Here is a 72,089-nt window from a genome sequence, read left to right on the forward strand (position 1 = left end):
TATCTAAACAGATGTTAAATTTCACGTTGGACTATCTGCGAAGGAAGTAATCGGAGACAAGATGCGCTGGAAATCTCGAACAATACCACCAACACTGAAACATGATCCGTTCTTCATTACTATAACGCCATAAGATATAGGAGCAAAATGAGGCCATTCGACCCAATGACCCTGCTCCGCCAGTCGACCGTGGCTAATATTTTCGTCAACCCAACTCTTCTGCCTCTTTTCCGGTAACTCTTAACCCCTTCTCACTTGCTGTGGAATCTTGCTGTGTAGAAAGATGAGCTCATCTCTGTCTCCGGAACAGTTAAAAAGAAATACTTTGGCCAGAAAGTGATCCGGGGGCGTTTTGAGGAAGCGAAAAGGGCTGCTGAACGATAGATTTCCTAATGAACTTTGACGTGAAGCCGGTTAATGTTGGTCCTAAGGTGCTCTTTGTTCCATGTAACTGGAAATCACGGAGGCAAAATCCGCCCTCCATCTCCTTTTAGGGTTAATAAAGTTTGATTAATAAAATAAATAAAATCTCTACCGACAAGAAATCAACAAATCCATCTGATCAAAGTGGACTTGGGACGCCCGAAGATGGGTTGTCACGGCAAACTTACGTCTTAGAATCAAAGGGGAAGTTTGTGGAGTTGGCTGGTATTGTTATCACAGAGGTACAGTATTATAACCCGTTCTCCCACCTGCATGTACACTTGTACTAATTTAACAGCGAAGCCTGGCAAACTTTCACTTAACATGCAAGATACTAGCTTACTGTATCCTGTGCACTTTCACGCTGTTAATTCCATTAAATGAAAAAGTTTACTTTTTCAAGATCGCAATAACTTTAAAGTTCTATATGATTTGTGTGAGTGTGTGGGGAGGGTATCTGTTCATCACACAAGCAATGTGGGATTTCTCTTTCTACTCCATGAGTGCGTCCCTGGCACTTCCTCACGCAGGAAGATTTGCCAGCAATTTTCGCGATGTGATCGGGGGTGGGGGTGGAAGGAGAGCATTATAAACACAAGTGATTATTTATAGGGAGTTCCAAGCAATCTGATTAGCCCTTAGTCTGGTTTTTGTGAGCACTGCCAAAGTTATTTGACCACTGTATTATTCCGTGAACTTCTGGAAGCGCTAGTCACTTAGCACAGAGTTTTTAGAATAAATATACGGGATCACTTCAGGTGAAGACTTCCGATTCAGGCGCCTAAAGAAACGCTGAGTGTACGCCGGATAGAAAAGTAATTTAAAAATGAATTGACATTACAGGATCTCAGTAAAAAATCGTGTTTAACCAAACATCCTGAAAAAAATGAGAACGCTCCAGTTACGTGTTGCTTCTTAATATGTGTGAAACTTTCTTGCTAATTTGGGTGAAGTAAGGTAATAAATAGCTGACCTAGCTGCTAAAGCTTTAGACTCGTTATATTCTTATTTCAGTCTGTGACCTCCGGTGTTGGCCCGTGTGAGTACGGATCTCCGTTAACTTTTTTGCATACTTCCGACTGCATTAGTTAAACTAATTGCCCCTGCAGAACCCTGAATTTTACATATGATAATGCCACATGAAAGTTGTCTCGGCGCCAGAAATATCTGTGTGTGGGTTACTTTACTCAATGCCAATGGTCAATTAAACTCTGTGAGATCTCTCTGTCACCTATCCTCTTCTGTATTCTTATCCAAAAAAATGCTCCATACCAATATCGCTCCAAAACTCTCCCGACAGGAAGTCCTGATGGACTGCTTGTTTAAGCGTGGGGTGATATATTTTTTTCTTAATGAGGTGGCCGTCCTGAGAGTAATGCGTTGGAAGTACCAACAGCTCGGAGTTCCTTTGGATGAATGGAGAAACGAACCCAATCCGGTTTAAAAAATATATTTTCTATGCATCCACTCAACAACTTGTCCTTTTATTTGATGCACGCGGCTATCCATCTAAACTTTGAGGTTATCTATAAATATGAATAATTTGCGCCCCCGTGTATACAAGTATCCGTCGCTATTACCTATATACATATCTGCCTGCATACATACATTGCCTGTGCACAATAGGCTGATCTTGGTGAGTGCACTCCAACAGGCATGCTGTTGAAATATATTTAAAAGTGCAATGTAATGCGTTGTAAATAACTTGACTGGTTGAAAGTATGATCTCAACTATGTACTTATTCTAGTACTGAATGTATCTCGGCCACGTAGAGCTGGTTTATGTCGTGCCAGTTCGGTTGGCGAATAAGTGAAGGTATGGACCTTTTTGTAAAACGTCCAAACCAGCCACAGAGCAATACGTCTATATGTGCTTATTACTCATATTTAAATTCACGTCATCCCGAATGTAGGAAATCTGCCACTTTGGATTATATGGTAGTTGGGTTTGATTCTTCCAGCGATCACCGAAGGCGAGGCGCAGAGCTGAGAAGCCACAGGTTTGATCCTTTGCAATAAGCCAGCTTTTCTCAGCCGGTAAGTTGGAAGGGCGCCTACTTTTAGAAATGGGTGAATGAAGAGCATGCGTTCGGAGCAAAATAAAAGAGTTGTTGCTTAATGCTTGGCGTTCCTGTGCCAGGGAAAGGCTTACCCTGCCACGGCTAGGCAAGTTGCAGCAGGTCTGGATGGTTGGTGGCACTACCAGTTATAAACTTTTCTTGGAAGGAAGATGTTTTCGCTGTGCAAGTAGCATAGGAGCGAGTCGCGTTACGACACGTTTATGGAAGGGGTGACGTTGTTAAAGCTTGTTGTAACATGTGCTGCTAAATCTAAGTCTGTGATAAGCAAATCCGAGTCTATGATAGCGGTGTCTTCTAAGTACGCAATAAACCAGTCGACTTGCGGGCAAAACACCGAAACAGTAAACTACTTTCTTACCTGTTCTATGTAACTCCCCTTGGAGTTAAGCGGAGACCTGTGTTTCTCGGTAGTTACGATAACCACGTGTCTGAAAGTTAACTTATACTGCACTTCTAAGATGGACCAAAAAAAGTAAAAATATCTATATATCTATCTATATGATGCGCCATTTAACCCGTACTGAGTGCCTGGAAGCGACGGTGCTAACAACTCAGTATATAGTATCTGATAGCTCGCTTTCTCCAAGAACAATTACTCCTTAATTCATTAGAGTCACGTAAGACCTGAAACGCATCTCTGAGCGAATGTGTTGCGTAAATGTGGAAGTTTAAATCACCTCTGTGTGCGTCTATCTTCTAGTCACTAAGGTGTTGGGAGTTTAAGCTGCGGATATTGCAAAGGGTTATTACATTCATAAGTCACACAAGTGGTGGGCGATCCACTGAGCAAGCAGAAGTTCACATGATGACTTCAAACAAGACACATTACCTCCCAGCATCTGTTGGAGAGGCTGGATTTTAAGACACCTCGCTATCCTAGGCAGTAACAAACAATGGTAAGTAAATTACCGAAGGAGATGGTGGCAGTAGTTGTGGGTACTGGTGGGGCGGGGGGGGGGGGTGTTGTGATGCGGGGATAACTGCGGCTGCTGTCATCTTTAATAAGAGATATCTACAAAGGATAGCGATACCCTCTGTCTGATTCTGACAGATCTAGAGATCTAGGGAAATCGAAACCCCAAGTTGAATGGAAATACTTTGAATGAGCACCAACCATATTCTGTTGACGAGATTTTGTTTGTAACCAGAGACAATTGGAACTGAGTTGAACTGATTCGTGTTTGCCGTAGATTCATGTTGGTAAGGAGCAGTTGGGGCAAGGAACACTTACTTCCCCGCAAAGAGGGGCGACATGTGATTAGATATTATTATAAGATAGCTTTTGCCAAAGCTGTATTCACGTGACAGCGCGTGGGCATGTAATATACTAAAGCAACACCAACCCGCACGTAATCAAAAGATAGATTTTATCAGGGGAAGGAGGGGAAGGAGAGAGCTATTCGCTCCTCAATGGTCCTCGACGCGATATTGAGAGGTATGTATCAGCACCGTGGACAGCAGATTGAAAGCAACTGTAACCAAATATTACGGGTCATCAAATGTAATTGCCATGTAAGAGAAGGAGAGAGATTTAAATGTAAAATCTGTAAAAGCTGATACGGTTACTACGAGACAGCGTACGGCACAATCACAGGTCTGATCGCTGGCAGCTGGAGTGTAGTCGCTACTTAGAGCTTGGTGAAGTTCTTACCGATGCATGGAAATCTTCAGTGCAGCAAAATAGAAAGGCAAGGTCACTATAATGTAACTTTCTGAATTGGAAGGGTTGATTAGGATGTCCTGCGGTTGTACCGTTGCATCACAGAAAGGTATGTATACCGTTTATATCATGTTGATCTGACTTCCATTCTGCGTTATTCTACACTACCTGAAATCCGTATTAAACAACAATTGTTTCCTATAAACCGCGGCAACAGAGCCAGGTGTTATTTCTATAGAGACGCGTCGACCGCTTTCTGCGAATTGGTTCCTTTTGGTCATAAAAATCCCATAAATAATTGAGCCTTCTCACTGCCAAAAATAGCCCTGCTTGGTTGTGAGTTCTGTTATAGTTTCTGAGACGGAAAAAAAAAACGAGTCTTTATCCTCCGTTTGCTGGGCGCCTGTATATTGTCTCTTGAATGGAGACAAATGCGCGATTCGTGATGTGTGACGAGCGGTAACTGAGGGGTGTCTGGGCTCAGCCCACGGAGTTGGGCATTCTACCCAAAGTCGGGGCTGATGGTCTGGCGCGTTGAGGGAGATCAGTCGGCAGAAGCTGAACGCGCAAATCGACGTCACAGCAGAGGAACTCGCCTCGGCAGGCGGCGCTGTTCCGAGCTCCACAGCCAATTCCTGCAGGTTCCTGATAGCAGGGACCACAAGCAGAATCTGAACCAACAGCGGGTTCCCGCCTGGAGACGGGTTTTGGCAGTTGTTGCGCACAACCGCAGTCATTTTGTAATCCGTGCTAACTTCAGTTAAGAATGTTCACCTGCACGGCTAGATGCAAATAACAATTACTGTCTTCAACAGAATGATTAGTTTTAGTATGTTTCATGTCGATTGTCTGTACAAATGTAAAATAAGGAATGAACTATTGAAAGGAATAGAAATAACATTAGGATTCCAAATGTTTCACCTAGGATCAATACTCACCTTTTCCATAGGAACATTTTGGTGCCCCTTAATCCTGACCATTGATCTCCTCTGAGATAATTCTTTAGGTATGTCCCCCCTTTCCTTTGCTTAGGGAGCTCTTAGGGCTTTGTGCCCAAGGAGGTGTTCCTTGCGATAATGCATCGACAGCATGCTTTGAGTCAGGGTACGGAAAGAAGCACCCTGGAGTCGACGCGCGACTGTTCCGCACAAATTGCCAGCTTCCTGGCATGTTGTGTCTGGGGCGCTCTGCAGAATGGCTTCCTGAAGGCAGCATGTGCTGTTTGCCGGGGTAGCAAGAGCTGTGAGCCTCGACAATCCTTACAGGGCCGGCTGCGGGGAGAAGCGGGCATCCCTCGGAGTGATCTTATCAATGGATTCTTCCCAGAACTGTTGCACAGGAGAAGGATATCCTTCCGGCTAGTGTGGGAGTTTTCTACCCAGGACATTGCTCTCGGAGCACTGCCTAAACCTTAAGTGCAGGATTATTTAAAGTTTTTTTTTACCCGCTCTCCAATAGAAATGAAAGTGATTTGCATCTTGCCTACTGTTCCTAACATAACATCAGACATAGAACTGCCATTTCATTCAGCGCATCTCATAGTATTTCCCCACTGCCGGTTTCGTATTTTCAATGGTACTACTGGGAGGATTTCTTATTGGACGGCGGTTTCCACGGTAACCTGACGTACCTCTCATATAAGCAAACTCAGGCTCATGTTATTATTCCGACTTGATTTGCTTGGGACACAAGTTCCCAGCGGTTCCTATCTCCTCAGTTGTCGGCAGCCTCACGCCGCACACAATATGTAGCGGCGCAGGCAGGAGCAGCCAGCTTCCCGTCAAAGCTGTTTCTCCCATCTCGGTCAACGCTCGGAGTGTCTAAAGTACCGGTGGTATGGGGAAGAAAGTGCAGTTAATCATCCCGAACGATATTTTGTTATTTCTCCGTTGCCTGAAACATATCTCTTTGACAACGATTCTGTTCAAATCTAGAGCGTAGGAGAATGAGGAAAGACCAAATTATTGGGGGTATTAATTGAGTAACTGCAAGCACGCTCTTTCTGCTGGGGTTGGGTGAGACAAGAACTGGAGGTCATGGGTTAAAGGTGAAAGGTGAAACGTTTAAGGGGACCCTGAGGGGGAACTTCTGCCCTCAGAGGGCGGTGCGACCGTGGAATGAGTTGCCAGCGGAAGTGGTGGGTACGAGATTGATTTCAACATTTAAGGAAAAAGGTGGATAAGTACATGGACGGAAGGAGTATGGAGGGCTGTGGTCCGGGAGCAGGTCGATGGGACTAGGGAGATTAATAGTTCGGCATGGAATAGATGGGCCGAAGGGTCTATTTCTGCGCTGTGTCGTTCTATAACTCTATGAATCTAACGCCAGTGATTTGTCACTCCATACCACAGGCAACAGTGGAGCAAGTGCCAATCAAATACCCAGTGTGTAAATATACATAGGCAAAAATTCTGCACTCATTGCTTATTCTTTGGCCTCTGATTCACAATAAACAGAATAAATCGCCTCCTGTAAAAGCTAGGATCCCAGGAATCGCTAAAAATGTTCAGGCGGTGAGACAGAGTTAACGTTTCAGGTCGGTGAACTTTCATCAGAAGTAAAATTGAAAAAAAAACAACGTGTCAGAGAAGGGGAGGAGAAAACGATGTTTATGATCGCGTGAGGATGAAGAGGGATTGGTGTGGTGCCGGCTGGGAGATGCAACCCTCTAGTTTCGCACAGGTGAATCAGCTGATCGGCAGTGCATTGCGCGGAATATGTTATTCCAGCCACACAGTAGCTTTTAACGTGGTTGACTCTGCCGACTGCACAAAGCTTTGCATCTCTTTTGCATGCAATCTTCCTCTTTCCTTCCGCTCACTCACGGCACTGTAGCGAGTTGGATAGAACCAGCAGGTAGCATCAGAAAACATCCCACGGAGCGCACCTTACGTGAGCCCTGATGATTCGCCGGTTCCGCAGAGATTTTTCTTTCTGATCCATACTAATTAGAGTTCAGCTAGAATGCTAACCATTAATCTTAGTAAGATCTTACTTGAAGTTACTATCTTAATATTTTAAAGCTCAAAACCTGGAGATATGTCGGTCACCTATCGGGGTAAACAAGCTACATTATAGAATATAGGCTGAGATGCATCAGTGAGCTGCAATGGTGTCTGTGCTGCAACTAGCCGCAAATAACAAGAGCACAACTGGGACTGAAAAGGCTACTAGATCAAGTATTTATGAGAATTCATAAAAGACTTACGGGTTTTAAAGCATTAACCACTGTCAATTGAAATGTTGCCAAGGGTAAGGTTTCTGGGCAATAATTAAGCAAAAATGTGGGTGTATGCTGGCTAACAACTAGTTGGGTCAGAGTACAGTTCAAACAGAACTGGCCTTGAACCAGAGTAATGTCCACCCACTCATACAGGAGCTCCACGATGTTTAGTCGCATTGACTTCTAGCCGTCTTGGCTGTGCATAGTGGGACTACCCCGGATTGATAATGAATGTGGCTATTACAGCCAACGCCTTGAGTGACATTCTCGTCTGCCTGAAACATGTTCATGGCCTACCAGGCACTAATCAGCAGAGCCACGATTCTGCAATAAGGTGTCTGTAGCTTGGTTGAAAATAATTAGTCCTCGGCCAGGTCAAGTGATTTTTCTTTTCATAGGAGGCGATTTCAGTTAACTTCAAATTAGGTATAGTTGGAATGACCCTGATTTGACTAGCAAGCAAATTAAATTTTAAGTACATGTCAAGCGACCGCAAATTGAAAACTTGGTTTGGCGTCATTCCTAAGAACCAATTTTGTGGCAAATAGTTCGTTACAAAAAGTGAATCTATTTCTCTGTGACTTTAAAACATTTGAATTAAGCGCACGTGGGCACGGATAAAATCTAAATAAATACAAGTTTTTTTCAGCAGTTCCCATATTATTTAAGTATTTGAATCGTGTACCCTCCCTATCTCACAACATTACGCGAAAGGGTTTGTACTGGGATTCCAAAAGGGGGTGGATCGCAACGTCATGGCGAACACCCAGACCTGAGGTGGAGGAGTATGACAGATGATGTTTGGAGAGTACTTCCTATGCAGCCTACCTCAAACTAATTAATAGCACCATTTATGTCCCTCCCGCGAAGGTGGCAATCAGTATCTTCAAGTGAATGGCATCAGTTGACTAAGCGAGGACCCGGAGGCTCGCCTACCACACTAATTAGCTATCCCCCCCCCCGGTCAACTTCAAATTATCCTCTACGCTTGTCTGTAGGAGGGACCCACAAGTTTAAGGGACGGAGAAGGGGTCGGCGCGGTCAAAGGAAAGAGAGAGTGTATCAAACGCTAAACTAAATGTTTAGCCAGCTATTTAATTTTACAATATTCGTCAGACAACGATAAATCCTGAAGCTGCAAAGCAATCTGTTTAAGAGGTGTGAAAATATGCCCAGATTTTACCAAGGATTTGACGTGGGAGTGTAATTATTACTTTGCAAAGTGTTAATTGGAATAAAGTATTTACGACAGATTGTGTGCAGGTTTCGGCCGTTTAAAACGTTAATTAACTCAAATCAATAAATAACTACAGCATATTCATGCGCGCTGTATATTTGAACATCGGAAAGAAATATACACGCCGATTATTCAATATTTGGTGGTTTTTAACAAGAATCACGTGAACTCTGATGATCACGTCACCGGCTCTATTTAGCATATCGAGGGATTCCCACCCCCGTTGAAGTACCAGAGAAGTCGGCGAGTCTCTCTGTGCTCCGGTCGATTAAAATGTATATTCGGCGTACAAACGGCGCGATCTCACCATCGGAATATCAAATGGAACTGGTGTATGAGTATGGTATTACTCCATGTCTATCGACCATGTAGTTTCCGCCATCAATAATTTACGATCTGCTGAAGAGAGAAGTCGTTTCTGCCGAAAGAACCGAAGGGGCAGGAGAGTGCGAATAATTTCCAAATGAAAGTCTGTTGATGCTTTTTCATACCCTGACACTAAACGGTGGGTGTTTTTAAAGCAATTCTGTGCGGTTTATTATTTGAATGGAGATTACAACGTACCTCGTGGCTGTGCAAATATAGTTCAGGGAACTTACTGAAAGGGGAACTGTAAATCTATCATCTGCCTTCATTAATAAGACATGCTGTTATTAACTTGATTGAATTCTAAATAGACAACTACCAGGGGTCATTGTATCCGATGTAGTTCAAGTGCATTTAGTCTAAATGCAATTCAAGAGACAAGGGAACATTTAAATGTTGAACCCGTGGACCTCTCGCAATCGACTAAATCAAACTAGTCTATTAAACGCAAGGCTAGGGAGTGAGCAGAGTACACACGCCGGGACACTTCTTATAAGTGGTTTCGCTTTTAAATTAATTTTAAACTTGGAGAAAGTTGAAGTTAGTTAATGCTTTCAACCGTCCCGGCTGCTTAGGTAGCGTTGCGTGTTTATCTCAACGTTCTGGCTATAACGCGCGACTGTGCGTCCTTATGTCAAAAGTCACGATGTTTAGCTCTTGTTGGCGCTGCAGAAAGCTGTCAGTGTCGGTGCATGTCGAGATATAAAGGAGTCCTCTTTGTCAAATGGCCAGAACATATTGTCTACAGGAACACACACAAGGTAAGCCTCGCAGCAAATAACTTGGAGAACTCATAAAGATTTTATAGGAAACCCGATGCGCGTCCGCGCCAGCGATCACTCAGAGCCCAGGGAACTGGACTGAACCTCACAAAGCTCCCTCTCCCTGAACATACGTGTTACTGCTCTTTCCAGCAAGATGTGAACTAAAGCTTCTCGTCTTGAACTATAGGAGTTCCATCGTTAGCGCTTAGCAGTTCCACACACACAAACTTCTCCGTCTCGAGATGCTCTGAAAAGGGAGGCGAGGGGCAATTAAACATAGCGACAGTGTTTCCCATCTCAGGCGATTGTAACTTAAGGTCAGTACTAATTGTTGATTGTTTACTCACCTTGGGCGTCATCCCGCGTTGTGAAGTGACCGGGTGCTACCAATGTAGTGCTGCGAATCTAATGTGCCTGTGCAGCGAATCTAATGTTCAGAGTATAAAACCCGCATTAAACTTGCACATTGTTTGAGCTATAGTGCCTCTCCCCCCATCCTGGGACTCCTGAAATATTTCCTAACTTCCGTTAATTTTGAGGCAAGTGCGAACTGATTTTTGCCGTGGGATCAAACGCGAACGGTGTCCCTGAGGCTTTCAGCGTCTGTTTTGGAGTTTGATCCGACCTGTTGCTGTTTCAAAGAGTTTACACTATCTTTCGCAGCGAGGAAAGGGACGGAAACCGCTCTGGATATTGCTAAGATCTTCTTTGAACTATTACACGTTGAAACTCGCGTTCTCTTGCTCTCCCTTGTGTCTGTAAATAAATACTTGACACAATCAGTCACGTTTAGTTACCTGATAATTAAAGAATGTGAAATTTATGCATCGTCCACAGCAAACTCTCTCGGAGAAGCACCTAGGCAGAGGGTTCAAGCGCAAGCAACAGCGCCACCACGTGGGCAACAGTAGCTTTATCGTGTGATGGGGGTTGGGTTCCTTGGACACCAATTCTCAACGGTTAGAAGTAACAATTACAAACAAAAATAGAAATCTTGGAAGTATACTAAGCGCGAAAATCGAAAGTATTATCCCGAGGATTCTTTAAACTAAATATCTATTTTAAAACGTTCACTCACTGTGGTACGAGGTAGTTAGTACCGGTGTTGGCAGGTTTTAATCTGTGAAACGCTTTGGCCCTGTTGGAAGGGCTTTTAAAAAAAAACAGTTACAAATGGAAAAGGCGGAAAGCAACAAATTAATAAATGTCGTGTAGCGTACAGGAGAGGCCGAAGATTCAGGTGTGAGATTTACTTAGTGGGTAAAGTCTTGGATCGCTTTTGTTGGATAAAATTAATAAAGGGATCGTGCAAGACAACATTCTTAACAATGAGGCCTGGCGTTCACGTGTGAAGTCCGCTTTATGCATTTTCATATTCTATTTCCCTCCGACACACGTCACGATCAACGCCGAGATACCAAGTTCTTACGAAAGGAGATAGATGAGAATGAGCAGTTTTAAATTTAGAAACCCTGGCGACAGTGACGCAGTTCCAGATCTGTGTGTCTGAATAAACAGCATCCATCATCTGAAATGTTAATCGTACCTTCTGAAATGTAAATATATTTGCAGTGCCCTCTATGTTCGTTCCGCATAAAGACAATGTGCCATTCATAAATTGATGCAAGAGATACGTTTAACTCTCGGTGTTAGCTTGTTGTTCGATAATGTTTCGGCCCATGTTTTGATCGGATGCGTATTTTTATGGCGAGTTCTGCTACTTGGTGGATCGCCTGGTGCCCGATGCCTCCAGAGGAGAATTCAAAGCACCGCTTGCCGAATTTATATATGATGGTCATCCAATAGCAGCCAATGGGCGAGTTAATAATGGGGGTACAGTTACTGGGGATTGGGGACCAACCCTTGCTGACTCCATACCTGATAAGGGAATCATCGTGCTCTTCTGCGGCAGACTCGGTAATCTGCTCCCTGGTCAGACAGTCCAACAGTCCACGTACAAGGCTCCATTCATGCCATCGCAACTCCGTTCTAGATAATTCCGCAGGTACTTGAATTTGATTGGTGCCTTTAACAATATAGATAGAAACAGCACGAAAAAGCTAGTCAGAACCATATTGACACCACGTCATAACAAATTTGGGGGACATGAAACAAAAGTTGGGGGGAAAGGCTAGTGCTAGTTGCTGACTTAATAAAGACAAAGAAAGGGAGATATCTTTAGAACGGTGTGTTCTCTAATGAGAGTTGATACTCCAAACCCGGGTCATTGCTGAGTTCTTGGGATTAGTGGAGGAGATCCTGGAGAAGCAGACGATTGATGCCACGGAAGAATCTGATCAGAAAGATGAGACCAGGTGACAATGTTGGTCAACCAGCTCAAGCGGTGGTGGATGAGCGGCAGCGAGCTGGTTAGGACACGGGCTGAACTGCTCGAAATGTGTGGATTTGTGGAGGCGGGACTGGGACAAATATTGATGGCTTGGAAGCTCTGCTGCCAGTAATAACCTGTGGTGGTTACCGAGGGAGAAAGGGGGTGGAATTAGCGGAGAGAATGGGAGATTCTGGTGGTGGAGGGGGATGTCTTTGGCTCTCCCATTGATTAACTTTGGGAAATTACGCATCAAGCAAAAATACAACGATCTGTAAACTTCTGTCAAAGTGTGTCTAAATCCTCCAAGCTTAAGAGAGCGGAATTATTTCCCTGGAGTGTCTGTACTGTGCAACAGACCAAGATAAACTGCTGACTTGCTGTGGATTGTCATATCGAGGTTCTTGAGCAACGTCGTGGATTCCGTGTCGGGAAGCAACCAGCTGATATTTGTTTTTAAAAATTGTCCCGTGGAAACAAAACACATACTGCAACCATTATTGAAAGCTTTTCTTTAATAGTCATACTTGGTTTGCAGAACTCACGCTCGGCTGTTAATACTCTCTCGTGTCTTCATAACATGAAATGCAACTTGGTCGCATGCGCTATGATTATAATACATATATTACAATGTATTGCAAATTATTCCGAGAGTTTACATATTTTAATATTTGGAATAAATGAAGTAATGCCCATTGCAACAATTACTGTGGCGTTTTCATTGGCTGGTTATAATTCAGGAGCAGTTGCGCTTAAACTAAAGAACACGAGGCAGTAAATCAAAATGTAGATTATTTTAGTTATATGGCCAGATATTTCCACTTAGAATATAACTTTTGTTAAAATCGCGCATTGTTTCGCCGATATTATGGAATCTCCTTAGCAGTCTGCGATCAATCGCAAACCTGTGAATGTTCAATAGTCCTAAAATATTACCAGTTCTACCGATCACGAGTAACCTTCCAAAGTTTGGCATGTAGATACGGGGTGTTAGAGAAACTAGAGTGGATTTCTAATGCCAGGCATTCAGTGAGCAGTTTCGTGTGGTTAGCCAGTGTTTTGACACTAGTTTAAGGCAGCAGAGAATGTATTCATGATCTGGATTCCCTAGCTGGCCTCTCTCACCACTGCACCCACTCACTCCTCCCTCCCTCCCAGTCACCAAGTCCCCCCACAGATGAACGCAGTCTACCGGGACCACATTGTTTGCAGAAATATATTAAAGCTCGAATGTATAACAGCTCGAATCTTGGCCTATCAGACTTTCCACGACCCCTTTCTAACTCATTAACTGTTTTGACCTCTGAATAGGTGTGCATCCCAGAGCAACGGATAGTTCTGCTGCTGAGGGAAAATAGTCAAATAACTATCGCAGGGAGGTTTACATGAATGTTTTGTAAGATGAAATCACCTGCATGATTGTACCACGCTGTTCCTATTTCCAAACAAAAATTCTGTTTTCAATGGTGCCTCTTACTGCATTTCCGTGAGACATTGTGGTTTGCGTTTCAATGCTGGTTTTCTAAGCACTCACAAATAAGAGTTCAGCAGCTGCTAAAGAAAGTTTGTTATAAACAAGTTAGAATTATAATTAAACTGTTGGGGACAAGATATTTCCGAAATCTGTAGGAAGTATTGTGAGGGCCGCTTAAGTCTTTTATTCGGCCGGTTAAAACGATGCAAATGCTTGGAAATCCAGGCATTTTCCACACGAGTAGGTTTAGTATCGTCACATTTTCTATATTGTTAACGGTGTGCATATAATCAATGGCGACTGAGCGGATGATTGTGGTCTTCGGCTGCTGTAGACCATCCATTTTAAGGTTCGGCGTGCCGTGTGTTCAGATGCTTTTCAGCACACCACAATTCTAACGTGTGGTTATTTTGAGTTCCTGTCGCCTTCCTGTCGGTTCGAACCAAACTGGTTATTCTCTCACCTGTCTCTTTAATATCCGGGATTGAACGTTTGTCAGACGAGGAGCGTTTGATTCCTCTGGCCCTCTACTCTTTGGAATTCAGAAGAATGGGGGTGGGGGCCTTATTGAAACCTATCGAATGGTGAAAGGCGTCGATAGAGTTGATGTGGAGAGAATGTTCCCTATGGCGGGGGAGTTTAAAACAAGAGGACACCGCCTCAGATTAGAGAGACATCCATTTAGAACGGAGATGGGGAAGAATTTCTTTAGCCAGAGGGTGATGTACCTACGGAGTTCGTTGCCATCGGTAGCTGTGGGGGCCAAGTTACTGGGTATATTTAAGGCAGACGTTGGTAGATTTTTGGCTAGTCAGGGCAAGAAGGGATACGGGGATAAGGGAGGAGATGGGGGCCGAGCGGGGGATTGGACCAGCCATGATGAAATAGCGGAGCAGACCCGATGGGCCAAATGGCCGGATTCTGCTCTTATAATGATGGTCTTATAAGGCGATTTCGCCCACAGAACTGCCGCTCACCGATTTACTTATGGTTTTATTTTCGCAAGATTCTCTGTAAGCGCTAGAGATTGTTGTGCGTGAGAATCCCAGGAAACCAGCATTTTCTGAGATACTCAAGCCACACCGTCTGACACCAACAATCCTTCCACAGTTAAAGTCACTTCGATCATATTTCTTCCCCGTTCTGATGTTTGGTCTGAACAATAACTGAACCTCTTGACCATGCTTCTATGCATCAAATTACTGCCATATGATTGGCCAATTAGATATTTGCATTCGCGAGCAGGTATACAAGTTTACCTAATAAAGTGGCCATTTAGATTACATTCTGTTGCAACGTGTGTAAACTGTTCCACCGTGTCCCTTCTCACAAGTTCTGTGATCTGCTATGGAAATATTAAGAATGGCGAATGACCCTCAGCAACGTTACTCTGATAATGTCCCAAGAACCGTGTCGTTCCTCAATATATTAGCTTTGATTTTTTTTAAAGAAGTCTTATTTCTTGACGGAATAATTTAACATTACTATTTTGAATTCTATGAATCATAACCGACCTTATTAAATAGGCACAGACATCATAGATAATAGCTCACTATTTCTCTTGATATTAAAATAACTTAAGAGTATTCTGTGTGGTTTTTACATTAATTCGGTAACCGTAACTATATTTGGAACAAATAGCCTTCAGGAAAGTGCTGGAAGCAATAAAATTAATTCGGGTTCTGTGCATATGTTTATGTATATTTCTAGTTTTAAAAAGAGGTAGAAATATGTTTCCTGATTACAACTATATACATTGGGGACCATCTTAGTCCAAAGTCAGGATCGAATTTCTCTCTGAGTAACCATAACATTCTGTGACCAGGGCGTTGGGGATCTCGTTACTTGACACCTGCGATTATCCGTTGGATACAAATCAATGTTTTGCAATTTATTGAAGTCTCGATAGTTGCATAAATTATTGAATAACTTTTTGTATAATGTTTTTCCTTTCTTTTTGTCTTCCCCACAGTCCCACCAAGTGAGGGGAGTGATGAACATCCTGTTCCTTACTATGGTTATCTCATACTTCGGTTGCCTGAAAGCTGCCCCAATGAAAGAAGCTGGAGGCCGAGATCATGTCGCCTCGCTCTATTCCGGGACACTGGACGGTCTGGGTGGCGGAGGAAGGGGAGCGGACGTCTCTCCCCGTGGACTAGGAGTTTTGGCCAACACGGTAGAACATGTGCTGGAAGAACTCTTGGAGGAGGAGCCCGAGACCCAGCCGAACGACGGCGGGGGAGGAGGAGGAGGAGGCAAAGACGTGGATTTGTACTCGTCCCGGGTGATGCTGAGCGGCCAAGTGCCTTTGGAGCCCCCTTTGCTCTTTCTGATGGAGGAGTACAGGAACTACTTGGAGGCGGCCAATATGTCAGCGAGGGTTAGACGCCACTCGGACCCGGGCAGACGGGGCGAGCTCAGCGTCTGTGACAGTATTAGTCAGTGGGTGACGGCCGACAAGAAAAAGACAGCCGTAGACATGTCGGGCCAGACGGTCAGCGTCCTAGAGAAGATCCTCGTCCAGAACGGCCAACTCAAGCAGTACTTTTACGAGACCAAATGCAACCCCAAAGGTTTCACCAATGAAGGCTGCAGAGGGATAGACAAGAAGCATTGGAACTCACAGTGCAGAACCAGCCAATCTTACGTGCGAGCCCTCACCATGGATAGTAGGAAGAAAATTGGGTGGAGATTTATAAGGATAGACACGTCGTGTGTATGTACATTAACCTTTAAGAGGGGAAGATAGTGAATTGGTGTATATAGATTTTATTGAGAAGTAATCTATTTGTATATATTACATACAGGGTAAATTATTCCGTCGAAATGATACAGAAAATTTTATGGACTGCATGTATAAATGAAGTTTATACAGTAAAAAAGTGGTTTTACGGTCTATTTATTGAACATATCCATGACCCGAGGAGGGGGGAAGAGAGACATCCATATTGCGCACAACAAAACAATAAGCCTGTGTTACATTCCTCAGAATATCGTGGTTTGTTGAGTGACGTTGCCAAGACATGAAACGAAAGTAAAAAAAATAATACGTATTGCATGCTGCTTCCGTTGTTCGATACGAATCTGTCCATTGGAAAGTTCAAGATACATTCCGTTTACATTAGCCAGTAAGTGGTTATATTTCTTATTAGTATTATCTTTGTTGACTGCTTTACCTTCTACCGATAGCGTTGGAATTAAAAAGTCAAGGTGCTGTCTTCGATCTTTATCAGTTTTTTTTTATTCCCTTGGGATTTAAATTAACAGGTTTAATTCTTGCTGTACGATGCACCATTCCAGACTGAAACTGGGTTGTTGACCATTCGTTTTTATTTCATTGTTTTAAAATCGGACATGCAGGAGAAGGACCATTGATGGACCGGCGTGTTTACGTCGATTCATTCGCCATCCATGCAAATAAAGTTGGGAGACCACAAAGGCCAGGGCAAAAGTCATCTGAATTTCACTGGTTGAATGCGTTATACATATTGCCTCTATTGTGTATTAGTAATAAACGTGTGGAAGTCTTGCAAACCATGAACCATTATTTGTATTTGTTGAGAATAACAACCACGCTTATGGAATTGGGGAGACAAGTTTTGAAAATGAGAGAGAAGGGCAGCTCTCTTGAGTCACAGCTGGAGTTCTATCCTGCCCCAGTATTGAAGTCAACTGTGGACTTCCTGCTAAATATATCCAAGTTCAGTGTCCGGCTTACTTGAATTAGTTAGCAGAATTCCAAAGGATTCGCCTCCCCTCACGCTAACTTCTGAGCACATATGTATCTCACAGTCATACTGCCGTTACATCTTGCACCAGAGGATAAATGCCAATCTACCACCTAAAGTAGTTCAAAGTGAATTTATTATCAAAATACACCGAGACTCATTTTCTTGCGGGCATACTCAATAAGTCCAATAATCAATCTACAACCAAAGTCCAAAAGACAACAACCTGTGCAACTACCAAAAGAAATAAATAATACTAATAAATAAATAATAAATATCAAGAACAGGAGATGAGGAGTCCTTAAAAGTGAGCCCATAGCATGTGGGAACATTTCCGTGATGGGGCAAGTGAAGTTGAGTGGTTGTCCCCTTTGGTTCAGGAGCCTGACGGTGAGGGGTAATAACTGTTCCTGAACCTGCTGGTGCCAGTCCTGAGGCTCCCGTGTTTTCTTCCTGATGGCAGCAGTGAAAAGAGAGCATGGCCTGGGTGGTGGGGGTCCCTGAGAAGGGATGCTGCTTTCCTGCCACAGTGCTCCCTGCAGATGTGCTCAGCGATGGGGAGGGCTTTACCTGTTGTGTACAGAGCTGTCATGGCAGAATCCTTTACAAACCCAACCATATTTGGTCACTCAGGTCTAAATGGGCAGCGCAGACGTGTGGACTTTTAATGTAGATACAAGAGATACTGCAGATCTGGAAATCTACAGCGATACACACAATGTGCTGGAGGAGCTCAACAGGTCAGGATGGGTCAGTATCTATGGATGGGAATTGATGTTTTGGGCTGAGACCCTTCATTAGGACTGGAAAGGAAGGGTCTTGGCCTGAAAAGTCAGCTGTTCATTCCCATTCCTGACCTTCTGATCTCCTCCAGCACATTTTAATGTACTGCATCTCTAAATAAAATCAATAAACAAATAAATAGATATAGATAAATACAATTAGATAGATAAATTAATGTATTACAGCTCTACCTCTTGAATGCTTATTAAATCTCAAGATTTCTTCAATTTGGAAGATCTTTTATTGCAAAGAAAATCTGGAAAAAAAATGTTCTGCAAAAGGAAATAGGAGGAAGCTAATTTTTATTAATGTATATTTTTATACTTTATACTTTGTCGCCAAACAATTGGTACTAGAATGTACAATCATCACAGCGATATTTGATTCTGCGCTTCCTGCTCCCTGGAGTACAAATTGATAGTAAATATTAAAAATTTAAATTATAAATCATCATAAATAGAAAATGGAGTAAGGTAGCGCAAAAAAATGAGAGGCAGGTCCGGATATTTGGAGGGTACGGCCCAGATCCGGGTCAGGATCATCAGATCATTTTCAGTCATCAGATCATTTACATGCTAAAACTCCCATAGTTAGAAATCTACTTTTGTCTTTCTCATTCCACATCTTGAAAGGAGACCCTTTAATCTATGCTACTTTATTATTTCCTGAACCTTTCAAATTCCAAAGTCTAAAGTAAAATTTAAAAATTTTAAGGAACACTTCTTGTGTCCATGAAAAAGAAGACTTCGCGGTTAGCCAATTTTTACTTATTACTTTCCAACTTAAAACATATCTGGGAGAACAAAAATATCCAATGAGCTGGTATCAAATGGAACTGTTTTCCATCCTCCGATATTACACTAACACTTATTAAAGGAAAAGGGCTACTTTAATGGTTTGGTTACTGCACTGATATCCAGAGATCTCAGCTACTGATCCACATCTGTGTTTTCAGATCTTATCCTGGTAACTGGTAGCTGGTGAATTTTAAATTCTATTTATTTATTATATCCGGAATTTAAAAAAAATATGTGTCAGTGACTGGAGCATAGTAAAATCTCATTTGGATCACCTTAAGACCCTGAGACATAGGAGAAAATTAGGCCATTCAGCCCATTGAGTCTGCTCCACCATTCCATCGTAGTTGATTTATTATCCCTTTCAATCCTATTCTGCATATTTCTCTCCATAATCTTTGACGCCCTTACTAATCAAGAACCTATCAACCTTCACTTTAAATATATCCAATGACTTGGCCTCCACTGCTGTTTGTGACAACAAGTTCCACAGATTCACCAGCCTCTGGCTTCAAGGAAAGAAACTCATTATCCTTGCTTGATATTATATTATTCATGACTCTAGCACCACTACAATAAGCATTCCAGTAGCTTTCAGGTAGCACATGAATATACAGGAATGGGAGGCTATGGAACAGGGTTTAGTTCAATTTGGCATTGTGCTTGGCACAGGCATCATGGCTGAAGGGCCTGTTCTTATGTTCTACATTCTTAACTATTCTCTGAAATGGCCCACTGTAACAGGGTCAGTAGGAAGGACCATTGGATGTTTGCTTAGCTACCAAAGTTCACACCCTAAAGATTAACAAATAGAAAAGGCAAAATACTCAACACCACACATAAAAAGAATTAAAGCATATTTTTGTGCATAACAATCTGTTTTAATTTTCCATATAGATAGAATAGGATATAACTCAAAGTTAGTAAGCCAACAGAATGCTACAAAAAGGCATCTCTGACTTTCCTATTTGCTGTTCGCAGAGCGGGGCATTGGACGGGAAGGATGCACAAATGGAGGATAATTACAGTACTTTGTGAGGAGGGTGAAAGGTCTGTCTGACTCCCACAATAAGTCCCTTACTCTGCCAAATGGTTGATGAAGGAATTTGACCAAGTTTGGTTCATGATCAAGTTACTTTCTCACCTCATTCTTAAATAATGCTTTTGACGTTTTGAAGGAAAGGGATCTAACCCGAGGGAAAGAAATTAAGAATATCCAGGGAAAGTTTTAAATTCCTAGATTACTTTTATACATAAGCGGAATAAATTGGACGACAAACTCATCTTTGTTCGTCACATTTAAATAAGTTGCTAGCAGTCTCCTCTCCACTGAAACATTTGTTCAAATTCTTGAGTAATCTATGGTAATCCATTTAACCAATCCAATGTCAAATAAAAAGTATATCTATTTAACTCATCACGACAAGCATCATATAAGGGCCTTGAATGTGGCCATTGTATGATTTTCCTGGTAATGGTTTAGTTCTTTCAAAGAAAGTAACCTGTTATCCTTACCTGGTAATAGAATATTCATGCCTCCAGAAACCACAACAATATTCAACGTTATTCCTTTTAGTATTCAGACCATTTTATCCTTAATATATTTATACTTGTTGACAATATGTATGATTCCAATAGAAAGGAAGTCAGTTAAGTATCTGTGGGAATAATTGTATAACATTAGGAAAACATCTTAGAATTTGTGATTGAAGAAAAGAGATGCAAATTTACCTTCAAAATTATATTTTCATTCCACTTAAGGACCAATAGGTATCTGAAAATAAAAATGAGTGCATTCAACTATTGAGAACTATTACAAACATATCTGCAACCATCAAGTTTAAACTTTTGGCTGCTAGAGATTTACCTGACAGACTCCTTTACTATATGACTATAATTTTATTACAGTAATATATCAATCCAAAAGCCTGGTGCAAATCCATTACTTTAATATTTGTAGGAAAATAAAACAAATAACTGTAAAATTTAAAAAAAAATTACTATCAAATGTCACTTGTCAGTTCGTCTTCCCTTTAACAAAATGTACTATTTCAATTACTTTGCCCTCACTTAATTTTCAAATGCACCAAACTGTGTGCCAATGCACTTGTGTGATAATAAATTGCTCCCTTCAAAACTAGTCTCGATTTTTGATACATGTCTTCGGACAAGGTGAGCTATTTCTCAAAAAATTTCATCAATTCAGCGCCATTATGATTATGGTATCATTGCAGAATATAATTTCATATAAGGTCACAACTTAAAGTCAAAAAACAGCTGTTAAAATAGACGTGCCCATTCACCTCCTCCTATACCTCAATTCAAGTCCCCAAACAGTCCTTCTAGGTGAGGCAATACTTTAGCTGTGAATCTGTAGAGGTCATCCATTGTATCCAGTACTCCTGAAGTGGTACCCTCTACATTGGTGAGACCGACAGAAACTACGGGACCGCTTTGCCGAGCACCTCCATTCCATCCCCATTGCCCTGTTAAAATATTACTGCTTTATAGTACCTATTTGTAAATGCTTCTGTATATACAGAAAAGTAAAATAATTCCTATACCCATGTTGGTCGACAGCCTCCTCTTTTGTCACAATGAGGACATACTCATATTCCATCTAAGTAACTTCCAACCTAAAGGCATGAACATCAATTTCTCTTTCCAGTAATTTTCCCCCTCCCCCTTCCCTCTTTTTTCTGTTTCCCACTCTAGCCTCTTTCCTCTTCTCCTCACCTGCTTATCACCTCCCTTTTCTCCCACAGTCAACACACCTCTCCTATCAAAACCCTTCTCCTCCAGGCCTTTACCTTTACCCACCTGGCTTCACCTGTCACCTTCTCGCTAGTCCTCCTTCCCCTCCCCCCACCTCTTTATTCTGGCATCTTCCCTCTTCCTTTCCAGTCCTGGAGAAGGCTTTCTGCCTGAAACGTTGACTGTTTATTCCTTTCCATAGATGCTGCCCAACCTGCTGAGTTCCTCCAGCATTTTGTGTGTGCTGCCCTGTTAAGATACCACTGCTTGATGATACATATTTGTACATGTTTCTGTATACACAGAAGAGTAAAATACTCAGGGTAGGGAAGGTATTGATGCAAAACAACTGTTGTGATATTGAGCCCAGTCTGATAATTTATCTTTGCTCACTTATTGAAGCCTCTATAGGTGATCCTAGCACCCTTGAGTTAAATTGGAAAGACCAGTCAACACTTGCTATTCTTGTTCCTATTGAACAATTTCTGTCTGAAGGCCATATTGTTGAAAGTACAAGATAAAATTCATTTGAGAATTCCCGCTGATTGCCTCCGCCTGTCACTAACCTTTTATCCCAGACTCCAGGCTTAATTTATCATAAGAGCAGAATTATGCCATTCAACCCATTGAATCTGCAATGTAATTCCATTATGGCTGATTTATTATCCCCCTCATGTAAATTGTTTTACACTTTTAAAGAAAAATAAACCACGATAGCTATCTGTATTTGAAGATTAGCTCAATGTAACTCCTTCATTAAATAAAAAGAGAAAGTTTGGACAAATGCAAATAATAATATTCAAACCTTTTGATAAAAGGGTGCTTACAGCTAACAGCAACGTAGTTACTAGATTAACCCCCACACCCAAACCATGATACCGAACACATACTGTGGGTTATCTTGCAGAATAGAACAGCACAGTACAGGCCCTTCGGCCTGCAATGTTGTACCGACCTATATAAACCTGCTCCACAATCAGTCTAACTCTTTCCTCCTACACAGCCCAGTTCTTTGTCATTTTACTGTTTATTGTGTTTCAAAGAAAAGTAGTCCATCAATTTTAAGTTCTAGTTTGATCAATGAAGTCACCAGTAAAGGGAAGTGGAAGAAAACTGGCTGCTGATACCTTAAGAACCAGTTTAATACTAACAACAAAAATAAAGTTCAATCACATTTGAGAAAGTAGGAATTATAGTTACATCATGTACCTGAGTCTAAATGAACATCAGAAAAGAAATAGGGGCATAAGGGAGAGAAAAGGTGCAGTATTTTACTTAATTTAAGATATCTTTCACATTAAATTCTGAGAAAATGGAACTTCACACTGACAGAATTAAATGTAGCTCTTGGAAGTGATGGTATCTGATTACACAACTAAAGATCCACTTTTACCTGAATGCACCCGTATTTACTGCTTTGATTTCCAGGGTGGGTCAATTTGTCCGGGAATATTCTGCAGTAACAGAGAAGCGAAGTAACTTGGACCACAAGTTCCAGATTCTCCTATTTATAAATAAATATGACTATTTATAAATATGAATACTTTGGAATTTGCTGCCTGGTGTATTCCTTTGTAACTATACTATTGGCCACATCACAAAGCACTAAGCACTGGGAAGAATCAATGGCATTGTGGCACAGAAGGCAGCACTGTTGTCTCATATCTCCAGGGACCCAAGCACACTCCCAATCTCAGGGGCTGTCTTTGTGGAGTGTGCACACGCACTCCCTGACTCTCTGGGTTTCCAACGGGTGCTCAGGTTAAAGATTCAAAGAGATTCCCTTTAACTTGTCACATGTACATCAAAGCATTGAAACGCACAAAGAAAATGCACCTTTTACGTCAACGACCAACACATTCCGAGGATGCGCTGGGGGCAACCCAAAGGTGCCACCACACTTTCAGCGCCAACATAGCATGCCCGCAAATTACTAAGCCTAACCCATACATCTTTGGAATGTGGGAGGAAATTGGAGCACACTATCATGGGGGGAACTTACAAACTCCTTCCAGGCAGTGCAGGAATTGAACTCTGATCACTGGTGCTACAAAGCATTATTGTAGCAAGTGCACCACCATGCCACACTAGGTTTCCCTTATCCAAAATATTCAAGGGTTAATTGGCAACTGTACTAACCAGATACAAAGGGGAGCTGATGGAGGGCTGAGAGAAAATAAATGACAGGACTAAAAGGAAATAAAAGGAGGGGGAATAGGACTGATGGGTTTGCTCTATTGGGAGCAGACATTCACCTGACGGGTTGAATGTCTTCCTTCAGTGATCATGTAAATATGCAAGGCTTTTGAATAAAAATATGTTTCTCATATACAATGAAAGTACTTTTAATTTGCAATATCAATTAATGAATGTTCACAACAGCACACATCTTCCTGAACCATGTTAATTCCCTTTTCTGAAGATCAAAACAAAATTTAATGTGAAGTTTTAATTATAACAAAATATCATCCAGATCAAAGTGAATTGCACATTTTAACCATTTACCACCCCCTGGTACCAAATGGCTTCAATAGTTTTCCAATTATTACAGTAAAATATATGCTGTGATGATGGTTTTCTCTCTGCCATTGGAATTCTTCTTTATTTCAATATGTTCTCAGAAGAATAACATAGTGTGACAATCTGTACCCTACAGATTTCCAGATAATTTGACCCATGTGCAAGACTATTATTTATCAGATTTACAAATAAATGTTCCCTGGATAGTTTTATAAATTACTATATAAATGAAAATATGGAATCAATTGTTTGAAGAAATATTTACTTAGAAAGCCACAGTGTGCCATCTGGTGGAGAAAAATCCAATTACAATCTGTACCTCTTCTTTCCTGGCCATGTGGCTGAGGGAGGCTACAAGGTTGATGGTGTTGGGTTGAATATGGATTTAGCCCCACACCTGACTCACTGCTGATGGTCCTTGTGCTCATCTCATCCAACCACAGAAGACTAATGGATCTGCATCAAATCACAAAAAGGAACTGCCCAGCAAGTCAATAATGTCAGCTAGCTCCCAAATGGCATACTATTGAAGTTCTAACTTAGCAATGCCTTTGCGCACCACACATCCTGTTAAAGCTGCAAAGCCATATTATGTCCTTGTTTAATGTCTGTGATATTCAATAACATTTAATAGCTAATAAAATTGTTTAACGTCATCAAAAATAAAAAAAATCAAAGTTCAAAACTGCTTAAAACATTAACATAATTAAGCTCATTAATATTAGTTTTAAAATAATTTAAAAAGAAAACATTAAAAATGGAAAGTACTAAGGGAGAAATGGATCAAACACAGTCAGTGGGAAGAGTTGCAATGTAAAAGGGGGACAAAATCGAATAGGTAACAAATACAGGACTGCAGGTGTTATATTTGAATGCCTCAGAATACGGAATAAGGTAGGTGATCTTGTAGCAGAGATAAAGATTGGCAGCTATATCATGGGCATCACTGAGTCATAGCTGAAAGAAGATCATAGTTGGGAACTTAACATCCAAGGATACACGTTGTATCGAAAGAATGGACAGGTAGGTACAGCATGCCTTTACCCATTCTCCCATTTAGTCCCACTCCCCCACCTTCTCACCATAACCTTTGATGCCCTGGCTACTCAGATACCTATCAATCTCTGCCTTAAATACACCCAATGACTTGACCTCCACTGCTGCCCGTGGCAACAAATTCCATAGATTCACCACCCTCTGCCTAAAAAAATTTCTTCGCATCTCTGTTCTGAATGGGCGCCCTTCAATCCTTAAGTCATGCCCTCTCGTACTAGACTCCCCATCATGGGAAACAACTTTGCCACATCCACTCTGTCCATGCCTTTCAACATTCAAAATGTTTCTATGAGGTCTCCCCTCATTCTTCTAAACTCCAAGGAATACAGTCCAAGAGCAGACAAACGTTCCTCATATGTTAACCCTCTCATTCCCAGAATCATTCTGGTGAATCTTCTCTGTACCCTCTCCAACGTCAGCACATCCTTTCTTAAATAAGGAGACCAAAACTGCCCACAGTACTCCAAGTGAGGTCTCACCTACGCCTTATAGAGCCTCAAAATCACATCCCTGCTCCTATACTCTATTCCTCTAGAAATGAATGCCAACATTGCATTCGCCTTCTTCACTACTGACTCAACCTGGAGGTTGACATAGGATCAAAAGATGCAGAATCCTTGTGGGTAGAGTTAAGGAACTGCGAAGGTAAAAAGTCCCTAATGGGAGTTATATACAGACCTCTGAACAGTAGCCAGGAAGTGGGCTACAAATTACAATGGGAGATGGAATATACAAGTCAAAACGGCAATGTTACAATAGTTATTAGGGATTTCAATATGCAGATAGATTGGGAAGATCAGGTTGGAGCTGATTTTGGATCCCAAGAGAGAGAATTTGTAGAAAGCCTATGAGAGGGCATTTTAGAGCGGCTTGTGGTTGAGCCCTCTAGGGGATCAGCTATTCTGGATTGGGAGCTGTGTAAAGAACTAGATTGGATTAAGGAGCTTAAGGTAAAGAAATTCTTAGGAGACAGTGATCATAATATGGTAGAATTCACCCTGCAGTTGGAAAAGCAGAAGCTAAATTTGGATGTATCAGTATTACAGTAGAGTAAAGGAAATTAAAAAGGCATGAGAGAAGAGCTGGCCAAAGTTGATTGAAAGAGGACACTAGCAGGCATAACGCAGAACAGCAATGGCTGCAGTTTCTGGGTCAACTTGATACAGTACATCACAAAGAAGTATTCTAAGGGCATGCTGATGCAGATGAGGGAAGTCAAAGCCAACAGAAAAGCAAAAAAGAGGGCATACAATAGAGCAAAAATCATTGGGAAGTTAGAGGATTGGGAAGTTTTAAAAGCCAGCAGAAGACACCTAAAAAGCCATAAGAGGGGAAAAAATGAAAGATGACGGTAAGCTAGCCAATAATATCAAAGAGGATATCAAAAGATTTTTCACAGATATAAAGAGTAAAAGGGAAATGTGAGCAAATATCAGCTGGAAAAAATGGTGGAGAGTTAGTAATGGAGGACAAGGAAATGCCAAATAAACTGAAAAGTATTTTGCACCAAACTTCACAGTGGAAGATACTGGCGGTATGCCAGAAGTTGAAGAGTGTCATTGGGCAGAAGGGAGTGCAGTTGTTTTCACTAGGGAGAAGGTGCTTGGGATGCTGAAAGGTCTGAAGGTAGATAGGTCACTTGGCAAGATGGACTACACATCAGAGTTCTGAAAGAGGTAGCTGAAGAGCTTGTGGAGGCATTAGTAATATCTTTCAAGAATCACTAGGTTCTAGAGGATTGGAAAATTGCAAATGTCACTCCATTCTTCAAGAAAGGAGGGAGGCAGAAGAAAAGAAATCATTGGCCAGTTAGCCAGGCGTCAGTGATTGGGAAAATGTTGGAGTCGATTGTTAAGGATGAGTTTTCAGGGTACTTGGAGGCACTTGATAAAATAAGCCAAAGTCAACATGGTTTCCTTAAGAGAAAATCTTGCCTGACGAAACTGTTGGATCTCTGAGGAAATAACAAGCAGGATAGACAAAGAATAAATGGTGGATGTTGTGTACTTGTGATTTCAGAAGGCTATTGACAAGAGCCCATGGTATTACAACAAAGATACTAGCATGGATAGAGAATTGGCTGTTTGGCAGGAGCCAAAGAGTGGGAATAAATAGGTCCTTTTCTGCTCAGCTGCTGGTGACTAGTGGTGTACTGTAGGGGTCAGTGTTGGGACTGCTTTGGATGATGGAATAGATGGCTTTGTGGCCATGTTTATGGATTATATGAAGATAGATAGAAGGGCAGGTAGTGTTGAGGAAGCAGGGTGGCTGCAAAAGAACTTAGACAGATTCGGAGAATGGGCAACGAAGTGGCAGATGGAATACAGTGTCGGGAAGCGTATAGTTGTGCACTTGGTAGAGAGAATAAAGGTGTGAATTATATTCTAAACAGGGAGAGAATTCAAAATATCTGAGATTCAAAGGGACTTGGAAGTCCTCATGCAGGATTCCCTAAATAATAACTCACAGGTTAAGTCGATGGTGAGGAAGGCAAATGCAATGTCAGCATTCATTTCATGAGGACTAGAATATTAAGACAAGGAGGTAATCCTGATGCTTTATAAGGGACTGGTGAGTCTTACCTGGAGTACTGTGAGCAAATTTGAGCCCTTTATTTAAGAAAGGATGTGCTAACATTGGAGCAGATTCAAAGGAAGCGCACAAAAATAATTCCAGGAATGAAAGGCCTATCTTATGAAGAGCATCTGATGACTCTGAGCCTGTACTCACCGGAATTTAGAAGAATTCGGGGGGATCTCATTGAAACCTGTCGAATGTTGAAAGGCATAGATATAGTGGATGTGGAGAGGATGTTTTCTGTAGTGGCAGAGTCTAGGATTAGGAGGCACAACCTCAGAACAGAGGGACGTCCATTTAGAAAGGAGATGACGAGGAATTTCTTCAGCCAGAGGGTGGTGAATCTGTGGAATTCTTTGTCACAGGTGGCTGTGGAGTCAGGTCACTGGTTGTATTTCAGATGGAGTTGATAGGTTCTTGATTTGTCGGGGTGTGAACGTTTATGGGGAGAAGGCTGGAGAATGGGGTTGAGAGAGAAAAGGATCAGCAATGATCAAATGGCGGAGCGGATTCGATGGGCCAAATGCACTACTTCTGCTCCTATGTCTGCTGGGTTTATAATTAAGACAGGTTTAAAAACGCACTTCAGTCAGCGTGCACAAGTGGAGCCAAAGGGCTTGTTTCTGTGCCGTATAATCTCTATCAGCCACAGCCTGCTTATTTCAGCCCTACATATTAAAATCCAAACAAATCCCTTTCAAATATGTCATCTTCCACATTGACAATGATTAGTACTCTCATTTCATAGAAATATTATTCAAGTGATCTTTGATTAAAACCAAAGTAAAACAGTAGAGATGATGGAAATTAAACCTGCAATTATAAATGCTAGAAATACTCAATGGAATGTTCAGCACCTGAACAGACAGAAAATCAGCAGACTTTAAAATCAATGATCTTTTCTATTTTTGTTATAAAAGCAATTCCTCATTCTAGCTAAAGCAAGCGTTTTTCAAGTACAAAGGGAGATGAGCAAAATGAAGGAAGTTCAGGTAAACCCGGGTAATTCACCATAAATGACAGTGGTTTGGACAACACTAGTGCAAAACAAGGAAGGCCCAGTATCAACGGGCCTCATTTTGACTTGTGTACAATTGGCTAGCGGAGATTCAGTATGCAGTCACTGCGAGATTCCGACGGCATGAGGGAATCGTGATGGAGTACGAATGGATTCAGGTATATTTATCATGGTACGTTGACACACAGTGAAATGCGTCGTTTGTGTTAACAACACCACACTTAGAGATGTGCTTGGAGGCAGCCTGCAAGTGTCACCAAACAATCTGCCGCTAACATAGCATGCCCACAATGTTCAGCACAACACAGAACAAAAGCAAACAAAACAACAACAGAAAAACAAGCCCTTTTCTCCCTCCTACCCACCTACCGACACACACAGAAAGTCATACAACTCCAGTCCCCAGGCTTAGCCATCGGGCTTCGACTTCCGGACTCCAATCAACCTGATCTTCAGTGTCGACTGCGGACTGGCTGATGATAGGACTGACTTCCAGGCTCAAACTCAAGCTGCCACAACAGTAAAATAATGCACCACCGACTGGCTGAAATTGTAAAGGCGTTTAGCCACAAGCACAGAACAAGCTAATTAAACCTCCATATACATTCAACTTGTAATTAAACATCTGTTTTTAATAGCATTCACTTCGAAATTTTCTATTCCAGAGTCCTTGGCTTTGTGTGCCATTCTTGCCAGACACCAAATTGTAAACATTTTACTCCCAAGATCAAGGTTTGTTCACAGATAAAAATAGCATCACAAATAGGGAAAATAGGAGAGTTACTAAAAGCTGTTTGTTCTGATCAAGAGACTGAAGTGACAAGCAATTTGCAAAATTCCCTGACCTAATGACAATTAACCTAAAGCCCAAATCAATTAAACTTCTTGACTCAGGCAAATAATTCAACATAATTATAGTGCCTTTCAATAATAGAGTAATATGATATACATATTACTATGTATATTTCTTTTTTCTGTGCATATCCTATGTCAGTATAAGGCAACATCAAGAGTAGTTTTGGGCCCTTTATCTAAGAAAGGATGTGCTGGCATTGGAAAGGCTCCAGAGGAGGTTCACAAGAATGATCCTGGGAAAGAAAAGTTTAAGCATGAGGAGCATTTGATGGCTCTGGGCCTGTACTCACTAGAGTTTAGAAGAATGTGTGGGGATCTCATTGAAACCTATCAAATATTGAAAGGCCTAGATAGAGTGGACGTAGAAAGGATGTTTCCTATAGTGGGGGAGTCTAGGACCAGCGGGCATAGCCTCAGACTAGAAGGACGTCACTTTATAGACAGTGGGTGGTGAATCAATGGAATTTATTGCCACAGATGGCTGTGGAAGCTAAGGTATATTTAAAAAGGAGGTTGATAAGTTCTTAATTAGTAAGGGTGTCAAAGAAAATCCAGCGAGAAGGCAGGAGAAGGGGGTTGAGAGGGATAATAAAATCAACCATGATGGAACGGTAGAGCAGACTCGATGGGCTGAATGGCCTAATTCTGCTCCTATATCTTATGGTCTTATAGTTTTTTATTTGTCTGTAACATCACAAATTACTAAGTGCCTGGGGCAGCCCTGCTGTAGAAATATCCTTCAGCGGAATGCATTCTCAATTGGTCTGCATGGTGAAGTGTTGAACAAATTCACACGGACTTCAGGAGCTGTTAAAATCATAACTGTTTATTTCCATGGTTCCTCAGAGACAGGCTCTGATAGCTTCTACACACAAGGTACAGTTCAAAGGACACTATGTGACATGGTGTTTGTAGAGGCAGCAGCCTTAAAACAACCACTGCTTGTGTCATTAAGCTCCATACTAAACTCCAGATGGAGCCCAGACCCCAACATTACAGTGCCAACTCACCTCTTTAACTCTACATCAGTCAGGCTCACATGGCTTTGACCACCTCCTTCTTTTCACTGGTGCTCTTGGTCTGCGGAATAAGTGAATTAAAGTAAATTAATTCTTTAAATTATTTTATTTCAGTATTGTATTTCTAATGATTTATTACGGTTTTGAGTGCATTTTAATTAAATTAATTTTAATTTAAACATAGATTTTATGCTCATTTACTTCTATCTTTATAGTTCTTAAATGTCTCTAAACAGTAGAGATATTTAAAAGCTATTAAAATTCCTCAGAGATGAAGATGAATCGACAGCTTTATTTCCCGTCAAACCACTTGAGTGGTTTCCTGGGGCTGATATCCTCGCTGCTGCCATTAGGAAGGAGGTACAGGAGCCACGGGACCCACAGCACTAGGTTCAGAAGAAGTTATTACTCTTCAACCATCAGGCTCTTGAACCAGTGTTATTTCACTCACCACAACACTGAACTGATTTCACAACCTACAGACTCTCTTTCAAGGACTCTACAGATCATGTACTCGGTTTTATTTATTTGTGTATCTATTTATTATTATTCTTTGTCTTCTTTTGCAAATTTGCTGTTTGTCAGTATATATTTGTAGTTTTTCAATGATTCTTTCATATTTCCACTGTGAATGCCTGCAAGAAAATGAATCTCAGGGCAATATATGGTGACATATACAGTACATACTTTGATAATAAATATTCTTTCAACTTTGAACCAACTCTCTAGTGACTTAGGGTAAAATAGTGAAATCATCCTGCATGGTCAATTCAAGAAGTGGGCAGGCGCAAACCACAGGTGGTGAATTCAGCTGACAGCAGCCTGGTCCCACACCATCTGCCCCATTGGTCTCCATCTCCAGCCTTCATTCTGTGGAAGATGAGGCATATTTGCATATTTTTAAAGAGCCCCATGTGTAATCTCCACCATCTGGGGACCCAGGATGTAAGTGTCATGGTCCCGACTGAACAGCAGCAGGCATCCAAGTTTCGGCACTCCAATGCCCTGAATTAGCTGGCTGAAGGTGCAGTGGCATCAGCACCAGACTTCGAAGCGAAAGGTCCCGGGTTCGAATCCAGACGTCTCTTGCACACTTTCCATCAAGCTAGCAATTCGGCCTCATGAAAATAGAAATGGCAAATGGCAAAAAATGTTGTCCGAAGCATCACAAGATGCAAAAAGGAGCGACAATTCCCTGGAGTATGGCTAGCTGCCGTTGTCCTTTTAAGACTGAGACTGCCAATTACTGCCTGCCACGTTCCTTCATGGGAAGTCTGCACTTAAAGGCCTTGTGTCCAATTATTGGAGTTCCATTTCTTGTAATACTGTTTGTGATTGTGCCTTTGAATTTTATTTGTGTTGCCTTTCTGAGAGGGAGTCGGCGTCAATTCTAGACTTCACTCCGCAATTGGGTTCACCACCATCTATAGTTCTCTTGTTACAGTAAGATCCCCTTGGCTTAAAGAACATCTTACAGTTAAATAACCGATATAAAGGGGATGGAGGATAAATACTGTGAGTGGGCACGCGCGCGCGCACACACACGCACACACACACACACACACACACACACACACACACACACACACACGGACAAAAACATCAATGTTAATATTACCATCCAGGGTGTCTGTTCCCTTGGCAGCTGTTTTCCTTCAGCGATGTTTGAGCACTGAAGAAGCCTGCATTTTTTTTTACTTTTATGCCTCAGATGTTCTTTTTAAAGCATTGACTGACTTTTTTATTTGTTTGGAGGAACCAGACTCTGCGAGGCTTACTGCCAGTTACTTTAGTGTTGAATGCATGGAATTCATATATCAAATGCCAAAATAATTAGTGTTTGCCATATACAAGTACAGAGTGCGACTGAAGTTACTGCGGAATTGTAGAGCGCTCAGATAATTAAGTGTCTATATACAGAAAAGTAAACGCATGTGTATTTGCATTCAATATTTCACAGTAATTGCGACAAAATATGGTATAAAAACAAATTTATTTGAGGTAGTGAATAAGTGAAAAAGAAAACTGTCTGGAAAGATTTACTTGAGTTGAAATTGGCTTGATGCCTTGCGGTTGAATGCTCTGTTTTTCTAGCTTTAACATTATGTATTATTTTTTAAAAAACACTGCACTCAATTCCCAACTGGGAAAATTCAGTTGTAATTGCAGACTGCTATGAACCTCACTGATTACTGTTATCATGATAGGATGTGAATTTAACCTTTGAAATTTCAATATGGATATGACAAAATTCCATGCAGTGATTTAGTGAAGATTTGAAGCAGATTTCTAATTAGTGGAGACAAGAGGTCACATTAATTTTATTTGCTGAGTTTCATCTAGCAATTATTAATAGTTAAATTGCAATATGTTCAATAATTTAGGAAGTGAAGTAATCACATTTTTTGGGTTAAAGACATTGATGTTCTGTCTACACATCCGATCTATCCATTAGTTCTTCCAAGATCCTTCCTAAAATCAGTCTTCAATTTGACCATCTTAGACTGATCCATACAATGAACCACAGCTTTGTGGGCTAAGGGCCTGTATTGTGCTGTAGGTTTTAGGTTTTCTAATATGCATTAGCATTTCTCCCTACATTACAAAACAAGTTTCTTTATCTTATTCAATCAATTTTCTTGGAAGCAATATTAACCATTTCCATTTTGTATAAACTAGCAGATCCACATTGCCAATCAAGGACCTCCTCCACCATGAAAATTTTCACCCAGAAGAATAGGGCAAATTCCGTCACCAGACCCGGAAGTGTATCACCAGTTCAAAGTACATTTATTATCAAAGAATGTACAAAGTACACAAACTTGAGATTTGTTTTCTTGTTGCAGCCACAAAACAAGGAGCTCAAAATAACCCAATAAAATAAAGTACAACACCCGAAGCACAAAGAAAGGGGGGGACACAAATCATGCAAACAATAAAAGTGAGCAACAGCATTCCCAACCAAAATGAGTCCTAGGTCCGAACCGCAGATCAACCCGGAGTACGCCCAAAGCCTCGATATCAGTCCATCATATTAGCAGGTATGGAGCACAGCAGCCAGGGGCAGTCTTCTTAGCCTCAGCGCCATGGAGGGAGGAGTGAACATTGCAGGAGAGCCAGCCAGTATATCATTTCCTTTCCAGTATATTGTTTAGTTCCTAATTGTTGTGGCTCAAAATCCTGGAAGTCTCTACTTAACAGCAGAGAGAGAGAGAAAGCAGTTCCAGAAGATAAGAAGATTAAAGACTAGCTTAATTTGTCATATACACATGGAAACATGCAGTGAAATGTGTTGTTTGCATGAATGGCCAACACAGTCCGAGTATGTGCTGAAGGCTTCCGACACCAATATAGTATGTGGACAACTTACTAACCTTAACCCATATGTCTTTGGAATGTGGGAAGAAATTGGAGTACCCAGAGCAAACCCACGCAGTTAGAAGGAAAACGTACAAACTTTTGACAGACAGTGGTGGAACTGAATCCGGGTCACTGGCACTGTAATGACGTTACCCTAGCCGCTTCTCCACTATTGCCACCGTCCTCTTCAAAGCAGCTAGGGATAGGTAATAAATGCCAACCTCGCCACATATAATCAATGAATCAATTAAAAGAAGTCTCTCAAATCAACAAAGACGTTCCTCAATACATTCCTCATTGCTTCGATCTATGATGCAAAGGAGTTGTCTAATAGTTTTTATTTGCATTGCTTTGACTGGTTAAATGCATATTTTTGTTTCATTCAGTAGATGCAGCCCAGTCCCTTTTTTTTTTCTTTTTTTTTGTATCGTGTAGTGGTTTTTTTTTCTTCATTTAAAATTCAAAGTTTTTTCTTTCCTCTTCATGAACTGATAAGAGGAGAATTGCTGTTTTCTTTTTTATTGTATATATATACTAACTTAACATTATGTATGATTTTGATAATGTCTACCTCAATCTCGGTTTGTATTGTTATTGGTATATATATATATATATATATTTCAGATAATTCTCCTCTTGTTTGTATTTATGTTCCTTTTAAATCAATAAAAAGATTAATTTAAAAAAATGTAATTTGTCCAAAAAACTCTCTACAGTTGGATCCCAGTTTCCTCTACTTTTAACTCTGCTGTTCTGTCTGCAGTTAAATATCTTCTTGGGTTTTTGATTGAAATCTTGTATTAATTTGATATACTGTATGTTCATAATGGCGCCAAGTACCATTTTATCATTAATTATACTTAGTGGCCACTTTATTAGGTGCACCTGTACATCTGCTTGTTAATGTAAATATCTAATCAGCAAATTATGTGGCAGCAATTCGATTCAATTCAAAGCATGCAGACATGGTGAAGAGGTTCACTTATTGTTCAAACCAAACAACAGAATGGGGAAGAAAGTGACTTTGTGATCTTGACTGTGGAATGATTGTTGGTGCCAGACAGGATGGTTTGAGTATCTCGGAAACTGCTGATCTTTTGGGATTTTCACACACAACAGTCTGTAGAGTTTGCAGAGAATGGTGCAACTACCAAAAAGTATCCAGAGAGCAGTGCATGAAAATGCCTTGTTAGTGAGAGAGGTCTGAGAAGAATGTTAAGTCTGGTTCAAGCTGACAGCAAGGCAACATCATCATCATCATCATCATCATCATCATCATCATCAGGTGCCATGCCCAGATTGAGCTTTGACAGCCATGGCCCACACACTCCTGTTTCGGGTCAAGTGGATCAATTCATTTGTATTCATTTCCAGTTCTCTGGCTGCTGTCTCCATCATCAGTTGTCTTTGCCTTCCTCTTGCTTTCTTTCCTTCAATCTTTCCCATAATTACCGTGCATTCTAACTCCTCTTTCCTAATCACATGTCCAATGAAGTTATGTTGCCTTTTCATGATCTCATACATTATTTCTCTTTTTGTACTTGCTCTGTTCATGACATCCTCGTTAGATACGCGTCTTTGCATCTTCCTCAAAAACCACATCTCTGCTGCTTCAATTCGTTTCCTCATGTTACTAGATATTGTCCAACGTTCTGAGCCATATAACATAAAGGGGGGAGAAGACGGCTGAGCGACGGCAGCTCACGCGACCACTCCGGTGAATGATATCTGTAATCTGTCAAGTAGGGGACCGTGCACAATTCTGATTTGATGGAGACAGACGTGAGAGTACGGAGGAACATCTGGAAAACTTTTGAAATGTCCGCTTCGCTGCCGCTGCTGCTGTGTGGTAACCGGAATCTCCGGAGCAGAAGGCCCCGAAATCCTCAGCTTTGCGTGTTTCAGCAGACAGGGCGAGGTCAAAGGCACTCCGCAGAGGATAGTGCTCGGGAGGCTGTATCGGAGAGGCTGGTCAGAAGCTCGAAGTTTTCGGATGGATGGACTCAGTATCGGCTGTGGTCGGCTGCTTCCAAGGTATCAGCAAGTTGACGGTGCCTGGAGGTTTATGGCAGGGAGTTTCTCCCTTTTGCCGCCTGCTATCGGGGACTCGGGAGTCAATCGACTCGGAACTTTGAGACTTCTTTTTTTACTGTGCCCATGGTCTGTTCTTCATCAAATTACGGTATTGCTGTGCACTGCTGTATCTATATGTTATAATTATGTGGTTCTGTCAGTGTTAGTCTTTGGTCTGTCCTGTTTTCTGTGATATCACTCCGGAGAAACATTGTATCATTTCTTAATGCATGTATGCATTTCTAAATGACAATAAAAGAGGACTGAGTGTTCTCATAATCTAAACTAACTGGATAAATGTAATATTTCAGTGCTCTGAGGCAGGCTGTCATGCCTAGTTTAGTGTTGGTCAGTATACTCTTCATTCTCGTAAAGGTGTCTTTTGCCATCCCTATTCTTCTTTTGATGTCCATGTCGCACCTGCCATCTGATGTCATCCAGCTCGCTAAGTAGCAAAAGTTCTGTACTTGTTTTATATCTTGCCCATTTATTTTCAGCCTGCAGATAGGATTCTCCTTCTTTTTGGATATCACCATACATTCTGTCTTTTTGTGATTGACTGATAGACCCATTTTTGCACTTTCTTCAACAACTATATCAATTAAGTTTTGTAGTTCTTCCTCCGTACTTGCAATTAACACAGTGTCATCCGCATATCTGAAATCATTGATATTTTCACCGCCATCTTTGATTTTCAAGATGTTTCTTATTTTTTGTCATATTGTTTCACTGTATACATTAAACAAATCAGGGGAGAAAACACACCCTTGTCTAATGCCTGTCTTGATTTTCGTAAACTGACTCACTTCTCCATCTATTCTTACAGCTGCAGTTTGTTCCCAGTACAGATTTCTGATTAGGCGGAGGACTTTCGAATCTAGATCTAGAGATTCCTGTAATACAGGTCCACAATCCCTTATCCAAAATCCTTGGAGCCAGTTGCATTTCGGAATTCAGAATTTTTCGGATTTCAGACCCCCCCCCCCCAGATACCAAGAAACATGTCCCTTATTTAACCTGTCTCAGTGCGGCGGTGCACCAAACCTACACACATCCTCCCATATACTTTAGATTACTTATAATACCTAATACAATGTAAATGCTACGTAAATATTTGTTATACTGTATGTTTAGGGAATTTTATTTCCAACAAAAACATTCAATAAAACATAAAAATATACAGCTTTAAACAAACCGGATCAAACACATGGTAAATGACCTATTGGAAATAATGTAGAACGTCACTGTCATTGTCACTATGAAACTTCAGTAACTTGTCTTTCTGTTCATATTAAATCATATACAGTGGTAGTTCCGACACTACTTTCTTCAGTAACATGCCGCACAGACACACCACGATCAAGCTTCTGCAATAACTCCACTTTCTGCATTATTGATAATACTAGATTCTTCCTTCTCTTTTTCTCATTGTTACCCCTAGGGGCATCTGCAGCTTTTTTTGACATTTTCATAGTGAAATTAAACACAAAGTCAACAGTGAACACAAAATATCAGCGAACAGCAAATGCACGTGTAACCAGTATGAGCGCTGAGCCACAACTGACGTCTGGCGGCCTCTGCTAGTGCTGCCACGTCACACCTGAGTGTCGTCAGCTGTTAGCAAAAAAAACTTTGGTTTTCGGAGCTTTTTTATTTCAGAATATCGGATAAAGGAATGTGCACCTGTATTTCAAATAACTTATTGTGCTTCACTTTATCAAACGCTTTTGTGTAGTCAATAAAACAAACAAACAAATCTTTTTGCACTTGAATAGCTCATTCTGATAGTATCCTTGACATCAATATCGCATTTCTTGTACCTTTGCCTTTCCCAAAACCACATTGTTCTTTACCTATTTCAGCTTGTATCTTACTTGTAGCTCTTGTCATCAAAATTATTATAAGTATCTTAATGATATGACTCATTAAAATTATGCTCCTATGTAATTCACATTCTATTGCTCTAGGTTTCTCAGGAAGATTGATAAATACTGATTTTTTTTCATCTCTTCTGGTATTATTCCAGACTCATAAATGTCATTGATTAAATCAGTAAGTTTTTCAATTCCATAATCGTCAAGGGCAATAATTTGTTCTATTACTAATTCATCAGGACCTGCTGCCTTTCCTTTCTTCATCTTATTTATTGCATTATGAACTTCAGATTTTAAAATACTTGGACCTTCAATGATCTTCTCAATTTCTGGTTTTTCACCTCGATTATCTTCAAACAATTCCTGAATATACTCAGTCCATCTGTTTGTAATCTTATCTTTTTCCATGATAATAGTACCTCCCTTTGCTTTCAAACATCCTCCTGAAGAACAGAGGAGCTTTTTACCAGTGATATTCTTGATTTGTTGATGTACCCTTTTTGGATCAGTAATAGGGATTCTATCTAGTTGTTCACATTCCTGGTTTAACCATTCATCTTTGGCTTTTTGACATAAGCTTTTAACTTTTTTATCTAAGGACTTATATTCCATAACATTTGCTTTCTTCAGTCTCCTTTCTTCCATTAGATTTTTGATTTCATCTGTCATCCATTTATTCTTTGTGTTTTTTTTCTTTTTTTAGGAATCACTGACTTTGCTGATTCTACCAAGGCATCCTTCAGACAGTTAAACTTCATTTCTGCATGATTGCTATCATCTTCAACAAATTCTATTTCTAGACCTTGAAATCTATTCCTTACTTCAATTGTAAATTTTTGTCTTAGGTTTTCTTCTTTAATTAATTGTGAGTAGTCAAGGGATTGTTCAGGTTTTTGCTTCTTTAGTTTTTTAAGTTTCACTTTTACATGGCATATTACTGGGTTATGGTCACTATTACAGTCTGCACCTGGATATGTTTGGCATTGAGTCACTGAGCTTCTAAATCTCAGGATTTACTGAGGCAACAGTAACTCAGATAGCCACATGTTACAACAGTGGTATGCAGAAGAGCATCTCTGAATGCACAACGTGTCGAACCTGAGGTGGATGGGAGACAGCAGCAGAAGCCCATGAACATACACTCAGTGGCTACTTTATTATGTGCAGCAGGTACCAGTGAGTTTATTTCAACTGTACACTTGGACATTTTAGGACCTGGGGGAAAGATTTGTTGGAGCTACCAGGGGAATAGACCACCTCCCATTATAATATTTAACCACACTAAAGGCTTACCCTTGTGTGCATACCTGTACAATAGGGGCTAGTTTAAAGTATTTCTCCAAAAGAGGTGGCCTTAAGCATCTACACACTCTTTTGCACTCAGCAACTGTATCAGTTGCACAGGACCCTGCCCCTTCCCTCTTTACATTTGGCTGCATTACTGCACCACAACTTCATCTGCTCACTGAAGTACTTTGATCAAATCTACTCTTCCTTTTTGTTCTGTCAGCTGACTTTACACAGTTCTCTAATGCTGAAGTTAAGAAGTATGAGCACAAGTGAATCATGTGATACCATAACCATGCTCTGCATTTCAAAATGACCATAGCTGATTTATCATTTTAGCTCCACTTTCACGGTCAATACATTTATTAAATTATGAGGACACTCAGTCCTTGTTTATTGTCATTTAGTAATGCATGCATTAAGAAATTATACAATGTTCCTCCAGTATGATATCACAGAAACACATGACAGACCAAGAGTAAAACTGACAAAAACCACATAGTTATAACATATAGTTATAACATATAGTAACAACAGTGCAAAGCAATACCATAATTTGATAAACAGACCATGGGCATGGTAAAAAAAAAAGTGTCAAAGTCCCGATAGCCCCATCATCTCACGCAGACGGTAGAAGGAAGAAAAACTCTCCCTGCCATGAACTTCCAGCGCCACAAACTTGCCAATGCAGAACCCTGGAAGCACCCGACCACAGCTGACTCTGAGTCCATCCGAAAACTTCAAGCCTCCAACACTGAGCACCGAGCACCATCCCTGCCGAGCGCTTCAACCTTGGCCCCGGCTGCCAAGCAACAGACAAAGCCAAGGTTTTGGGGCCTTCCCCTCTGGATATTCTGGATTGCACAGTAGCAGTGGCAGTGAAACAGGCATTTTAGAAGTTTCACCAGATGTTCCTTCGTGCTTCTCACATCCGTCTCCATCAAATCAGGATTGTGCACGGCATCCTACTTGACAGATAACCAATATTCATTCCGAAGTGGCCACTGCGCGCTGCGTCGCGCCGCCATCTTCTCTTCATTTTGCTTTTTTCTTTCCAAAATGTTCTGCAAGTGTCAAAAATACCTCAAAAATTTACTAATTTACAACAAATTTCAGAATCCATTTAGGTGATCCAGACACCATCTCCATTATCACCTCCTCCATTCAAACACTAACTTCTGTGTCAAATACTTGATGCTTTCTTCCAATCAGCCAAATTCTTATTTCTAGAAAGATTCCCAAATCTCTACAGATTTTTAATTAATTTGTGTAAAAAAGAATCTGGGTGCAAAGTTTTTGATGTGTACTGTGGTCTGTTTGGAATGCAGATTTCTCCAAGAGGTCAAGGAGAATAACGAGAGTAGGATTTCCCTTAAGACAAACAGGTGAATACCAATTTATAAAGACCACACATGAGGACAGAACTCAGGGATGCATCTGAAAATTGATTCCATAATTTTACATGGTTTGAAGATTCACAGGTTTTCTGATGGGTTTGTAGGTTGACCTCTATTTATCTTTTTTTGCAACTTATCATCTAAAACCTACTAACAGTTATTTAAATAACTGGGATAAGTATTATCCCTTCTAGAGATTTGTTGATTTAGATCCCTTTAGCCAGTTTAAATTACATAGCATAAGAATGATATCAAAATAGCCAAGGTCTAATTGAAAAAGTACCCTGTGGAATCCATCTGATGCTCAACATGTTCAACCAATATGGAAGAGCAGTCAACAAAACCAGTGGAATCATGAACCCCAAATGAAATCATGGGAAATAAATCAAAGTTATAACGGTGTGATATAAAGCTCACCTAACCTTGCATACAAATAATCTAGTCACTACTGGTCATGTGGGATACAGTCAAGTGCTGGAGGCAGCCCAGAGAAAAGCTATGATGGTAACTCCTGCTATCTGACACTTGTGTTGTGTAGAAAAATTAGAGAGATGACATTTTTTCAACTGGTAAAGGAAGCATTGGAGAGATTATGTTTTCCCAACTTGCAAAGCAAACTTCTACAAGGTGATCTTTTGGAGGTCCAGGAGATAGTAGATGTCATGAAAAGGGTAATTCCAGAATATTGCTTTTCATTAAATATTGAATACAGGGTACTGGGACACAAGTTCTGACTGGTAAAAAGGATTTTAGAAGTGATTTTTGGGTGGTATGCTTCCAGAAAATAAAAGTATACAACACAGAAAATGCACCTCCTGGCAATCCAACAGAACTGCATACTTCAGATCTATTAAGAAAAACGATAGTCATTTCCATTATCCTCAAACCCAGTTCCAAAATGATATCATCCTTGTGCCTTGTTTCGATATAGACATTTTTTTAAAAAGAAAAATAATAATTGTGATTTATACATTTTAATGGGTTATTGAAATTCCATAATTGATAAACATTCAAATGGGGTTGCAAGATAATTCCAAATATTGCAATTACTCAGAGAATTTCATAAGGACAGAAGCTCTTCATCTCTTAAATCTTATCTTAGGCATTACATACAGAAATTCAAGCAACACACATAAAAGTTGCTGGTGAACACAGCAGGCCAGGCAGCATCTCTAGGAAGAGGTGCAGTCGACGTTTCAGGCTGAGACCCTTCGTCAGGACTAACATACAGAAATTCCAAGTTTTAGTATTAATCAATGCTGAATTTTATATAAATGTAAATCAGGTCATTTAAAATAACCAAGTCCTGATTCAAACACAGAAAAAGAAACTCTAACTTTCAATCAGATAGAAATTACACTCAACTATTTCAAAAACTAATTGTTATTTTTCAAAATACTTTTTGAAGAAAGATAAGCTTTATTTGTCACATGTACCAAAACTATATCCGGATGCTAGAGACCAAAGAGAACCTACTGGAAACACTCTGACCATCTCAAGAAAATGGAGAAGAAAAGCATAAAACTTCCACATTTCCAGTCCTGATGAAGGGCCTCGGCCTGAAATGTCAATTCTAGCATCTCCTCCTTTCCTTTCCAGTCCTGATTAAGTGTTTCGGCCGGAAGTGTTGCTTCTGGTGTCTCCATTTCTTCTTTCCAGTCTTGATGAAGGGTCTCAACTTGAAACATCAATCCTAGCACTTACCCCTTCCTTTCCGGTCCTGATGAGCAGTCTCAGCCCAAAACATCAATTCTGCCATCTTTCTCCTTCCTATCTAGTCCTGATGAAGGGTTTCAGCCTGAAACTTTGATTCTATCATCTTCCCTCTTCCTTTCCAGTCCTAAAGAAGGGTCTTGGCCCAAATTATCAACTGTTTATTCAGTTCCATAGATGTTGCCTGACCTGCTGAGTTCCTCCAGCATTTTGTGTGTTTTGCTGAAGAAAAAAACATATCTGTGAAGTAAAGAGTAATATGACTCAAAGTTACTACTGCTAATGTTTGTTACAAATATAGTGCACTCATGCTGGAGTAATGTCAACGAACTGTCTTTCTATCAAACACAGTCGTTATGAATTATGATATTCTGCTGCTAAATTGGAAAATTCTTGGCTCAAAACTCCTTTCCTGCAGTGTTCCACAGGCCTGTTCAGACTCTGCAGTAGTTTATATTGTAATTGAAAACTGATTATCCTTTTTATATATGGTTTAAATATTAACAGCTGTATTACTGTATGTGCAACAATGTTGCCAAGAATATAATTAAGACAATACAACCAAAACATATGAATGTAGGGTATAGGGTAATACTGTGAGTTTGACAATAGACCCTCACCTCCAGAGCTTGAAATATCAAAGCGACTGATATCCTGATAAGAAAGCATTAAAGAGACCAGGTCAATTCTTCTTTAATTCTTCCAGGAATCTTCTGCAATTTACCACTCCCTCCATTCAAAGTTCAAAGTAAAATTTATTATCCAAGCATTCAAGTTTGGGGGAATACAAGTTCAACAGAGCCACCAGATTGGAGCACCATCTGAGACAGGCCCTTTTCTCATTACTACCATCAGGGAGAGTTACAGGAGCCTCAAGTCTCACACTCAATGTTTCAGAGACCGTTTTGTCCCTTCTACCATCAGATTTATGAATGGTCCATGAACACTACCTCACTATTCCTCATTTGCACTATTTATTTGTTTTTTTATTGTAACTTCTGGTATTTTTTTTTTGCATCTTGCACTGTACCACAGCCATAAAACAGCAAATCTCATGACATATGTCAATGATAAAAAACCTGATTCTGATGCTGAGTCTGATGCCCAACAGAAAACATTCATGGTTACGGTTAATCTACAAAATGGAAGTAGGATTAAAAAACACTGAAAGCAAAAATTGGTCTAGTCCAACATATTGATGAAGACAACGCAAACAACAGGAATTCTGCAGATGCTGGAAATTCAAGCAACATACATCAAAGTTGCTGGTGAACGCAGCAGGCCAAGCAGCATCTATAGGAAGAGGCGCAGTCGACGTTTCAGGCCGAGACCCTTGATATTGATGAAGATGTTATTAGCAGCTGATCTTTCTGTTCAGCTCCATTCTCCACACTATCCTATGACTCCTCTAGTATCCAACAACTAATTGTTTTGTCTTGAATATAATTAGCAAATGTACTTTCACCAGTGAGCTGGTGTGGAGAGTTCCAAAGGTTCACTATCTTTTGAGTGAAGAAGCTTCTCATCTCTGTTCCGAACAGCTGATGCTTTATCTTAAGACTTCTAGACACACAGCCCAGAGAAATACCAGCCTGTGAAGACTGGAAAGAATTTCTTGAGATTACCCCCCCCCCACTTCTGAACTGGAAAGAGCTTTGATCGAATCGTCTCTTTTCATGGCCATACACCCACTCCTACACCACAAACAAAAAATACACAATGGAATCCATGAAAAAATCCCACACAACAAAGACTGACAAGCATCAAATGTGTGAAAAAAGAACAAGTTGTCCAAACAATAAAAAACTGAACAAATAACACACAGAACATGAGCTGCAGACTCCCTGAAAGTGAGTCTGCAGCCATGGAGCGAGCCCAGTGCTGAGGCGAGTGAAGGGGCTGCCCGAAACTGTTGGAGAATTTCAACTACTACCAAAACAAACTAGCAGGAAGAGGGAGAGAAAGAGTGAATACCTGCTATACAAGAAGTTAAACTATGGCAGGAGCAGCAATAAACCCAATCGTAGGGAATGACCATGAAGAATCATGAGGGACAGAGACCAAACTGACAAGTTGAAAGGGAAGAATACAATTCATGGAAATTCACGGAAGGAAGATGAAGATTGAACATGCTGGCCCATGCATAAAGGACTGATTAGTTGAGATGAGGAGAAATATATTCAATCTGCCCACTCTTTCTAATACTTCTTCAATGAATTCAGTGGGTGTACAGAAGCTTGACCTTTAGAAAATCCATACAGAAACACATTTCCTGTCTCTAGTAATGTTATTACCCCATCACTTGACAAAGATTCTGGCATATTCCCACCATTAGCTGTCAATAAGCTAATGATTGTATAGCTCCATAGATTAATTACTTCATTCTTTTTAAAGATAGAATTACATTTCCAGTGTGAAAATTATTTGTTACTTTTATTTTCTAAATTAATATTTAATATATTGCAGGAAGGTGCAATGGGAATTTCTTTCAAATGCTTCCATGGTCTTCCATGGGCCCTGAACTCAAACCTTGAAAGAGTTTATTTTGCCTGATATCAATATGTTGTGAAATCATCTTGGCCGTCATTGTGGAGAGTAACGCAGCCTATATTGTCTATGCCAGTGCTTTTACATTGCATGAGCCTCCTGCCATCATAATTATCTGATTTAATTTTGCCTTATCCTGCTACTTTTTCTCTTATTTGCATCCAGCATTTTCTTAGGCAGGCCCAAGGTTGTACTGTCACGGGATAGAGACATGTGTTGAGATCCTGTCCAACCACACAGAGTCAATCAGACTACTGACTCTGAGGCTGGCTGCATGGCAGACTCACAGAACTTCCTTAGGCTAGTGACAATGCAGATGTCAGAAAGCAGTGAAGACTCCATTCTCCAACAGAGAACACTGCAGATCCAGGTGCAGAACCCCCGCCTTGTAGTGGATGTGACATGGAGAACAGTAGGTTTCAAAATGCTAGCTGACTTTCAGAGAAACACAGGGAGTATATTATTCATTTCCCAAAAGGATTAGAGGGAGGTAGTGAGGTTAGGTTCACAAGTCATAAACATAATGTGGAAATTTCACATGTTACTCACACAATAAGAATGATGTGAATGGTTCCGTAAGGCTGTTATAGCGGCGGGATGGTAATGGTGACAGGCTCCCACTACCTATTCAATGTTCCCAATGGCATGCACTTCAAATAGCCTTTGACAGCCAAGTTCAGCTCCAGGCCTTCACACAAGGCTTAACTACTAAGCCCAATGGAACCATTTCTACTGACAGGAGAAAGAGAAAAGGTGGGTTATTAATGCCTTAAAAGCACTCCCCTCAGCCAGATGGAGCTCATTAGCTCATCTAGAAGGAAAACTCTGATCTCAAATCTCCACTGCCTTGCAGCCATGCCCACTCACGGGAAAGGCTTTGGGAGTAAAACCCGAGGGAAAAATGCAGAGTTCAGTCTCCCTAGGGCAGTCCTATGTTGAGTTCAATACTGATTGGAAATTCCAGCAATGGTGGTGCAAACTGTATTGGTCCCTACCATTCCTTTGGGTTCATCAGATGCATGGTGGGGGAGGGGGCCCTGCTACGGGGGTAATAGCTTGCTCTCCATATTCTACTTGCATACCTAAAGAACCAGGATGCAACATCCATGGTTGACCCTGAGTAATGGAAGCCTCAAAAAATGCTCAATACTCATTAAATACTGGTGTATACTTAATTGCCGGGATTACACAGGCAATTATCTTCTCTTCCTGAATCTCCAACAGATGATAAATAGGCTTAGGATACATGAGGTGCAATATACAGTTCAAAATGGAGCTCCCTTAACATTCTCGATTGGAAGGAATAGCACTGAGAAAGAATTAGGTAGAGGATTTGGGGATGGGTACTGGTGGGTCAGTGAGTAAACAACAAAAGTTAGACTACAAATCTGCTTTGCCTCTTGGTATCTATGGTTTTCCAGTTACTGTTGGACAGTAGAAGAAGCACATCCCAAAGACTATCAAGGTGAGGGGGAATATTCTAAACAATTTTCACTTTATTTCTTTTTTTTTTCATTTTATGATGTATTTGGGAAGCAGCGCTCTCCCTGCATTTTGCAGCTCATCCTGGAATGTAGCCAGTTGGATTAATCGCTTATCACTTCAGAGGAATGCCCAAAATTCCAGGTAAGTGCTTCCACTGCAGCCATTCATTGCCCAGGCTCATATCCACAGCAGTGTATCAGAAAAGCCCAGAAAATATAATTTCAATGAAATAGGGGTAGATGCTGATCAGGAATGGTCTACAAAGCTATTTCCTCTGTTCTGCACCTGAAAGCTAGTTATTAGTAGATGCAACAAATAGCTAGCATTCACTTGTGTGAATTTGCTCCCTGTAAGCCCAATTTTTCCGCACATTTCCAGAAAATCTCTCAATCATCATTAATTTTCATTTCCTGTCTTATTTATGCAGTAGTATCCAGACTGCATAATATTTAAATAAATCCATAGCATGCCCTTATTCTTTCACTTACAGCCAATTATTTATAGATAACTTCTTGGAAAAGAATCAATACCTTAATCTATTTACACAAGTCTATCCTTTTAGAAGCTGAAGTATAACACACTGTAATTGAACATACAAAGACCATTGGCAATATCTTGCAGCTTGGTACCACATTGCGCATGGACTATAAATCAAAGATTTCAATTGTTATTAAAATTTGGTTTTTTTGTGCGTAGGTGGTCATCTTTGCTTCCTAACTCTAATACCCTACATAGCAATTCCGTTCACTTAATTAATGAAGTCTTTGCACTGATATATTTGTATAGACGAAACAGAATTTAGTCAGCTCCTTACCACATCAGGTTCTAAGGCCCGTTCAACAAATTTGGTTTTCCTTTACCTCAATCAATCCATACATTTAGTAATTAGAAAACAATCACATTTGTTTCCCCAGCAGAATATTGGACTATTTGTAATGGTAATTGTTCATTGATTGGTCAGATCAGTTATTCTGATACATGATTGGATCAGAAGCTTTGTGGATACTAAAATATATAAAAGGGAAAGACTTGAATTACACAGTCCCTCTGACAAGGGGATATCTTGACGTGCTTAATGGACAATTAACTGCTTTTATAGTAAAGTTACTGTAATAATGAAGAATAATGAAATATATATAAATAAATATATCTATATAAAGAAATAAACATACATTTATATCTTTAGGATAGAGATAGGGAGGAGCTTTGTCAGTCAAAAGATGCTGAATCTGTAGATCTTGGAATTCGTCGCCATGGACGACCATGGAGGACAAGTCATTGGGTATATTTAATGCAGAGATAGATAGGTTCTTGATTAGCAAGGGTGTCAAAGGTTACAGAAAAAAAGGCAAGAGAATGGGATTGGAGAGGGATAATAAATCAACCACGATGAAATGGCAGAGCACATTCAATGGGCCAAATAGCCTAATTCTGCTCCTTTATCTTATGATCTAATATTTTGTTAAAGCAGCAGGAACACTGGAGTCATTAAATTAAACCTGGATCATAACAGTAACTTCTACCTTCTTCACTCACTTACCTCTACACATTTCCAGATAGTTTCCCTTACAAAAATACTTAACGTGATCAAAGCTCTCATCGGGGTCAGCTAAAACATCACAATATTAAACATTAGTTATTTGAATGCAAAGCTGGCTTGCAATCACTGACTTTTATTTCACACTTGGTATAGCTTCAAGCGCAATAATCACAGAATCATGATGTATTTTATACATGCGGTGAAGACGTACGTGCAAATTGTGTTTCTACAGCCCTTAAGTTCTGACAGTCTTCTGTGGGTTGATTATTCTGTATATGAGTAATGCAGGGGTTTGGGGGAGGCTTGTTGCTCTTAGGCACGAAACATAGCAGATGTGCACTTTTGCAAAGAAAGTGCGTAAGACAGAGGGCATAGTGCTGTAGCAGAATAGAATTAACTCCAAATTTAAAACTTTACCCAGCAGTTTTCAATAAAGGAACAATTTAATTTTGACGAATGCAACATTATATGAACCTTAGGACATGAATTAATGGTCATGCCTCAAGACATGAATGTTAATACAAAATTCCCTCATTATTTTATGAAATCTTGCCATTCTCCTGATATTCTCCAATGGTCAACCACTCTATCAATTTTCAGTAATATGATTTACACTGAAACCACAGGTAAATATTGTTAATGCACCGTGGTTTCAGTGTACTCACAGCATAAGAGACCTCTACTTAACACACCCAATTCCAGTTTGATTCTGTGATTTTCAACTGAAATGTGTCAGGCATAAACATATGGTAGACATTTTATTCAAGAACTGAAAGTTCAAGACCTAAGTCTTATTTGTATTTAAGTAAAGATGAACTGTTTATTGATTGTTTGTCTGGCTATATCTTTTAGAGAAGTCAGTTCCACTCTTAACTAACCTGTTGTAGGAAGATCTGCATTCTGCCTTATCCAGAAGAGCATATATTGATGAACAAGTTTCAGTTCAAACATTAAGGTCTTCTCAGTTGAAGGATCTGTTATATAATGCTGTACTCATGTGAAGTATTCCTGTACCTATTTCAACAAATGATACAGATGGAAGAATTTCCCTTGAAAGGCAGCTTAGAGGTAAGGAAATAAGAACCAGATAAAGCTGGGATTCCCTTATAATGAACTTGCTGATTTAACTGGACACTGCTTTCTTAAAATGAGGAAGAGGATATTAGTGATAACATCAAGCAAAGGTCATGTATGTCAGGGGTCCCCAACCTTTTTTGCACTGCAGACCGTTTTATTATTGACAATATTCTTGCAGTCCGGTCGACCGGGGGGGGGGGGGGCGGGGGTAGGGTTGCCAATGGACAAGAGTAGCAGTCAAATATGTTGTGTTTACCCCAAGAAAGACTACAATGACCATGAAGCCTTGCGCGGGCACCAGTGCGCATGCGTGTGCGTTCCGATTTTTTTCTACAATTCATTTTTGGCAATTCTGTATGGGGTGGGGAGGGTGTTAATCACAACTGGAATATAGGTGATAAGTGGCTAATACACTCAATTTTGTTTCTAAAAGGGTTTATCTAACGAATTTAATATTAAACACACAGCGCATATTTTCCTCACATGAATATAGTGATAAGTTAATTATCAGGGGAGGACAGGGGAGCTTGAAGTAAGTGTTGAACGAACTTCCAGTAGAAGTGGTAGAGGCAGGTTCGATATTACCATTTAAAGAAAAATTGGATAGGTATATGGACAGGAAAGGAATGGAGGGTTATGGGCTGAGTGCAGGTCGGTGGCATTAGCTGAGAGTAAGAGTTCGGCACGGACTAGAAGGGCAGAGATGGCCTGTTTCCGTGCTGTAAATGTTATATGGTTATATAAGTCACTTATAAGTCAATAGCATCATAACATTTTAAGTAACGTTTGGATATTAAACACGCAGCACATACTTTCCCCATATGAACATATAAAATCATTGCAACACACCAATATCGCGGAATCAGTGGGAGCCCAGGGCTTGTTTCCCTGCAACAAGACGGTCCCATCGAGGGGCGATGGGAGACAGCGTTACTCGAAGGGCGTTCCTTATGTCCAGTCTATTCCGCAATTTAGTTTTCATTGCATTCATTGCAGAGATATGTTGGAAATGGAAGCAACGTTTTCAGTGCTTTCGTGGCTATCTCAGGATATTTAGCCTTGACTTTGATCAGAATGCCAGCAAAGATGTTATGTCAAACATACTTTTCAGCCTGCTGTCATTTGCAAGATCGAGGAGTTGATCTCCTTCCTGCGCTGACATGGATGACGCGCGGGTAATGACCTTGCGTGCGTTCAAGCTCAACAGTGGGCGTGACAGGGAATGAGGAGAGGTATACCTGACTCATATCGCCAAATCATATTGTTTCCTCATGGCCCGGTAGCACATGCTTTGTGGCCCGGTACCAGTCCGTGGCCCGGTGGTTGGGGACCGCTGATGTATGTTGTCTCCCAGCATCAACAGTTATAGATTCACATTGGCAGACTACTGGTAGCAAGTCATTTGACTGTTTTCTTGATGTTTCAAATTCATGATCTTTAGAGAAGGAAGAGGAGAGCAAGAGAAATACCAGGCAACATAGTATTTTCATTGTAATGTTGTTAAAATGTAGAATTTGCTGAGGTAATCACAAGACTGTAGTCAATCTTTACTGACGTGGATAAAATTGAAGTAGATTTTATACAGTTGGTAAAGATTAACTACAGTGATCCAAAGTATTTCAGGGTAATCAGACCGAAGAAAGTCTTTGAAATTGTTTAGATGTCAGTCTCTTCACATAACATACTTGGCTTATTAGGGTGAATTGTGATGTGACCAACAACCCTCTATGTTGAGGATACAAATACCTCAATGCAGATGTGGGCAAAATCTGAGTGGCAGCAGACACTTATCTAGTAGAGAAATAATGGCTTTCTATGCAATTTTTTTGTGTTTAATCAGTAACCTTGTTGTAGAATTTTATTGTGTATGAGATAAAAATGTTTACACTTTTCATGTTTGATTCTGATAGATGGAGTACATGCTGTTTGTTTTTGTGAGGTGTCACAGCTGATTACAATCTATTCTACTATAGTTATCTTTGGAGTCAAAAGCTGGTATTAGAGTGCTCCATACAAATGTTAAAGAACTTTTAAGGCCAAACCCAGATTGGTTATCAGAAGATAGCAAAGTCTTGAAGTTACTTTGTGCGTCAGTGCATTATTGGATTCAGATAATTCAGGGGTCCCCAACCTTTTTTGCACCGCAGACCGGTTTAATATTGACAATATTCTTAAGGACCGGCCGACCCGGGGGGTGTTCAAGTCTGTTTAAACTCACCTCAACATGTCTTTTACAATTAGGGTTGCCAACTTTCTCACTCCCAAATAAGGGACAAATGTAGCAGTCAAATCCCAGGACAGACTACCATGACCATGAAGCCTTGCGCGGGCACCTGTGTGTGCATGCGTGACTGAGCATGTGATGTGCGCATGCGCATACATGCCCATTTTTTCCCCACAAATCGGTTTTGCCTCCATCTTCCCGACTACACTGTACATACATTATTTCTACTTTATATAGGCTGTGTGTTTATCATATCATTCCTGCTTTTACTATATGTTAGTGTTATTTTCGGTTTTATGTGTTATTTGCTGGCATTCCATCAAGTCCAGCGGCCTTGTTGTTTTTCAAGGTTTTGATGGCTTCCTTGACTTCTTCAAGTGTTGGTATTTTGCTTAGGGAGTCATCAACGGGCTGTTTTGGAATGTTGTTAATCACATTCCTGTCAAATGAGACAGTTTGATTTAGAAGATCTTCAAAGTGCTCCCTCCATCTAGAATTGATGTCAGCATTGCTCTTCAGGATGGTTGAACCATCTTTGCTTTTGAGAGGAGCTTGACCATGCGTGGATGGGCCAGAAATAGCTTTAGTTGTGTTGAAAAAGCCTCGAGTGTTGTTGGTGTATGCTAGTTGTTGGATTTCCTGAGCTTTCTGTACATACAGTGAGCTTTCAGCCGAGGTCTACAAAATTGGAGGTAACCCGCTTCATTATCAACTGCATCAACTTCTCATCAAGATCTGTATAATGAAGACGTACCGGCAGACTTTAGAGACTCAGCAATCGTTACCATCTACAAAAGGTAAGGCAATCAATCCGAATGTGGAAACTATCGTGTAATTTCCCTGTTAGCAACAGCAGGAATGATCCTCACCCTCATCATGAACAACTGGCTCAAGCCTTTAGCTGAGAAGATCCTTCCAGAGACACAAGCCGGTTTTAGACCATCACATGGAGCAATCGACATGATCTTCACAATGTGGCAACTACAAGAAAAATGTCGTGAACAACTTCAACCTTTGTACATGGCATTCATTGACCTCACCAAGCCTTTGACTTGGTATCAAGGGAACTCCTATGGGATGTCCTATCCACCTATGGATGCCCTGAAAAGTACATTCGAATCCTCAGACTCCTCCACGATGGCATGCTTGCCACAGTCATGGTCAGCAACGGTAACTGTGAGTCTTTTCAAGTTAGATCAGGAGTAAAACAGGGATGCGTGATTGCCCCAACTTTGTTCACCATCTTCATTGTGACAATCATGCACATTATCAAGGATGACCTACCCCCAGGAAACAAAATTGTCTACAGAACAGATGGCAGACTTTTCAATCTTGCCTGTCTCAAATCCAAAACGAAGACATCCACGAGTTCCCTCATCGAGTTCCAATATGCAGATGACAACAGTGTTGCAGCTCTTTCAGAAAACCACCTACAACAGATTCTGACTGCCTTCAACAGTGCATAAATGAAACTTGGACTTACTATCAATTCCAAGAAGACGCAGATCATCTACCAACCGTCACCAATTGAGACAAATCGGATAAAACCATCATTTCAACTTGGCGAAACAACCCTGGAAAACGTGGACCACTTTCCATATCTTGGAAGTCACCTCTCCTCCAATGTCGACCTTAATGACGAGATCCAACATCGTCTTAAATGCGCTGGAACAGCTTTTGGACGTCTCTAAACAAGAGTCTTTTATGATCGTGACATCCGAACAGACACCAAAATGTTAGTGTACAAAGCAATGGTAATCCCAATGCTCCTGTATGGACAACATACCGACAACATCTGAAGGCACTTGAAAAGTTCCATCAACGCTGTCTTCGAAACATCTTAAATATCAGCTGGGAAGATAGAAGAACCAACGTCAGTGTGCTAAGTGAAGCAAAAACAACAAGCATTGAAGCCTACATCATCAAGAACCAACTAAGATGGAGCGGTTATGTTGTTCGGATGAAAGACGAACATCTGCCAAAACAAATCTTCTACTCCCAGTTTAAAGAAGGCAAACGTAAAAGAGGCGGACAACAGAAGAGATTCAAAGACACCTTAAAAGCCAAATGAAGAAATGTAACATCGACATCAACAATTGGGAAACCAATGCCAAGGACAGGAAACTCTGGCAAACCATCATCCGAGAAGGAACAGCAACTTTTGAAGCCAACAAATGTACAGAATTAGAAAAAAGAGAAGAAAATGGAAAGAGAGGCAGCAACAACCAAAGCCCGATCTGCCATCTGGACCTACCGGTCCTAAATGTGGAAGAACTTTCAAAGCCAAGATTGGACTCATAAGCCACTTGAGAGCCCATAAGTAGACCAACAGAACGAATACCATCATCCTCGACCTCGAGGGGTAGCCACAACAACATTATTTGGTATGATTTGGTAGGTTTTTTTTGGGTCTGGGAATGCTCAAAAATTTTTCCCATATAAATTAATGGTAATTGCTTCTTCGCTTCATGCCATTTTGGCACAAAGGGTTTCATAGGAACGCTCTACCTTAGCGGGTGAAATATGGGACAAGGGCGGTCCCATATGGGACAAACCAATTTAGCCCAATATATGGGATGTCCCAGCAAATACGAGACAGTTGGCAACCCTATGTTCAAGTTCAACAGTGCGTGACAGGGAATGAGGAAAGGTGCAGCTGACTCATATTGTTTCCTCGCGGCCCGGTAGCACATGCTTTGCGGCCAGGTACCGGTCCGCGGCCCGGTGGTTAGGGACCACTGAGATAATTGATTCTAAACATTCCACTCAAAGGAAACATTGTCTCCTGTATCTACACTGTCAATCAACAGGCAAGAATTTAATACGTTTCCATGAAATCACTGATCAATCTTTAAGCTCTAGACTGCTCTGTAAATTAGAGAATACACAGTAAACGCAATAGAAGTAGTGACATGCAGATTCATCAGACTGATTCTTGGTTTGAAGGGATTGTATTTATAGTTTTCCTGAGGTAGGGAGATGAGACAATATTGCTAGTGCAGCCTCAGTGGGGTCCTATGCAATTTCAGGAAGACATCTCGCTCTCTTGTACTCTAGCACATTTGCATTTAAAGCCAACATCTCACGTTCATGCAATGTGCTTATAGTTTTCAGTGACTCTGTATTAATTTTCAGCAGCACCATCACTCCAGGCCTGTTGTTCTCCATTTTTTTGGGTTCTGTTCCCTGAATGCAGACACAGATATTTCCCAATTCACAATTCCTCCCAACTAAAAGGTTAAGAAAATATAACACTGAAACTAAATTAAACAAATAATAAATTAAAATAAAATCAACCCCTTATTCACCAAAGTCCACAGTCCAAGGACACTCAGTGGAAAATACACAAGCCAGACAATACCAAGAATTACATTTTATAAGATTTTATTAGGCAACACAGTTATTTAAAGGTTAGAGCTGCAACATAGCTCTATAGAAAAGTGCAGCTTTATGGATAAGTATAGACTTAAAGTGCCTATAAAAAAATTCACCCCCTTGGAAGTTTTCATGTTTTATTGTTTTATAACATTGAATCACAGTGGATTTAATTTGGATTTGATCAAAAGAAAACAGACTCTCTTGTATCAAAGTGAAAACAGATCTCTGCAACGTGATCTAAATTAATTACAAATATAAAATACAAAATAATTGATTGCATAAATATTCACCCCTTTTAAAGTGAGTCACCAGATCATCACTGATGCAGCCAATTGGTTTCAGAAGTCACATAATTAGTTAAATGGAGATCTGTTTTTGGAGACCTCTGTGCAGTTAACATGTTTCAATTGATTGTAGTAAAAATGCACTTGGATCAGGAAGGTCCAACTGCTGGTGAGTCAGTATCCCAGCAAAAAGTACACCATGAAGGCAAAAGAACACTCCAAGCAACTCTGCACAATAGTTATTGAATAGCACAAGTCAGGAAGATGGATGCAAGAAAATTTACAAGTCACTGAATATCCCTTGGAGTACAGTTAAGTCAATCAAGAAATGGAAAGAATATAGCACAGCTGTAAATCTGCCTAGAGCAGGCTGTCCTCAAAAACTGAGTGACTGTGCAAGAAGGGGACTAGTGAGGGAGGGCACCAAGAGACCTATGACAACTCTGGAGGAGTTACAAGCTTCAGTGGCTGTTGAAACGGAGAGACTGCTGTGACAAGAATACACATAGATGTTAGCTGTCCTGTGTCATCAGCAGTTGGTCTGCCACCTGTCTTCGGGAGAGAGAGAGATAAGGAAGACAATGAAGCAGCATTTGGAGATGTGTAATGAAGGGACGGGAGAGAGAGCTGTCTAGAGCGGCTCCCCCTTTGAACCCTGAACTGTTTGAAGTGATGGACAGGCGATTTCGAGATGTGTAATGAAGGGACGGGAGAGAGAGCTGTCTAGAGCGGCTCCCCCTTTGAACCCTGAACTGTTTGAAGTGATGGACAGGCGATACCTCAGCAGGGGGATAAAAAGGGACAGGTTCGCTAAGGCAGGACACACACGACACCACGTGTGTGGTGTTGAGACCCTGGAAGCGGTGCGCCTCTCACGAGTCGGTGGGATGCTCTTGGACGGCTGATCGGGGGATCAGCCTTAAACGAAAGGTACGATCAGCGGGAACCCGGTGCGTGTCCGCCCTTGCTTGGGTGCCAGGTTCACTGCAGAGGATCGACCGCATCTGGAGGAGGGGTCACAGTCGGTGACCTCAGGTGACATCACAAAGGACTCGCCCAAAAGCTGCTTGTGAGCAATATTGCAGGTCTGTGAGTGGAAGCCGTTTTGAATGATCATTCGTTCTTGTTCTCTCTCTCCTTCCCCCAACATTGTCCATCGCCACGGCAACGATGACTGCTAACTGAGCTAAATTGGACTGAACTTTGCGTCACTTTGAAATTGGTCATTTACCCCTAGACAACGATAGAGCTTGATTGATCCTGTTATCTTAATTCTGTGCACATATGTGTTTATCATTGCTGAACTGTTGCATTTATTATCCTTTCGATTACTGTGTTGCTTGTTTCTTTAATAAAACTTTCTTAGTTCTAGTAATCCAGACTCCAACTGAGTGATCCATTTCTGCTGGTTTGGCAACCCAGTTACGGGGTACATAACATAAGTGGGGTTCTCGTCCGGGATTTTGAACGCTAAATTTGGGACGGAGTAAATTGATTGGGTTAAAATTCCCGAAAGAAAGAAAAGACAAACAGCAGAAATGGAGGCTGAGGAATTTATAAAGGCGCCGACCTTGGAGGCATTGGAGGATGCCAGGAAATCGGAATTGGTAGCTGTGGCCAAACGGTTGAATCTTGCTAAGGGGAAGTCGACAATGAGGAGAGAGGAGATACACAGAGCTATCATAGAGCACTATGTATCTAAAGGTGTGTTTCCCCAAGGTGAGCTGGGGGTGGTGTCTATTGAAAAACCTGCTGGAGACACGGTACAGGTGCAGCTTGAAAAACTGAGACTCGAGCACGAGTTCCGGGTACGGCAGTTGGATCGAGAAGAGAAAGAGAGGGACAGACAGTTGCAGCAAGAAGAGAAGGAGAGAGAGTTAGAAAGGCAGGAGAGAGAGTTAGAAAGGCGAGAGAGAGAGAAAGAGTTAGAAAGGCAAGAGAGAGAGAGGGAGAGACAGTTGGAGAGAGAAGAGAAAGAGAGGCAATGGGAGCGAGAAGAGAGAAAGAGGCAGAGGGAAAGGGAATTTGAGCTGGAGAAGTTAAAGATAAGGGCCAAGCAGGGGCTCGTGCCGAACCAAGGTGGAGGGTTCCGGGCGACCCAGGAGGTTTGGCTAGTTCCCCCATTTGATGATACCAACGTGGATCGGTACTTTCTCCATTTCGAAAAAGTGGCTATAAGTCAGGACTGGCCGAGGGATAAGTGGGTTGTCTTACTTCAGAGTGTACTGAAAGGGAAAGTCCAACAAGCTTACTCTGCTTTGTCCGCAGAAGATGCCCAGAGGTATGAGGTGGTGAAAGAGGCCATCCTCAGGATTTATGAGTTGGTCCCGGAGGCATACCGGCAGAGGTTCCGGAATGCGAGGAAGCAGTGGGACCGCATGTATTTAGAGTTTGCCCGTGAGATGCAGACATATTGTGAGCGTTGGTGCGCCTCGAAGGGGGTAGAGGGGGATTATGACAGACTGCTGCAGCTGATCCTGATTGAGCAGTTTAAAGGTTGTGTCCCTGAGGGTATGAGACCCTACCTAGATGAGAAAGAGGCAGCCACATTAGCCACAACTGCTAAGTTAGCGGATGAGTATGCGTTGACGCATAAAATGAAGTTTGCCCCGAGTAAAGGCTACCAGAAGGGTAGTCAGGATGGCGGGGAGAGTCCGCCGGAAAAGTCAGAAAGTAAGCCGGGGACTAGTGAGAAGGATAAGGTAGACCGGGAGCAGTCTGGCAGGAAGTCTCCTGGGGTCCTCTGTTATAATTGCGGGAAAGTCGGACACTTTGCGTCCAGGTGCTTTGCCCCAAAGAAGGAGACGGGAAAAGGAAAAACGGCGATTTTGACTGGCTGTATCGAGCTGGTAAACGAACCGCTAGGGAAGGACAGGTCAGCCAAAGTTCAGGAAAGGGGCGAGAAGTTTATCTCGGCCGGATTGGTGTCGGTGAAGGAGGGGTTAAAACCAGTTCCAGTGCGGATCTGGAGAGACACAGGAGCGTGTCAGTCACTAATACTGAAGAGTGTATTAAGAGTTTAGCTCAGAGACCCAGACTGGGGAGGTCAAGGTCAAAGGTATTGGAGAAGGGACAGAGACAGTCCCTTTGCACCAGGTACACTTACAAAGCAACCTGGTCTCTGGACTAGTCACGATCGGGGTGAGGTCCGAACTACCGATGAAAGGTGTGGAAGTCTTGCTCGGTAATGACGTCGCCGGGGGAATCGTGTTCCCAGTCGTGAGATTGACAGGTCAGCCTGCCAGCATTGAGGCCCCGCCCATGGACTCACAGGTTCATCACGGGCCCGCGATAGTGAATTTAGCTGAAATGTTTCTGCCAGTCTTGTACGAGAAGAGGGTAGAAAATGAAAAGAAGGAGTGTAATGAGACAAGAGGTAGTGAGGGAGCTGGGACAGACGTAGCGTTAGCCAGGAAAGAATTTGTGCAGGCGCGGGGGCGAGACGAGGGGCTGATGGTTTTGGCAGAGACAGCTCTCTCTGACACAGACTTGACAAGGGAACTAGTAGGCTATTCTGTGGAGGAGGAAGTGCTAAGGAAGCAAGGGAGACCAAGTGCCGCGCCCGCAGATGAGGAATGGGGGGTGGTGCAAAAGAGTTATGGGGATGAGGTTTTTAACCTGGCCCACAAGGTACCCCCCGGTGGACATTTTGCAGTGCTGGAGGAAACAGTTGGTGGAATCATGAAAGAGGTTTACCGGCTGCCCAGGGGGAAGGATGTTATTGATTATGACCGCTGCGAACTGAGACAGTCACAGGCTTTCCTGGCCAAAACAATAGCCTTCTCCCATCTGGTCGATACCATACTCATCTTTTCAAAATGGTTTTTTTCTCTTATCGGGGGGCCTCTAGCTTCATTGATCGTGGAAATCAATGAAGCTAGAGGCCCCCCGAGAAGAGAAAAAAACCATTTTGAAAAGATGAGTATGGTATTGACCAGATGGCAGAAGGCTATTGTTTTGGCCAGGTCAGCTGATAAGGTCTCTCCCTTAATCCCCCGAACAAAGCGACTCTTTAGGAGAAGTAATTAAATGACTAGCACCCGTGTGTTTGATTGTCCCGAGGCGATGCAAAGAACTGGGACGTTGGGTGGTGTCTGTTACAATAGGTTAGCCTAGTAAGCAACATTCATGTAGAATGAGTAATTCAGTGACTAAAGGGCTGACAAACACAGAGGTGTGTATTGGCAATTTAATACGGCTGGCTGAAGCCAGCTTGATAGTGAACCTTGAAAAAAATGAGTTCAGCCACACGAAGGTCACTTACCTGAGAATTGTGGTGACACAGGGGCAGCTGGCAGCGATGCAAGCTACAGTGCAGGCTATCACTGACCTCCCAACCCCGACAGACAAGAGGGCCCTCAGAAGGCTCTTGGAGAAGGTGGGGTACTGTAGGAAGTTTTGCAATAACTCTGCGGTCACTACCCCTCCCCCTCCTACTAAGCCCTTGCGAGAGAAAACTAAGTTGGAATGGGACGACCCTTGTTATTGTGGTCCGGGACAAAACCAAATGAGAGGTTACATTGATCGCAATTCATCAGTGTTTTTGGCCACTATGAAGTTTGCTAAGTTGGAGCCTGGTCTAAGGGATTATTAATAACACATATAAAAGGAACAGCAAATGTGATGGCTGACCGTCTGTCAAGGTGTTGACAACTTCAAACTCGCTGTGTTAGCCAAATAGCTGATAAAGATGTATATTTGTGTGTGTATCAAATAATGTATTCATGTTTGTAATTTTTACCCCCCGGTAAAAATCCTTAAAGGGGGGAAGTGTGACAAGAATACACATAGATGTTAGCTGTCCTGTGTGATCAGCAGTTAGTCTGCCACCTGTCTTCGGGAGAGAGAGAGATAAGGAAGACAATGGAACAGCATTTGGAGATGTGTAATGAAGGGACAGGAGCGAGAGCTGTCTAGAGCGGCTCCCCCTTTGAACCCTGAACTGTTTGAAGTGATGGACATGCGATTTGGAGATGTGTAATGAAGGAACGGGAGAGAGGGCTGTCTGGAGCGGCTCCCCCTTTGAACCCTGAACTGTTTGAAGTGATGGACAGGCGATCTGGGATGTGTAATGAAGGGACGGGAGAGAGAGCTGTCTAGAGCGGCTCCCCCTTTGAACCCTGAACTGTTTGAAGTGATGGACAGGCGATACCCCAGCAGGGGGATAAAAGGGACAGGTTCGCTAAGGCAGGACACACACAACACCACGAGGTAACAAGACCCTGGAAGCGGTGCCCCCCCGCAAGTTGGCGGGAGTCGTTTGGAAGGCTAGTTGCGGAACCAAGCCTTAGACGCACAGGGTGGAAAGGTACGATCAGCGGGAACCCGATGTGTGTCCGCCCTTGCTTGGGTGCCAGGTTCACTGCAGAGGATCAACCGCATCTGGAGGAGGGGTCACAGTCGGTGACCTCAGGTGACATCACAAAGGACTCGCCCAAAAGCTGCTTGTGAGCAATTTCGCAGGTCTGTGAGTGGAAGCCGTTTTGAATGATCATTCGTTCTTGTTCTTTCTCTCCTTCCCCCACATTGTCCATCGCCACAGCAATGATTACTGCGAACTGAACTAAATTGGACTGAACTTTGCGTCACTTTGAAATTGGTCATTTACCCCTAGACAACGATAGAGCTTGATTGATCCTGTTATCTTAATTCTGTGCACATGTGTGTTTATCATTGCTGAACTGTTGCATCTATTATCCTTTCGATTACTGTGTTGCTTGTTTCTTTAATAAAACTTTCTTAGTTCTAGTAATCTAGACTCCAACTGAGTGATCCATTTCTGCTGGTTTGGCAACCCAGTTACGGGGTACGTAACACTGCACATACAACAACTGTTGTCCGGGTGATTCACCAGTCGCAGCTGACGGGGGAGTGGCAGAGACAAAGCCACTGCTGAAATCTCAGCTAGAGTTTGCCAGAAGGCATGTGGGAGACTCTGAAGTCAGCTGGAAGAAGGCTCTATGGTCTGATGAAATCAAAATTGAGCTTTTTGGCCATCAGACTAAACGCTACGTTTGGCATTAGCCAAACACAACAGAACATCAAAAACACACCATCCCCTACTGTGAAGCATGGTGGTGGCTGCATCATGCTGTAGGGATGCTTCACTGCAGCAGGCCCTGGAAGGTTTGTGAATGTAGCAAAATACAAGGAAATCCTGGAGGAAAACCCAATGTAATCAGCAAGAGAACTGTGTCTTGGGAGAAGATTTGTTTTCCAGCAAGACATGACCCAAGCATAAAGGGAAATCAACACAGGAATGGCTTAAAAACAACAAAGTTAATGTCCTGGAGTGGCCAGGACAGAGTCTAGACCTCAATCCAATTGAAACTTTGTGGCTGAACCTGAAAAGGGCTTTTCACTAATAATCCCCACGCAATCTACTCATAATCCCCACGCAATCTGACAGAGTTTGAGCAGCTTTGTAAAGAAGAATGAGGAAAATTTGCAGTGTCTAGATGTGCAAAGCTGATTGAGACCTATCCACACAGACTCAAGGCTGTAATTGCTGCCAAAGGTGCATCTATTAAATACTGATGAAGGGGGTGAATACTTATGCAATCAATTATTTTGTACGTTATATTTTTAATTAATTTAGATCACTTTGTAGAGAACTCTTTTCACTTTGACACAAAAGAGAGTTTTTCTGTTATGTGTCAAAAATAAAAGCCAAATTAAATCCACTGAGATTCAATGTTGTAAAACAACAAAACATGAAAACTTGGGCGGGGGGGGAGAGTGAATACTTTTTATGGGCACTGTATTCAGAATCATCTGCATGGCTTTGTGCAAGGGAGGTCATGTCATACAAATTAGATTGAGTTTTTGACGAGGTGACAAAGATGATCGATTGAATTTTCAACAATGTCGTTCATAGTAGGCTGACCCAAAAAATTAAGATACAAGGGATCCATGGAGACTTTGTAGATTGAATTCAAAAAGGGATTGGCAATAGAAGACAAAGAGTAGTTGTGGTTAGATGTTATTTTCACTGGTGATCTGCGACTAGCATTGTTCTGCAAGGGCTGGGACCTCTGCTACTTATGCTACATATAATTGATTTGAATGAAAATATTGATCAATGTGTTTGCAAATGACATTAAAATGGCAGAATTGTGGAATCTAAAGAAGGCTGTCAAAGGATTCCAGGGTGGGGGGGGTGGAGATATGGGCCAGTTGAAAATGTGGGGAGGGAGATGGCTGATGGCGTTTAATCAGACTAATGTGAAGTGTTGCTCTTTCAGAGGTTAAATGCAAAACAGCAGAAGCCTCAGGAGCATCTATGTACATAAGGATTGTGGGGCGCAGTAAGCTCGCTTACATAGATAGGGTGGTAAAGAAGGTGTGTATGAATCATATGTGTATAAGAATCAGGAAGTAATTTGTAGTTATATACAGTACTGCAAAGTTATATACAGCGGGAGCAAAGGATGTTGGGAATGGCGACGGTGGAGCACTGCAGGAGGGGTGTGGGACAGGCGGCAGGGAAGGAGTCCCTGAGGCTTGGGTGTGTCACGGGTGCAGACACACCCAACCAAACCCTGAGACACCAGGCAAGGTTAGGTGATTCCAAAGAATAGGTTTACTAATCATTACAGAATGCTTCTCTAATGCTTCCCACTCCCATCTCCCTTCCCCTTATCCCAACCATGATTTCCCCCTTCCCGTCCCCTTTCCACTCTCGATATCAGAATCAGGTTTATTATCACTCACATATGTCATAAAATTTGTTTTTTTTTGTAGCATCAGCAATACAGTGTAGTACATAAGATTACTAACATACTATGCAACTCTTAGGCCCCCTAGTTTATATATATATATATAAAAAGACTTTTGCACAGTACAGTAAAACTTTGTTTAGTCCACATTTGGAGTATTGTTTGCAGTTCTAGTCGCTGCAGTACAGGAAGGACATGAAAGCTTTGGAGAAGGAGCACAAGACATTCACCAAGATGTTAGCGGATTAGAGAGTACTAGCTATAAGGAAAGCTTGTACAAACTTGGATAGTTTTCTCTTGAGAATCAGGGCCTGAGGGGCAACCTGATAGAAATATTTGAAATCAAGAGTTGAGATTAGTTTGGATTGGCATCATGGTTGGCACAGATATTTTGGGCTGAAGAGTCTGTTCTTGTGCTGCATTCTATTAGAGCTGAAGCTGCCTCACCTGATCACCTTTTGAAAAGATCTCCAAACCTCTGTAATCATATTTTTATTGTCATTGATCACGTACTTCTCCAGCCTTGTGTCCAGGTAGCTTCACTTCTTCTATGTTTTTCTCTTCCAAAGTTACAGAGGATGTAGCAGATACAATTATATAGATCTTTTTTGCTAATATAAGGCTGATTCAAATACTGTGATATGTCCTGTTCCCATCCCAGGAGATGTACAAACTTCGTTTTATCTGACTCATTTTAACTGTAATATACAAAGTGTCATTTTCCAATGTTAAGAAGATTATCTTGGTATCCAACGAGTTATTCTCATAGTCTACCTTTGCTCTGATATAAAACTAGCACACTAGATCCTCTTGAAATAAAGGCATCAAGAAGGTTAACTCTTAGTTCAGCGCTAACTTGTTGACCAACTAGATGGTTGAGAAGTTGGAGTGGGTGTCTCTACCGATAGACCACAGTGTTATTCTGTCAGCACTAGAAGGTGTTCCAATTGCCATCAACTTCCCCTTTTACTATGGGAATCCACTCCAGCAAGTTGGTGTTATTGCCGAAAACCGGCAGGTTGAAGCTGCTATTTAGTGGGGGTTAGTAATAAAATAGTATACACTGCCGAACATCATTTGAATGCTCTTCGGGACACAGATTTAGTCCAGGTTTCATATTTGGAACTGTTATACAGTAAGCATAAATTTTGATGGTGATGGTGAAGCTGATATGTGGATCATCATATCACAGACTGCATGGCTGATTAATTTTTCATTCTTACTGGGTCAGTCACCTTCAGGAAGCTCTTCTAGAACTAACAGATAAATTCTCAGGTTACGGCAGGAGAATAGGTGGCCATTCACTCAAGGATGGTGTGGTTCTTTGTCAGTTGAACCAAATCTCTTTGATATTCCTTTTTCAGTCTTGTCCTTTCACTTCAAGGTCATTGCCCTTCTGTCATCACTTTCATGATTATGTTAGTAGAAGCTTATCTTCAGAGTAGGATTTCCAGGGTTGGCAGTAGTTCATGCCACCAGGTTCCTGGATAAAGAGTGTATCCAGTGCATTGGCAATTCTCCCTTTCCCCCACCCTCTCAGAATCAGAATCAGATTTATCACCACCAGCATATGTCATGAAATTTTATTGTTATGCGGCAGAGGAACATTGCAATACATAATAATAAAACCCGTACATTACATATATATTAAAGTGTTGGCGCGTGGCCAAGTGGTTAAGGCGTCGGTCTATTGATCTGAAGGTCGCTAGTTCGAGCCTCAGCTGAGGCAGTGTGTTGTGTCCTTGGGCAAGGCACTTAACCACACATTGCTCTGCAATGACACTGGTGCCAAGCCGTATTGGCCCTAGTGCCCTTCCCTTGGACAACATCGGTGGCGTGGAGAGGGGAGACTTGCAGCATAGGCAACTGCCGGTCTTCCATACAACCTTGCCCAGGCCTGCACCCTGGGAACCTTCCAAGCTGCAAATCCATGGTCTCACGAGACTAACGGATGCCTATACATATATTAAAACAGTTAAATTGAGTAAGTCGTGCTAAAAGAGTTAAAAAGTAGTGAGGTAGTGTTCATGGGTTCAATATCCATTCAGGAATTGGATGGCAGCGCATAAGAAGCTGTTCCTGAATCGTTGAGTGTGTCTTCAGGCTTCTGTAACTCCTCCCTGATGGTAGCAATGAGAAGAAGGCATGTCCTGGGTGATGGGGTACTTAACAATGGATGTCACCTTTATGAAGCATCGCTTCTTGAAGATCTTCTGGGTGCTGGGGAGGCTACTGCCCATGATGGAGCTGACTGAGTTTACAACTTCTTGCAGCTATTTTGATCCTGTGCAGTAGCCCCACCCCCCCCACCCCGAATACCAGACAGTGATACAGACAGTTAGAATGCTCTCCATGGTACATCCGTAGAAATTTACAAATATTTCCAAATCTCATCAAACACCAAATGAAATATAGCCACTGTCAGGCCTTTTTTGTATCTGCATCTCCATCCATTTACCTGCATTAGTGGCTCATGAGAATACTGATGGATGGATTCACAAAATGGGCCGGAGGTAAATACAAATAAAGGGGTAAGCATGTTCACTAGTGAATGCAAGTCACCTTGATTATGTGATGCAGTATGTTGGCTCGATTGAGTGTAAACCTGTGCCTTTCAAACAAGAGAAAACCTGTAGATGCTGGAAATCTGGGCAACACACACAAAATGCTGGAGGAACTCAGCAGGCCAGGCAACATCTATGGAAAAAAGTACAGTTGAAGTTTTGGGCCAAAACCCTTCGGCAGGACTGGAGAAAGAAAGCTGAGGAGCAGATTTAAAAGAAGTTGGAGGCTACCCAAATGGAATAAAAGGTGTTTTTCCTCCAGCCTAAGTGTGGCGTCATCACAACAGTGGAGGAGGCCATGGACGTACATATCAGAATGGGAATGGGAAGTGGAATTAAAATGGGTGGCCACTGGGAGATCCCACTTGTTCTGGCGGACAGAGTGTAGATGCTCGGTGAAGTGGTCTCCCAATCTACATCAGGTCTCACTGATGTACTGGAGGCCGCACTGGGAGCACCGAACATAGTAAATGACCCCAACAGACTCACAGGTGAAGTGTCGCCTCACCTGAAAGGACTGTTTAGGGCCCTGGATGGTAGTGAGGGAGGAGGTGTCAGGGCTTGCAAGCGTAAATGCAGTGGAGAGGGACAAATGGACAAGGGAGTCGCATAGGGAGCGATCCCTGCGGAAAGCAGGAAGTGGGGGGGAGGGAAAGATGTGCTTGCTGGTGGTGGGATCATGTGCTTCTGTTCAGTTTCAAATTCCCATTCTTTTCAGGATGAGTTTAGAGGACCAACATGAGACTAGAGGTCATAAAAATGAGAAAGAGAAAATGTCATCCTTGTGCACCTTCTCTGTCAATGAATTTAAAAATTCAGTCAATAGAGATTAAGGAGCAAATGAAGTTACTGGCCCACCAATCCACAGATACTGCACTGCAAGCAGTAAGGAGATAGTATATGAGAGCAATAACGGTAATTTTGGGAGAAAAAATAACTTCATAAGAGTTTATCAACAGTAAAATAAATATTTGTACTGTGCTATTTCATTTCTTTGCACTCCCTGATGAATTTTTGTTGTTTTTAGTAGCTGACTAGCATGAACTGTGTTGCCTATGGGAGCAGAGAGGATAATGCTAGTTGAGATGAAATTGTGCTTGAGGTCAAGACGCTGATAGTAAGCCAGTTCTCCTCAGTCTCCCTGTCTTTGAAGGATGGCAGATGTTTTCAATTGCAGAAACAACAAGCAAACCTATTCACCTTTGAACTTACCTAATGGAAATATATTTATTTTATTTTTCACCACTTTGACCTCGGCTGTGAGAAAGCAGACACATCTGCTTCTGGTACTTGATGTGCCATCAGAGGAAACATAATTAGGACAATCATTCTAGAGGTACAATTTTTTATAAATTAAATATTCAGTTCAAGAGCTGTTGATGAATTAGGATGGACAATGTAATCGGGAATGCACTGCTATACTTTTATGGATATGCAAAACTGCTGTTGACCTATTAAAGTACAGAATTAGCAACGTTGCATGTATCTTTGGCATACTTTCATTCATACAAAGTTGGTAACAGCATTTTAGCTACAGTGTGGCTTGAAATTTTTATTAATGAGACTATAGGAACAGAACTGCAGAAGCTGAGGTGCCTGCTGATCGGAGGCATGGACACTCAGCAGCGCGTGAATCAGGCAAACACCTCCAAATTCCCAGAGTGCTCTGTCACTTATTTTCCATGTAGTTGCCGTCTCACAAACTCTCAGATGTGTCATTTCCTTTCATATTACACACACTGCTCTTGGGCATCTCATTAATATAAAAGAGGCTGTGTGATTTTTGTGATTCCAGAGACAGTATATGACTTTGCCCTTCAAAGTGTCTCAGAAGACAACCGCAGGTGGTGAAATTGCGTCATCGCACAGGGAAGAACATTCTCGCATCATTTCATGTGGGAACTTGCTTGGAAAGATTAAACCAAAATCAATTTATCTTCGTGAAAATTAGCACCGAGATATTCACACTGTAGCATTTGAAGTATCTGTTACAGAGGAAAAAAAGATGTTCCCTACCCACTATCATGATAGCATTTTAGTACAGACTGTTCCAAGAATCAAACTAATCCTCTGTACTTCAGCCTGAAAATATTCATATATCTAATCTGAATTCAACTAAATATAGCTTTAATGTTGGTAGCATAACTTTGAGGCAGAAATATCAGAATTCAATCAGTCGATGCTAGACATGGAATGATGGTGGTGAGGTCATGAAATCTTGAGCAGGGCCCCAACAAGTATAATTCTTTTTTTTTTGTTTTTCCAACCTGTTTCTGTTTATCTTTTTGTGCCCAATGTGACTCCAAGTTCTCCTCCTGCTCAGCACTGTTATGGGGTAACAAAAGTTGTGGAATAGACTCAAAGGACTGTGTGTTCAGTCAGGTATTGCTCCAATAATAACATCTACAGTATTTCTCACCCACTCAGTCACAGTGGTGACATTGAGAGTGGGTCATCTCAGCCTTCTGCGTTGCTCAGGTGGGAGCTGGGTAACCCGCAGCACCTTGAGCTGTGTGCAGAGCCTTCTTCTCTCATCAGCTTGACGTGGCTCTGAAACCTTTGACATTTCAGTCTTAAAATTAGTTTTGCTCTCCTGCTCCCGGGAAGGATCAAGCATGAACTTTGCACCCAAATAAGCAAGTGGGACAAGGCCAATTTTGCACCATTAGTCTGGAAGCTCCAAAAATATTTTGAATGCTTTTATATCTTACCCTTTCTGTGGCAACAATAGTCAGAAATCTACAAATGTGACACTCATGCATTGACTCACGTCCAAATGATACGTTTGTTCTGGTCCTTATCCCAAGTCACACTACAAAAAGTTTATTTTTATTTATTTTATTTAGAGATTCAGCAAGACAAAGGCCCTTGCTGCCCATGGGACCAATTAGCCCATTAACCCATACATCTTGGGGATGTGGGAGGAAACCAGAGCACCCAGAGGAACATACAAACTCCTTACAGGCAGTGGCAGGAATTGAACCCAGGTTACTGGCACTTTAATGTACCTAGGAATAGGCTTAATGACTTTCAATGGTGTCCTAGTATGAACTGTATCCTGATGGCATACCTCTTATTCATCGGGTACTATAGTGTAGTGGTTAGCGTTATGATTTACAGTGTAGGTTTTCACAAATAAAAACGGTGGAGGTGTTTTATGTTTCAGAAAAACCATAGCAACTCATTTACTGTACTCCAAACACTGAACACAAAACGCAGTAAAGGTACATAATTACACCACCATGTCAGACCAGTCTCTAAAAGTGAACCCCAACTTACTGTCAGTGGCTGTGAATTATGTACATTTCCTCCAATTACATTACCCTACAGCACCACCAGTTGCAAGATCAGGGTTCAATTCCCACCGCTGTCTCTAAGAAGTTTGTACCTTCTCCCTGTGACTGTGTGGGTTTCCTCCCACATTCCAAAGATGTTGGAATGCTATATTGGTGCTGGAATCAAGCTGACATTTTTGGGCTACTGAGCACAATCCTCACTGATTTGATTTGGCACTAACAATGCACTTCACCGTATGTTTCAAGGTACATGTGACAAATAAAGCTAATATTTCTTTGTCTCTATTGGGGAACCACACTTGGTTCAATAATTCAAGTAAGCCATGCTGGGCACAGCAACAAGAACATCTGATAATAAAATGCCTATCAACAAACTTGCAAAAGAGCTCTTCTTCTTTTTATGGAGTTCCACAGGATTGAAAATGACCTGCTTCCATGCTGGTTGTGTGGGTTCTGATGTGGCTGATGAGGCCAAGGTGGGAACTGCAGATGCTTCCATAGATGGAACAGGAGATGCTTCTGAAGCTGGCAAGCAAGCAAGTAGGTTCTAAAGTGGTCCAGCTCTTCTAGTAGCTCATCAGGGCTTCTGTGATGAACTCAATCCCATCCAAAATGCTCTTTCTCCACTCTATCCAACCATAGGTGGACCATTGATGATGTGCACTCCTAAATATCTGAAGCTCTCAACCCCCTTGATGTCAGCAGCATATGTACGGTCCTCCTTCCTGAAGCCTGTGACCAGCTCTTTAGTTTTGCTGACATCGAAGGAACGGTTGTTATCATGACACCATGCCACTCAGCGTTCTATCTCCTTCCTGTACTCTGACTCATCGTTATTTAAGATGCGGCACACTACAGAATCTGGCCAGGCAGTTGTAAGTGTACAGGGAGTGAAGTAGGGAGCAGAGAACACCGCTTTGTGGGGAACCAGTGTTGAGTATTTTACCTTTGGGCCCTCCTGTGTCAGTATAGCTTCTCGCCACCGTTTGACTTTCACCCCCCAGCCTTGGTCCAAATATGATCAAATGAGATGAATCCCAGAGATGGGCACCAAGGTATATTCACACTGCTGGTTGAAGGCACAATAGTCATGGCTGTTGGAGGTCAATCACCTCAGTCCCTAGACATCATTACAGACGTTCCTCAAGAGAGTAACCTAAACCTGTTTCATCAAAACTTTAGACATTAGATCAGATGTGGGGATGTTTACTGATGATCTCACAACGTTCAATTCTATTTGCAGTTCTCAGAGAATGGAGTAATCAATGAAACATGCAGTGAGAACTAGACAACATTCAGATATTGAATGATTAGTAGCAAATAACATTCTTAGTCACCAGTACCACACAATGACCGTTGTCAACAGGGGAGGATATAAACATTGACATAGATATTTAACACTTCACCACTGTGGAATAATCAACCTTCAACATGCTCAGAATTTCACTTGACCTAGAAACTTAATTGGACCAGCCACAGAAATACTGCAACTCGAGCAACGGGTAAAATGCTGGATTGCTTGATGCACGTGGCTCTCCAGAGCTATTCTACAAGAGACAGAACATAAATCAGGAATGTACCGGAATGTTCTCCACTTGCCTGGATAACTATAACTCCAACAACACAGCCATGCACCATCCAAGACTACACAGTCCCTCTTACTGGTGACCTATCCCCCAACTTAAATATTCATTCCTTTCACCACTGGCACACCATGGCTGCAGCATGTACAGTCTACAAAGTTCACTGCAGTTACTCATCAGCTGTAACTGACAATCTCTGAAATCCACCATAAAGAAGGACAAGGGTAGTTGATGCATGGAAACACAATTACCTACCTATTCTCTGTAAATTGCACACAATTATGACGAAGAAAGACATATATCCCCATTCCTTCATCATGAGTAGGTCTAAGTCCTGGAACTCCCCATACTAAAGCACTGGAGGGTTATCTTCAGTGGACGGACAGCAGAGGTTCAAGAAGGTGAATCATCACCACTTTCTTAACAGCAGTTAGGATGAGTAATGAATGCTAGGCCTGGCCTGCATGTATTGAAAATGATTGCTTAAGAAGTATAAGTGGAAATTAAACAATAAAAAGCTGTATAAAAGACCAGAGAAAGCATTTTGGATCTTAAAAGGAAGCCTGTTGTACGAGGTAATTTACTAGATTGGTTTTATCAGAAGAATGAATTACTGATCTTGATGAATGATTTAAAATTGCACCATGATAGTTATGAAATTTACATTCTGTTAATTAAATGTTCTAAAATAAAAATATAGCTTCAGTTATATTAATGTTGAAATTAGGAAATTAATTTACAATCTCACCTGGTTCATTGATGCCGTTTAGAGGTAAGTATCTACTCTAGACCCTCAGCAATGTAATGCACTCTTAACTTCCCTCTGAATTGACTGAAAAAGCAGAAGTGTCAGCCTTGCAAGTGGTGTACACATTCAATTAAAGAATAATAATTAAAAGGGGTAGAGATATAATCAGACAATCTAACTCCCATTTGCAGTATCTTAGCCACTGACTGTAATCAACCTTGTCCAGTACAGTGTGTGGCTTTGGAAATTTTAATTTCTTTAATTAGTCACCATCGGATTCCGATAAGGTGCATGTTGAAATTAGGAACCAGCTGCCTGAACCCATTGGTACAATCTCGAATCTCAGATAGATGGGAGTAAGGAGAGTCCAGCAGATGTCGTGGAAAGATGGAGGTTGGAGTTTCAAGATTTGCTTGTGGAATACCTTCTTCCACAGTTACCGCGACAATATTACAGCTCGGGGTGTTGAAGTTCAGAGTTCAATCCCAGCATCCTCTGTGCATGGGTTTTCCCCGGGGTGCTCTAGTTTCCTCCCACAGTCCAAAATTGTATTGAGTAGGTTAATTGGCCCCAAGTTTTGAGTTAGGGTTAAACTGGGGTTGTATGGGTTGCTGGGCAGCAACCCCAGATTCACCGTTGTCAGACTTGTAGAACTGGTAAAATAGAAACTTGCAACCTATTGATCTGGTTTACTGTAAAATCCAGGCAGCAGAAATGAAAGAAACTGCGTCAGCCAGTGTCTCTTGACATCTGGAGTTTAAATTCAAAATAACTGAATGTTATTATATAAAATAACTTATGTTGTAGTGGGAGGTGAATTTTTCATATCATGCCATTCATTAACAAATACAAAATGTTCTACTTACAGAATGCCCAGTAGAAATGGCTTCTAATCTTCAATATATAAAATTATCATGGTGATAGAGGCAGAAGCATTAGGGAAACTCTTAGATAGGCACGTGGATGACAGAAAAATGGAGAGGTGTGTAGGAGGGAAAAGTTAGAATGATCTTAGACTAGGTTAAAATGTCAGCACAACATTGTGGGCTAAAGGCCCTATAATATGCTGTAATGTTCTTTGTTCTACATACTAAGCTCAAATTTTCATTGCCAAAGCCAGTTCATGTTTCATACTGATCAATACAAATCAGATGTATTGATAATTTATGCTCAACTCTTTCAATAATGCCCTGCAGTTGTTTAATGTGATAAGCATTTAATGTTAATGATCCCCTTTATTGTATTTTCCCCTCTGTTGTAAGTCCCACCAACAGTAT

At 41.5% G+C, this 72,089-nt stretch overlaps 1 protein-coding gene across 5 annotated transcripts; it reads left to right on the top strand.

Moving 5' to 3' along the window:
* Positions 1 to 2,383: 2,383 nt before the first annotated feature.
* Positions 2,384 to 17,083, top strand: bdnf (brain-derived neurotrophic factor). 5 transcript variants are annotated; one of them, XM_063063150.1, is made up of 2 exons: positions 2,384 to 2,460; positions 15,530 to 17,083. In XM_063063150.1, exon 2 carries the CDS (start codon positions 15,551 to 15,553, stop codon positions 16,304 to 16,306), a length of 756 nt encoding a protein of 251 aa, XP_062919220.1. In that variant the 5' UTR covers positions 2,384 to 2,460; positions 15,530 to 15,550; the 3' UTR covers positions 16,307 to 17,083. The 5 variants fall into 5 exon arrangements, with proteins under 5 accessions (XP_062919220.1, XP_062919218.1, XP_062919221.1 ...); XM_063063148.1 differs by lacking the exon at positions 2,384 to 2,460 and adding an exon at positions 3,356 to 3,400; XM_063063151.1 differs by lacking the exon at positions 2,384 to 2,460 and adding an exon at positions 3,882 to 3,939.
* The last annotated feature ends 55,006 nt before the right edge of the window (positions 17,084 to 72,089 follow it).

The sequence above is a fragment of the Mobula hypostoma genome, chromosome 11 (assembly GCF_963921235.1).
Source record: "Mobula hypostoma chromosome 11, sMobHyp1.1, whole genome shotgun sequence".
Classification (NCBI taxonomy): Eukaryota; Metazoa; Chordata; class Chondrichthyes; order Myliobatiformes; family Myliobatidae; genus Mobula; species Mobula hypostoma.

Bases quoted from the DNA above. Each gene is read 5' to 3' on its own strand.
- bdnf (XM_063063147.1), top strand. From the start codon at position 9,683: ATGTCGAGATATAAAGGAGTCCTCTTTGTCAAATGGCCAGAACATATT. The intron at 9,752-15,529 runs GTAAGCCTCGCA...TCTTCCCCACAG, and splicing joins TCTACAGGAACACACACAAG to TCCCACCAAGTGAGGGGAGT.